This window comes from Trachinotus anak, unplaced genomic scaffold (genome assembly GCF_046630095.1).
Source record: "Trachinotus anak isolate AG129_WGS33_773 ecotype Australia unplaced genomic scaffold, CSIRO_AGI_Tana_v1 ptg000033l, whole genome shotgun sequence".
NCBI classification, from domain to species: Eukaryota; Metazoa; Chordata; class Actinopteri; order Carangiformes; family Carangidae; genus Trachinotus; species Trachinotus anak.
Genome location: NW_027273884.1, coordinates 1,244,336 through 1,302,352, shown reverse-complemented (window position 1 = coordinate 1,302,352; position 58,017 = coordinate 1,244,336). Strand labels below are relative to the sequence as shown.

General features: G+C 40.6%; 1 protein-coding gene and 1 long non-coding RNA gene across 2 annotated transcripts; one reads left to right on the top strand and one right to left on the bottom strand.

Annotated features, from left to right (window-relative positions):
- The first annotated feature begins 14,862 nt into the window (after window positions 1–14,862).
- Window positions 14,863–47,922, top strand: lingo2b (leucine rich repeat and Ig domain containing 2b). The gene is made up of 2 exons (XM_071471214.1): window positions 14,863–15,371; window positions 44,272–47,922. Exon 2 carries the CDS (start codon window positions 44,315–44,317, stop codon window positions 46,181–46,183), a length of 1,869 nt encoding a protein of 622 aa, XP_071327315.1. The 5' UTR covers window positions 14,863–15,371; window positions 44,272–44,314; the 3' UTR covers window positions 46,184–47,922.
- A 458-nt stretch (window positions 47,923–48,380) lies between these two features.
- Window positions 48,381–56,929, bottom strand: LOC139614090 (uncharacterized). The gene is made up of 3 exons (XR_011686900.1): window positions 53,740–56,929; window positions 53,444–53,564; window positions 48,381–50,147 (listed from the first exon to the last, which is right to left on the bottom strand). It is a non-coding gene; the product is annotated as an uncharacterized lncRNA (long non-coding RNA).
- Window positions 56,930–58,017: the final 1,088 nt, after the last annotated feature.

Genomic DNA, 58,017 nt, shown 5'->3' with positions numbered 1-58,017 from the left:
ACATATACATGGGAGGACCCATGAGACTCTATCAGTGCATGAACACAGAACACACAATCATGCAGCGTAACTCAGTCATTGCACACATCATGTTGCTTTCAGTATTGATCCAAACTCCCTGTGCACCTGCAGTGCCAGTACCGGCCGCCTCCCGACAGCCAACTAAGAAGAAACGGCACATTACCCCCATGTTAGCTTACCATCGCTGGCTCCCAGGACACAGAGCGATTGATTTTAACATTTTATTGATCACCTGTAAGCCATGTCTCAGACTAACACGCAGTTAGTTTCATGTTTTTGTTTTTTTTTTTTTCAGCTTTCAACTGTTAGTGAGCTGCTCAGGGGTGATGGGGCTTTCTGGTCCTTTGAGTAACTTTCCAAACATGCATCCTGCTTTGAACAGTTGAAGGGGTATGAAATTTCAAAGGAAATAAGGAATTGTTTGGATTTCTGTCAAGAGTGAGATGATATGATCAACACTACTCCCATGTCTGTCCGTTAAATATGAAGCTAAAGTCATGAGGATGTTAGCTCATTAGCACGAAGCAGCAGAGAACGCTGGCGTGGCATGTGCTCGTGTGTTTTATTCATACAAAAACGTGTAAAAACAACATGTTGTGTGTTGGAAGCCCACTTCCAGTTTTCCTGTTCAGTTAAGCTGGTCGACTCCTAGCTTTAGCTTCATATTCAACAGACAGACTCAGCATGAGAGCGATGTTGATCTTCTCATCTTACTCTTTACTGACAGGAACGTGAATAAGTGTATTGCCGAAATGCCAAACCATTCCTGTATGCCATCTGTAACTTCCCCACAATGAGCTTCGGTGTGTGATCATTTTGGGACTTTCAGAATCGAACTTTTGCTCATTTAATCATCGCTACAAGCCGCTTTGCCCCTCTCTTCTTTCCTTTGCTAATTGAAAAATGTTTGCATTGTGTTAATTAGCCCAGTGATTTGTTTCTTTAATACAGTGGTTCTCAATCGTGTCCTCAGGACCCACGGTGCTGCTGGTTATCTATCTTACCGGGTGGTTAATTGCAGGTAATTACATTCACCTGGCATCACAGGTGTCAATTAGGCCCTCATTAGACGGCTGGAATAAAAACCAGCAGGGCTGTGAAACCCCAGCACTGATTTTTAAAGGAAAAGTGGCGAAAGAAGAACATAAAAGGTTATTTCTACAAAAAATGAGGAGGTCAGTCATTGGGTTTGAGTGCTTTCCAAACAGCTTAAAGATATTCAATCAATAGAGTTTCTCATTCATTTGAAGATGTGCCTTCATCTAACTTTTAAAGGTTGGTGAGGTCACAAGTCACACACATGAGTTGACACAAAGTGGAGGTAATTAGTGTACCCTTTTGTGGAGTTTCATGGTGTTTGCGCTTGCGGTTATGTATTAAATTAGCTGGTAATAATAACCCTGTGTGCACTCCCTGTGTCATTCAGCTGTGACAAATGAGCTCGAGAGATTCAGTGGTCATATTTAATTTGGTGTCTGGATTCATTGAGGTGAATATTTAGTTATTACCAACAGTCCACTGGCAAAAACAGGTAACTGCAGATAAAAAGCAATAGTTTGACCAATACTGGATATTTGAGACTGATACTGGTATTGACATTCCGAGATTTCAAAAAATCTGATATGTTGATTGTATTTTTTTATATAAACACATCACATTAAACAATCTTGATTTGGATATCTCAGTTTTTTTAATGTTGTAAATTGTGACCAAGATACATACAGAGCACATTTTACAGTTTACAGACCTAGTTTACTGTGCTGACAAGAGTCTGCTGATTTTTATTATAACCAAAGCTGCATTCATCAGTGTTTTTTGGCCCCTTGGCAGCATCAAAACAAGTTGAACATTGACATATTATGACTTTATAAAGTTGCAAACACCTGCCTGTTTCAGCTGGAATGAGGGTTAAAGAGAGCGGTGAGACTGTATCAAAACAGTAAAGTTGTGTGCCAGGAAACCTGAAGGATGCTGAAAGCTCCTGAAGTATTCTTCACAGCTGCAAAAAATGAAATGAGATGAAGAGGGTTGTGGTGACATAGGTGCAGAAATAACTTCTCTTTGTGAAGTTTAATGAAGGCTTTTTTTTTTTAAATTGCAAAAGCAAGTATGACAGTTAACACATAATGCATACAATGTGTGTGCAGTATGGAATTGGGACACAACTAAGAAACCCTCTGAGATGCAATTCAAAGAATGAGCCCCTTTTTCTTGTACAGCTGGGGCACACAACATTCACAGGCATGAACAGAAAGTTGTAACAGTAGAAAAGGAAGAAATTATATGATGTCTTAAGGCACGAAGACTGCACTGCATGCATGCAATAAACAGGTGGAAACTGTATTATGCTGCCTGCCACAGTTTTAAGGGTTATCTAACCCCCAGGCCTCTACTGCTCTTATAAGGACTTCAGCAACATTATTGCTGCTCATGTGGAGAAAACATAGCCTTTCTTTCTGTACAGTAGATACTTATTTTTGTTCCATTCTCATTACGTCAATGGGAGCTTTTACCAGTGCATGAGTGCACAAGCTACATGCTTCTAATGTGTGTCCCCAGAGGGAAGCCCTAACCTTAACACAATCGTAATGTTGTGCTGAGCTTTGTTTGCCTTTATTGGAATAAATGAAGGAAATCATTCATTTATATTGGCATTTTATTCATAATGCTTGTAGATGTGTTTGATGACAATTAAGGTTGATTTTTTTTTTTTTTTTTTTTTTTTTTTGGTTGCTTGTTTTTAAAGCCTCGAGTATTTTGCAGTCTGTTGCTGCCTTTGTGCGCTTGGCTTGCATTCCCGCCCGATGCAGCTTCCAACTATTCAACGCCCACCTCGGAGCCACTTGTCACTTTTTCATGGTTGTTATCTCTCAGTAATTCCCAAACAAGGGCATTTGTGCAAGACTGTATAAAGCACTGGGTTGTGTGAATTTAACGTGCACAATAAATTGGCTTTGTTTTTATGTTTAATTGCCCCTCTAAGGTGTTTACAGTACAGAATTTTGCTTGAGTTACATGGCTACAGCTGAAATTATACAATATTTTGAGCATAAGTCAGGATAATGAACTGTTAAAGTAATTATAAACACTGTTGTACAGTGTTGCAACAGGGAAGGGAGACATAATAAGGATTCTTTTTAGTGTTTTATGTTCATTTCAGTGCTTTGTTGTCCTGTAAACACATTTTAACCAAATAGAGAAAACATGTGAAAGCTTTAAATTTGCCAGTTATCATGACATTATCATGATATGCTGGATATCTTATTAACAACACACTCGGTGTAGCTGCTCCCATGATATGCCATTAATGACCAGTTTTTAGCTGTGTGATTTGAATCCTCATCCCCTGATCATGCTCTCCCTGCTCTCGTTTACCAGGTATTGGCGGTAAAATAATTTCATTACACGTGCTGAACACCCAGCCGCTTGTTATTACAGGAGGTCACTGGGTTTTGCTGCCGTCTCCTGACCAATTTGCCTCCCACAGCACAATAAGGATGGAGGGAGGCTGCAGTTTTCTTTGCAGGTGCTGGAAGTCACTGGGCTCTGGACCAGTGATAAAACGGTTAATTAATAGCCCTTCCTCCTATGCTAACCAGACACTTTATCTTCTGCCTTTCAAAATACTGTATCTCTTTCCCTGTAGGCAAAATCTCTTAAAATTGTGCAGTTGGTTAAAACACACAACACACACACACACACAATGAGCTACGCAAAAAGATTTTAAGCTTTAGGGTCATTGCAAATTCTGCCATTAATATAACATACAGGCACTGTTTAATATTTCATTTTACTTGTGTTGTAGAGTACGAGGAGAATTTTTTAAAAATCTTCTTTGCTCAGGGTCCAGGTAGAATATAAATATAAACCCAAAACACCAACATGTGGATGAAACAGAATGAAATCCAGTAACTGCAGCATTTGTTTTTTTTAAGTTATGAGTTATGTAAAATCTCATATAGTTCAACATTTAGGGAAATATACATATTCATTTTCTTGGCAAGAGTTTTATGACAAGACAAATACCACAATCATGTCTTTATGCTAATATGAAGCTGTAGCCAGAAGGTGGCTGACTTACTTTAGCAGAAAGTGAGGAAACAGCTAGTCTGGCTTTGTTCAAAGGTAAAACAAGAGTCTACAGTCATGCAAGTGGGGCCTAGAGCAGGGACGCATGCTATGATTTTTGAGCAGTTTATGGACATGATTTGGCCCTGACAAGTCATTGTACCAAGTTGGACCAGGACTGTTCCAGTCTGGGTCAGTTGGTGATAAAATCATGTAGTGTGTGATGTGTTATGAAGCCTTCAGATCCAGTTGCTGCCAGTTCTTATAACAGTGTGTTGCCCAATGTCGTGGTTCCCAAACTTTTCCAACTTATGGCCCACTTGGAAATCTCAAAAATGTTGGCAGCACACATCCAACCCTGCAGCAATATGGAGGCCAAATAATGCCATTCAGGGTTGAACTGAAAGCAGGGGAACCTCTGTGTTTCTTTTTTGTGTGACAGGGGGACGAAAAAAAACAAAAAAACAATGACACTGATTTTTCAACATTTTCAGTGTTTTGAAAGAACATAACATTATCTATATTTATTGCAATAGCTTAACGGCCCAACAGTGGACCCCGACCCACAGCTCCTTTATGGAAATTCTAGCATGCTTTCACCATGTATACAGTGTCCATTATCTTATGTTGTGTCTGAAAGCACTCGCTCATCACTACTCCACTCACTGCTGTTCTCACTATCCAGAGTTCCATGTATAGGACCATATAGTGAGCTCATCAGTAAAATAAAAACCACTTCTGGACACCGCTCAGGTCATTTTCTCCTCACTGTTTTTGTATGAGCACAATGCATGAGGGTATATATTGCTTGGTTAGTGACCATCAGTTGTATACTACTTTTCATGATGCATTATGGGGATACTCTGAATGATGTGTTATGTATATATAATTCTCCCTATGCATTTGGACAGCACTACATGATGGAAACTCACTATATTGGACTATATGGCGAATAGTGAGTGATTTCGGACACGGCCTTAGTTTAGTGTGTTAGCATGCTAACTTATGCTAATAAGGAGAACACAAAGTACACCTGAGGCTGAGTGGAGTAGCATTAGTTTTGCAGGTAATTAGTCATAAATCAAGCTATTGGACAAATTAAAATTCAGAACAGTGACCAACTGAGCTCAAGCAATCAACACCTTATATATTGCTTGGTTAATCTGGTAAAACTTTTTTCATCTTTAAACACCCAGACTCGTTTTGTGATGTTTCCAGTCTTTGTGCCAGGCTGAGTTAACCACCTGCTGGTTCTAGCTTCATGACATGAGAGTGGTCTCAACAATAAGCAAAAATGAAAAAAAACCCAAAAACTTTTCCTTTAAAAAGACCCTGACCCCGAAGTCCAATTATGAATCTAAAATATTTAGTTATAACAAAATGTCAAATAGTGTTTGACTTTTTACCAGAATAAGCTACACTAACCCAAACATCCCTGTGTTGTGTATTTACTTTGGAGCATGACCTTTAAACAGATTTCTGAGTGGCGAAACACAACCTGACTCAACCCCTGGACAGCAGCAACAACCGTGGCAGAGCTTATCAGCTGGATGCTGCTGTTTGTGTAAGGGCGAGCTGTCACACAACCTAACATCCCAGGCCTTACACAACCCACTGTAGTTCATAAGATCACCAGGAGGCCATATGCCACTACCTCAGTGGAGGGCAGATAGGCCTGTGAGCAGTGTAGGGTTTAAATAACTTTCCCGTTTTTGCCTGAGCGTGTGCATATTGACAGTTTCGAGATATCCACAAGAGAGGAAATGAATTCCCCCAAACTTTCCTATGTTTTTGTGAGCGACCCAAGATCTGTCCACAGCAAAGCCCTGTTAATACCAGATGATACCCATACACCTGAGTACCCCACTGTGACGCCAACACTGTCCACCCAGCTTCATCCCAGGGCTCACTCCGTCACATAACACCTTTGGCATGATGAAGTCAAGATGGCTTTGAATTGTTTTCTTCAAGGCCTTGGAGGTGAGACCAAATGGTGTGCCTTCTGTCCCTGTTGTTTCTGCCTTTCTGCACAACCTCTGCATGAGTACAACCGACGTTTATGATGTAAGCCAGATGCGAGGAGGAGAGTTGTGTTGAGAGTGGGGGACCTGCAGCCTGTCACTATGCCCCTTAGACCTTTTGAATTAGGTTTACTGCTTTCTTTGCTTTTAGTTTATGAGGCTATTTTTGTAATTTCTCCAATACACTATAAAATTTGCTTGTGCTTGTTTGTTTTGTTTTTTCTGTCTCTGGCACATAAAGAAGCAAACCAAACCAAATCTTCAACATAAATTGGAGCAATTTTTGGTATTATCTCTAACATCCAGATCCTTATCTAAAAGAAATTCCTATAATGATGAAATGTTCCACTTTATATGGTCAACAATAAAACTCAATGTTGCATAAGGCACAATAATGCAGTGATTTTGCCAGTTTAAAAGTACCCTCAATATTAGAAGGCTAAATTTTAAATATGACTATACATCTTGGGTTTGTGTTTGTTTTTTTAAATCCTCCCCTTTCGTGGCTTTACACATTTTTCCCAAGGCACATCTTCTCAATAATGAGTCTGCTGGGGAGAATGAGTGAAGCAAACAGATTGGTATTAATTCAGGACAAATTAGATGACTGCAAAAGTGACTTTTACTTCATAAGGCATAATTACCATCATCCTGATCTGGCAGTGTGTGCTCCTCATTTATGAAAGGGCTGTCAGTCTGAAATTAAGTTTCGTCTCCTCATCTGACCTTTTGAGTTAGATTAGAAAAAGGAAAATTGAAATGTCATGTACCCTATGTTTTAATCACTGGGGATATTAATACAGTGAAATAATATTTCTTGTTTATCAGTCCAAAATGTCAAAATGCAAGTCGCTTATATTTATAGATTTGCCTCCATCATTATTCGCAATCAGTGAAGAAAATATTCTCCGACTTTTAGCAGGAGTCTGTAATGGTAGAGACATGAGTAGAATACAGAAAAGAAACTATTAACTGCTTTGTCATTAACATAAGAGGTTGTACAGGGAAAATTAATATAATATTTGTTTATTTATTTACTTTTGTATAATCTATCCACTTATGTGCAAACATCTTATATCGGAACATCTGTGAATCCATCACACATTACCATCAGAATGGTGTATGATCAGTCCCAAATTCAATCTGTTTCATGACAACATGCCCAAACATACCGCCAGTTATAAAGAACTGTCTTCAGAGACCAGAAGAACAAGGAGTCCTGCAGCAGATGGTCTGGCCCCCACAGAGCCCTGATCTCAACATCATGGAGTCAGACTGGGGTTAAATGTCAAGACAGACACTGAGACAGCCTAAATCCACAGACCTGTGGAACAACCTACCTCCACCTTGAAAAACTGTGCCGAAGTCTACCAAGGAGAGTTGGTCCTGTTTTAAAGGTAAAGTCTGTTCACACCAAATATTGATATGATTTATTTTTTTTAACGTTTGTTGCATTTTGTTTAAAGTTTATTGTTATATAAAAATAATTCATGGCATTATTTTTCAAAGCATTCTCACTTTACTTTTAGTGGCTAAAACTTAGGCGCAGTGCTGTATATAGAAGTGTCTATAATGTTATAATTTATGTTTTTAATTTTGTCTGGAAAGTGTCTTGTTTGCAGGATTGCAATGAACACTATAAATACACAAGATTAAGAGTCTAAAGCCACACTAGTTAAATGCAAATGCAATGTCAGCATGAAATGACAATGTTAGCCTGCTGATGTTTGTCATGTCAACCATCTTAGTTTACTGCGTTAGAATGCTAAGATGTTAATTAGCACTAAACACACAGTACAGCTGAGGCTGATGGAAATGTCATTATTGCGGTTATTCAATAATTAACAATTAGAGGACAACTTGGCTTTCCTTGGTGCTGGATGAATAAGTTTGATGATCATCAGAAATATTACCACTCATACTAAGAGGGGCATGGATGTCTGAATATTGTGACTTTTACAGAATGGGTCATGGGTCAGCTTGAGTTGTCTTTACCTACCTATAGCTAATCACCCACCAAAAATCTCAGGGTTATCCACAATGCACATGTGCAAACGTCCAAAAAACACTGGTCCCCTCTCTGCTTGACACGCCCCAGCCTTAGTCTACAGGACACGGTCAAGCCCATGAAAATGACAGAAATGATACACGCAGCGGTGGTAGCCTTTAGACAGGACGGCAGTAAATTACAAGATGAACGCAAAGACACAATATCAGATCTTTTATGGGGCGGAACGCTGTTCTGAGATGTAAGGGGTGATGCCACTTCCACTTTGGTATCGGCTACACATCCAATCACTGTTGAGACATTTCACTCAAAATCATTAATGTCATCCTTCTGGTAGCGCTGGAGGAAAAGCCAATGGATCAACCAAGGGACCGCAGATATCCGTATAAAATTTCATGGCAATCATGTAACAGAGCGTACCACAGAGCATCAGACCACCACCATCCCTGGAGCCACACTGCTTGCATACCAGTAGCCTATAGAAATATGTGAAAGAAAACAAAGAACATCTTGTTTACTAGTAGGTAAGACAGTTCAAACTGTAGGCAAAAAAAAAAAAAAAAAGGAAAGCTCTGTCTTCCAGTGCAGCTATAGGTGTGAACTGCAGACCATCACCTCACCTACACTTGGCTATATACAGTATGTTACCATGACAGATACTTCAGGCTTGGCAGTTCAACACAGACTTAGTGAAAATATTATCAGCACATGGTGATACTGGAAGTATGAATCAATACACAGATATACAGTCCACAAGAAGTACACGTATTACACCCAAAAGTATTTACAGTGTTTATTCGGGATTGACGATTGTGTTATTATGTATTCTATGTAGCATATATCTCATTACTGTTTTAATTGATTTTGTGTATCAGAGTTGTTTCTGTGGGGAACACAATATTTGCGACCAGCGTAGCATTTAAAATGCTGCACTGTTAAGTCACTGTTAGGTGGCTTACCCTCCTGGATCCTCATATAATAACTGCAAGTTAAATTAAATCAAAGGATCATCTTGAAAAAAAAGAAGCTAATGGAGAGGTTAATTTCTCCCCATTGGTGTTTACTGTTTTTTTTTCAGTTCATGTTCAATTAATCAAATGAAATGCTTTGACAGAGCCTGGTAAATTTGATATAAGTTAATGCCATTAACATTGCTTTACAACAGGAGAACAGCGACGAGGACAATGCATCAAACTAGAAGAGGAAATATTTGCTGTTAAAATCACAAGTAATGGACGTGTAATGAATTACGGAGCAATAAAAAGTGTACAGAGCCACAGACATTTTAGGTTATGCTTTATTTCTTCCCCAGCGTGGTTGCCATAGATGCCAGAACTGTGCCTGTTCCTCTTTGGTCTCTGGTTGTCTTTACTGCTTCTATTTTGGTCTCCGTCTCAGTCCAAAGTGTCAGGCGGCGCAGGAGGGGAGTGGCAAGCCAGTCTTTCACCACAGGGAGAGAAACAGAGTGTTAGGTTGTCTAGCCAGAACCCCACAGAGACGTTAGCCCCACAGGTACATGCTAATGAAGACAGCGAAATCAATATTCCTGCCATCCTCCCCACAGCAAGCAACACACACACACACGCCCGCGCGGTTATATTCCTGTAGTTCTGAGGACCTTCTTACGACCACATTTACCTGAAAACTGAAATACAAGCTCGCTTTTACTGTTACCGGTGCATTTTGATGAGCCCACTTTAACCTGCCTTTCATACTTAAGTTTGTGAATATCCATATTTCCCACAATGCCTTTACTAAACCACCATGTATTTCCTTAGGAATACGTAATAATGTTAAAGGACATTTAGTAGTTTTACATTTTGGGATATACACAACTAAAGATCAAACCAGCACATTTTAAGCTTGCTTATTAACTCATTATATCCTGTGACAAGTTAAGGTGTTCATAAGTGAGCATTCGAGGTACTCGAAGGAAGCTAGCTTCTTGCTGTAGCTTCATGAACTGCCATGAAAGTGGTATTTTCTAATCCAAGAAAGGGAAAAAGCATATTTCCCAAAATGTGGGAGCACGGTGTAAATGAGAAGCTGCTTGAGTCTCATATCATCTGGCTGCGCTACATTCTGGTCTATTGAGGATAGTGTCAGTAGATAGATGGCATCATCAGTGCCTCCGATAATATTGATTTCTCCCTGCACTATGGCTGAACACTGGTACAAAGTGTGAGTGGAAGAGCTCTTTCTCTTTGATCCTGAGGACTGCTATAGGCCTGAGCTTGCCTGTGAAGTTTTGGCTGACAAAAAAACAACTATAATTATCAGTACAATTAGTAGGAATTTGACAAAGGGCACCATTAATTGCAAACATCAAGACCTCAAGATATGGAACTTTAAATATTTACCTCTTTTTTTCTGTTGATAAGGTGTATTTTATGTTATTCGTGTGAATTTGTCTGTGTTTATTCACCACAGTCGTTATATTGACAGATGTTAGCCATTAGCAAGCTAACATTGTACACACTGACCATGCAGGAGCATTCCAGTGCTCTTTTTGTCATTTTCCTCTTTTCTCATCTTTCTTGTCTCTGTAAGTTTATGAGGTACAATTATTAAAAACCCAGCATAAGCGCAAATGCGTCCAATAAACTTTTTGCTCAAGTTGAAGCATTTTGAATATGTGCTGGCGTGCCTTTGCTTCAGTTTCCTCTATCCTGGGTAATTTTGTGTTTAAATCTGCCCACTCATGTCTTTATATGCAAACTCTCTAAAATTCACATCTTAAAGGAAAAATTTACAAAACAAGATAAAAAATGGCCCCTCAGCGAACTGATCCTCTCCCAAACGGTCGAGATTGGTCCAAGGGGTGGCACTGGGCAACAGCATCCCCTGGGCCTGAGCCCGACCTGGAAGTCCTGTTGCTCGTCTCCATGGTAACTCTACCTCACACCTTTACTCATCACTATGACGAGTGAAGGATATCATGATGCTATTATATTGTAATTATTAAGTAATATATATTATATTATTATTATAATACAATAATGTAGTTAGAATATAGAATTATATTATATAAACATACAAATAACACATACTATATGGTCATAATATCACTACACTATTATCATATTATTTTACACTATCATATTTTTTGTTGTAAGATATATCACTATTACATTGACAGGCTATCATATAGATTATTATTATATATTTTTATTATCTTTATTACATTCTTTCTACAATCATACCCACACGCATCCATGCCCCACATTCTACCCCATAAAGCAGTTTACCTGTGCTTCCAAAACATATGATTATATATATATTATATATGATTGCCTCTCATACAATCATCTAAACGGACACACACACACACACACACACATTACAGGCTCATACCATACACATCATATTCTTATCATTTTTATATCTGTCACTGTTCTTGTTTTTGTTTTTATCTACACTTCTGTCCATCATGTCTTTTAACCTTTAATGTCACACCTGTTTTTGCTGTTATGTCACCTATACAGGAATTCAAAAAAATAAAATTCATCCTGTATTCTGTCTAGTCACAATTGTAGAATATTTTGTTTAAGATTTACTACCACATCCAAGAATAACTTATCTCCCTAATCTTAACCTTATCCTAAATCTAATCTAAATCCCTCCACCAAAATAAACCTGTATACGACCAACCGGTTCTCACATTGACAGATATTCCTGTACCTTGCTGTCTTTGAGAGAACAGCTGGTCCTCATAAGGATAGAGGTGTAACACTTTCTTACACATCTCATATCTTCATTATGCTACATGTGAGTCGGGGTCCCTTGTGACTTGGTTATAGGTGAAAGTATGTCACAGGAGATTAAAATAAGGGAAAGATAAGGGGAAGAGTGGTGTGTATGAGTAACAAGGATAAAGGGTAAGAATGGATAAAAGCTGATCTCAGATGAAAAGTCACACAGAGCAGAGTAAGAAAGTAAGAAGAAATTAAAAAGGAAAGTGAACGTAGAAATAAAATAAGTCCCACTGGCTTTCCCCTCTTTTTGGCCCCAAGCTGTGGGCTACTGTTCACACGTAATAGCAGACTGATTAATGTGGAAGACTGGATTCCCACCATCCCTGTGGCAAGCCAGCAAGAATATGAAATAGGACTTCCAACAACTCTTTCAAAATAAAACATCAAACGCGCCAAGCCCTTTACTATAAAAAAAAAAAAGTCAGACTTGTGTGGAAAAGGAAACCAAAATCACAACAATAAAAACACCTTTTCTTCTTGTTATACATGTGGTCCCTGGACACCCCAGATGTAAAGAAGGCGACAGAGATGCTGCTCTTTAAATACAGGTGTGAAATCAAATCCTCTTTTTCTAGCAGGAAAGATTTCATCAGAGTTTGGCTGCTATATGAGCCAGATATCGACTTTTCTTAAAACCCAGATAAGCTCATCATGGAGTCAGTGATGTCCACCTCTAATATAATGATTCATTTGTTTCAACAGGAATTGATTGGAGAGTGGATCAATACTGGTTGTCTAGGAGAAACCTTTGAGCTGATGCTAATGTGATTTCACATACACAAGAATGAGTGTTCATCATTGTTGAATCGTCTTCTTGTGCATCTCATTATTCTAAATTTGGAGTTGACTGAAGAGGTTTATTGTCCTTGAAGATTTTTTAGAAGATACTTAAAGTTTGGATGAAATAAGCCAAGAAATACTGTGGATACTAAAGAAGTAAACAACAACACAGTTCAGTCAAATATCCAACTGTATTGAGGATCAATCCTGACTTTTTAATTAATCAATTAATGGCCAAATACAACGGACAAACAAATTAAACCATTAATAAAGCCATAAAAAAAATGTATAAATAAATGAATAGAATAGAAAAAGACATCAGGAAATGCACAGAGCGGTAGAATGGGATCCTACCTGGAAATCATTAGACTGAATATAATTTGGACCCAGGCCCACTCGGTCCCTGGGTTGGGTCTTGGTTACTAGGTGTATGGGCCCATGAGGAGTCTTATCCTCTGCTAGTGTTCTCCCATGACTTGGAGGAGTTTGTTTTAATCAGTTTCAAGTCAATAATCACCTGTAGCTTTTAGTTTCTCCCAACCAGCACCATCGGTTCTTCAGTCGCATGTGAAACCGAAGGGATTTACTATCAAGGCATCTTTAAACTTACCAACTAGATCTTCCTCCATCCTGCATCTGAAAATCCAATCACTTAATTCCAGGATATTTATAGCAGGACTGTCCTCACGGTCAGCTTGATAAATTTTACATTTAAAAGATGAGATCACAAAGTGTATTTTTACTGTTGATACTCATAAAATGGGCTGCCTCAAATAACTCCACATGTTTCCAGGATTTACTATTAACTAATCTAATGACATTGTGTTACCTGTTCTGAACCATCAGTGTTCACAGAGAGGGCAGTTTTCTGCCCACCTGGGCTGCTTCATGACAGGGCAGAAAAATGTTGATGTACTGGTCTGGAATCATTTGAAGGGATTTTCACTATATATTATGACCCCTGTGCTGCATATTAAAATATTTAAATGTAAAGATGATTTTTTTAAAATCATGCTTAAAAATAAGCATAGTAATTAATTAAAAATAAATAGGACACTAACTATGTGACAAAGTTGATGAAATATTTGTCTGCATTCTCATTTTTGTGGTTTCTCCATGTGTCAAGAGATGTTCCAATACCAGTTTTTCCTTTCTGATACCTTGTGTATCGGCCAATACCGAGTCCTACTAACCCTGTATGGATGTAATTGCTGGCAATGTTTGTATGACTCAACTCTTTATAAAACATGAACAGATACATGAATGCCACAGAATCTTTGTTTAATTATCTAATTTGACTGTCAATCAAGGAAAAATAAAAATCTTATTGTACATACCACTGCCTACACTAGTTGCCCTAACACTAGTGCCACCCCGTGAAATGACGTCTAACATTACACTAACTGTCAGGGTCCGCATCCTTCTGAGGCCGTTCTTGAAAGCCAATTGCATCACAGCAGCGCAACTAGGGAACTTCTTTTCCTGGGCAACAAAGACTCCAACTTTCATGGTGCAAAATTAATTGCACACTGTTAATGGAAGCAAACACCACCGGCAGAAAGCACAGCGATTACGCTTTTGAATTTAAGCATTGGGTTTCAGCTCTGTTCAACAGCTAACAGTAACTGTTGACCATCGGCATTAAAACCTCAAGTTTTTTACAAAGCAGAAAGCCTCCATAGGCCAGGCCATCTCATTTCAGGGCCACACTTCTGTAGAAGGGTGCAGCCCCTGAATTGGGACACAGCTTTTATGAACAGGAAATCAATTCTTCTTCAGCACTCTAAAACAGGGGTTGCCAGTGGCTGCACAGCGCAACTTCCCATCTAAGCGACTGATTTGGACCCGCGAAGAGGGATGAATTACAAGGAAGATTATTGTTTTATCTGGGTATGACACTATAAAGTCTATTAAATTACATGGTGTCAGATTGGTGCAAAGACTTGTGTACAATACTGTATTTTAGGCACTTCTGATACTAGAATCGAAACAACTCTGAATGTATTTATTAATTAATTAATTGGTAATTAATTTATTACCAATGAATGTAATAAATTCATTAATTCCATCAGTTGGAACCAGTGTTTTTCACTGCTTTGGTCCTCCATCCCATATGAAAGGAAAATAAAAGTTAGACCGTCAGATATTATCTCAGACTCTGCCAACATCTGGAGGGCATACAAGTGACGTCAGCCACTTCCAGACGTCATTATTTTATGGCTTTATCTGTATTAGGGAGGTTAGTTTCTAAATATATTTCAGGCTTTTACTTTGAAGCCAAAACCACCCTAGCGTTGCTGTGGTCGCAGCTGCTCGCTTGACGCATCTCTCTCTCTCCTCTCTGTCTCTCAACCTCTCTCTACCCGCCGTCATCCAACGCGGTGCCGCTGCCTCCTTAAACCTGGAGCTGCCGTCAGGAAGGATTAGCTGCCTGGTTACCGGAGAGACAAGCAGATCAGACTAAAAACAATCACAATAAGAAATTAAGAGCAAAAAACGTATTTTTTATGAAGGTAGTTTTTTTCCATGGAAGACAGAGTGGAAGGAGACCAACTCAGAGAGAGGATTGCATTCACAGTCTGTGCAAGTGTGTGAGTGTGTGATAGTCACAGTGTGCGTGTGTGTGTGTGTGTGTGTGTGTGTGTGTGCGCCTCGGACTCCCACTCAGTGATGTAAAACGTGAGGGTGGATTTTGGCATGTGGAGGAGCAGGTAAAAGGTAAGACTCATCACACTTCCCTGAGCCTGAATAGCTTTACCTGTCCTATAGTTTAAGGGGTGCTGGGTGTGGGGGGGTTGGAGCTCCTGTGGCTTCAATCTGTTGCCAAGATGAATGAAAATCTTTCCCTGCACAACTCACTGTTAACTCGCAGGAAAAAGATACTGACACTTGGTTTCATCAGCAGACTATAGGCGTAGTCCCTTTATGGGCACTAGGTGTGAGGGGCTCGGGGAGGATGCAAGTAATTCAAGAAAGAAATAAATAAATAAACGGGAGAAGTGATGAGGTCCCCATGAGGTCTGTGGTGATGAATGGGAGATAAAAGCTTTGCCTCAGTTTTGAGAGTGATGTAGGTGTTGAGAATGCGGTGCATTCACTGTGTGAGTTTGGGTGGATGACGACACTTCTCCCCGAGCATTGCAGGATGAAAAGGGAATCAGTTAAGTGATATTAAATGAGATTTCAAAATAAATTTGAAAAAAAAAAAAAAAAAAAAAAACGTGAGGAATTTTGGCCCGGGTTCAGTGACGCCTCTTGGATGTGACTGTAATTTCCTTTCACTGAAGATTGTTGCAGCTAAGAGATTGCATCTGTGCACTGGGTGACACGATGACACCAACTCACTCCCTTCACAAGGCGGATGAAAACCCTTCCCCGAGCTGCACAGCGGGGATGACACATGCACCGTATGAAGTTGGAAGCCGGCGCTCTGCTGTGAGTCAAAGTGGCCCTGCAGCAGAGAGACACAGTCCTTTTTTTGTAACCCAGAGAGTGGACCGGGATCTCTAAAAGCCTGCGGGGGTTAGATATAGTGTAGATACATTCTTTCATGCAGATGAGTGCTTGCAAAAACTCCCCACTTTACTTCTATCCTGACCTTAAGTATGAGAAATAGGTCTGAATTATAAATGAGTTATGCTCCAGCCAAGGGACTCAGCTACTGTCTCTTGTCTGACTTCCGCGGGCATTAATTGACTATGGCATGGCTACGGTAATTGGGTGCAAATTTAATCTGGTTCCTCTTATCTTTATAATGGAGAGCAAAGTTGAAGGGAAATAGCCAGAGACGCATTTGTTAGGCCATGTCTAAAAATAAAAATGGGCGTTCCTGAACAATAGTTTGGTGAGCTGTGTGAAATAATTGATCACTCTGACCAAATTTTTACATCTTGTGCCCATAAATCTGGAATACGAAAGTGGGGTTTTTTTTCGTTTTTGTTTTTTTTTTTTTTTTTTTGGAAGTTTTCTCATGACAAATGATTCCAGGTGCAGGTACCGCAGGGTTTCCACAACTGCCAACCCTGCTGTCTCCAAGCAAGAGGGATGCTAATGGAGGAGAGAGAGGATACAGGCGTTACCGCTGCAAGACAGAGACAGAAAAAGAGAGAGAGAGAGAAAGAGCGAGAGAGTGTGAGGCGTTTCCATGGTAACCTGTCAGGGGTGTGTTTGGTCCCTAGAGACGGTGAGGAACGGAGGGGAGGAGAGAGATGAGAGGCGAGGAGAAAACTATCCCTCGTTAAGGGTGAGAGGGGGATGGGAAAGGAGATAATGGAGGGAAGAGTGGAAGGGGGGATCGCCCCCCCCCCCACACACACACACACACACACACACACTCCCCCACCCCTTCTCCTATTGTTTGTTTTTCTCCTTTCCGTGCCGTTTTCTCCTCACAGGCTTCCTTTGCTTTCCTCACGCCACCTCCGGTGTTCACTCGGAAGAAACTCGCGGTGCTTGTCATGCCTGTGCTTGCATCATATGGAAGAGGGCTTCACGGTTACTATCAAGTGCATGGAAGTGTTCGTGTGTTTGAACTCGCTTCAGGACGTCAAGGCACAAAGTAATGCTCGTAATCAGTTGTAGTACGCCTTTCTATTTTTACCCATGAGCCATACTAACCATAACCAACATCTTGACCTCCACAGCCTCACTAACCCCTCCACTTGTCACTCCTCGTGATGAGCGAACTCACGAGTTAACATCCCACTCATGTACCTGCACACAAACCAGCTCGCTTCTTGTCATTTTCAGTTCCCTCAGATGGTGCCGGTAATGTGAAAGAATACGTTTTATGTGCAGAATCCTTAGTTCTGTGTTACACTGACAATTTCAGGACTTTGATGCTCCGTGGTTGTTCGTTTCAAAGTCCATGTGACACGCCCACAGCAAACTGTAAGCAGCCCAAACATCCAAAAATCCAACTTAAACCAAAAGGAAGAATTTAAGCACCGACACAAAAGCCACAAGTCGGAGCAACAAGTGTGAAATCAATTTTTTTTTTTTTGCTGTGTTATTTTTGAGCTATTTTATGTCTTTTTTTATTAGTGAGTTGTCAATAAAGATATGACAAGAACATCAAAGCCCCCCCCCCCCCCCCAGCCAGATTTCAGGCATCTTAAAATAGGCCACCTGTGAAAGATATCTGACATGAATAAATAAGTGAAATGAGGGCTCACTTTTCCAGTTAAGAAAGATCCAGATATTTAAAATAATAATGATATATATGCCCTTGACTGCTTGCATAGGAGTTAAGCACATTATGACTAAATGATTTACAGTATTTCTGTTTTTCTAAAGTTGTCTCATGAATTTAATGTAAAGGGATTTTTACCACCTGGACTTCGCTTCAAATGGTGTCAACTTGTTAGATTGTATTGTTCTCTGATATGGTGTGGCTGCAGGATAAGGCAACACGATGGAGTTACTGAAGGCTGAAAGATGCAGGGTGTGCTGCACTGACGTGCTGCTGAAGCCAGTAGAGCAGTATACTACAAAGCAGGAGTCCACAGCATTAAAGTAACTGCTGCAGCTGCTGCAAGATCGTTGCTGTAATAGTTGATGATCAGCTCAACCAGTTAATTTGACTCACCAAAATACGATTCATTTAAATTTGAGTGTTCACACAAATTGACGCTCTGTTCATCATTTATTTATTTGCTGTCATGTATTTATTTTTGGTCTATTCTTAGGATATTAGAACACACATTAAAATCATTGTCCCACAGACACCCATCATAATGACAATAAAACAACAGCTGCCTGCTGAATAGCACCATTATTAATGCAGGGAGTTGGCAAATTCACATTCACAGCTTTAATTGCTCAATGATTATCCTCTGAGTTTAATTTTTCTACATGACAATAATGAATAAGAAGCTTTTCAGCAGCCACCTCTCATAAACCACATGTTGCAATTGTTAGTCTTTAAATTACCATGTGTTGCCATGTAATTGTAAGGTAACATGGCGACATGCATGTTTCAGGTGTCTGTGCCTGTTGCGCATCTAAAATATTCTGTATTCATGTCCAGAATATGTGATTTGTGCGACTGAAACATGCGAGAACGCCAGTTTTCAGTGGAATATGGCTGCATTTTTTCACAGGCTTCACCGAACATTTGTATACAATGCAGCTCTTGTGCTTTGCGGTGCATTGTCTTAAGATTCAGAAACATTCCTTTGTCACTAGTTCAGGCCCTTGCCTGCAGGATCCTGTGTAGACAGTGGTAATTAGGCCTCGAGGTCATCAGGTCTTAAAGCAGCAAGAGATGACCCCCCCTCCTCACTTAATCTGACTGGACAGGAGAGACTTTTATTCAATTTACTTAGCCTCCTGAAAGCAGTCTTCCAAAAATATACTGTAAGTCATCTAGAGTGTGCAGTGCAGCTCGAAAGCAGAAGACAAAACGCTTCACTGTCATTGAAAAGAATTTTCTCTGTGATCACATCCCAAGACTCACATTTACAAAGCTTTTGAGTACTAAGGTAAAACACAGACATATGACGTTTTCTAAGAATTTCCCCTAAAAAGATTAAATCATAGTACAAATAGAAGCTCTGCAGGATGCACAGATCTCATCTCTTATGACAACCTGTGTATGGAGGAGGACTTTTATGCAGCTTAAGCAAAGGGAAAAATGGCCGTGACAAGTGGAGGCAACTGAAAAGTTCTCCAGATACTGAATCACAAAAATGGGATAAAGTGCTTCAAATCGCATGGGTGAAACCACTCGTCAGATGGAACTGCTTTTTAGGTGAAATAAGAGCTCTTAGAGAGTTTTCTCAAAATAGTCTCAAAAACTGGGTGCAGCCCAGGTTTCTGATGCTAGGTGCTCTAGGGAAAAAAGGCACAGTGGCTAATAGACAGCTCGCCAGCAAAAGCTAATTTCTCTAAATATTTGTTCATGTACTTTGTTTAACTTAACTGTTATGTGACGGCAGAAAAAGGGATTCACAGATTCTAAATTAAGAGAAAAGAGAAAACAGCATGGGGACGTATATGCAGCATGCACAGCTAACATCAGAGCAGCAGAAATAGAAAGATGCATCATCATGGGATAAAAATGATGAAAGTCAGTATAGCAGTCAGTATGCTGACTCTCTTAATCTCTGTGTTCTTATTCTGAATACAGATTTGGCCAAATTAGCAGGACAGTGAAGGCTGTCTGCACATGTAGCCCCGCAACACATTAGCAATGCAGCGAGCTATGGAGTGCTCGTTGTTATTGGAGACGAATTTTTAGTTTGACAGGGAAGACAAGGCTAGTCTGTGGGGCCCTTTGCTGGAGTGTGATTAGAATTGCAGATGCAGGTTTCTGTAGGCGTCAGTTTCAACAAACTCAAGGTTCCCCTGTCTCCAGTGCATGATTAAAATGTAACAGTGGTGCGTGGGAAATTCACAAGAGCAAAATCATGCCCCAACACTAAAAGAGCCTATTTTTTGCTCAGGTATGTTGCACCTCCTTCGGCGCGCGCTCCCTTGCTCTTGCACATAAATACACACAAGGGCCCAACCCGCATGGGAAAGGAGCCAAAATTGTCTCAAAGCTGCCAAAAGCCATTATTTTCTGCAGATATTTGATATAAAAAATTAATGTGTGAATGTGAATGAGGACATTGCTTGAAATGAGAGTCAAGTGGATTTCCTAGAGAAACAAAGCAAAAGAAAAATCATTTTTTGGCTGTATACAAACGTCTTGAGGAACTCTCGACTAAAATCCTTACCCACAACAATAATCATTACCACTGGCATAATAATAATAACAATAATAATAATAATAATAATAATGATCAACATAGTCAGAGGCATAAAGAGCTTCACAATAATCATAACACCATAGTCATGCTTATGTAACCTAGCTGAAACGTTACATTAGGATCAATGCAGGTGGAGATTCTCCCACAGACAACCTGTGTAGTATTGATCAGTTTAAAAATAAATATATGCGTGTGTGTTCACATTACCATGCCACACGAGGTGTCGCTACGAGCGCAGTGTCCGTACTGCTCTGCACAGTCTCGACCCACTGCACATTGCATTCATAACTAATGAGGCTGCTCGTTGCGTTATTGTGAGTCGGCGTGTACACTGTGCATCTCTTTTGCGTCTCGTCCCACAGCACGTACGAGAGGAAACTGCTCCCGGTGGCTCCGACTGAAAACACCTTTGAGGTGGTAAAAGTCAAAATGTTTGTAAGTGCCTGTCACTCTTGCTGCTATATATAAACATGCTCAGCCCTCAGCAATGTCAAGAGCACACAATAGCACACACCCTTCCCATTGAGAAATGAGAAAAATGAAGCAACAGGCGGGTCTCTGGAGGACACGCTCCTGTAGGAGACGCCAGTGAAATGGGAAAAAGGCTTTCAGCACGATGGAGATCTCAGGTTAGCCTGGGCTCCCCATCCTGTGGCTTTATCACATACCCAGAGGACGGTTGACGTTAGCTGCTCCTCGGAAGTCTGTCTCTAGATGATTTAAAAGCTGTCTGTAAAAGGAGCCGGGCGCCCCCTCTTTGAGCCGTACGTTCATTAACACAGTAGCGTAGCTTAAGGAGGATGTTTTCTTCCCCTTGAATTAAATCTTCTGAACTTAAGCTAATGCAAAGGATTAGCATGTGGTATTCTTCTCCTGGTTGGCTAAAAACACGAATGTCCTCAAAAACAGCATTATTATTACCAGCTAGAACACTGCAGTTTGTCTTTATCCAATATCAAAGCTTTACAGTGATTTAGCATTAGAAAGCTAACGCCTGTTTGGTGGTCTCTTGTTAGCTTATTCATTTTACTCTTATTTAGCAGTAAATATAGCAGTAACTCAGTGACTTTTCACTTTTAAACACAATATAACACCTGACTCAGTTTAACCAAATTACGTGGAAAAATCTATTTTGACATTTGTATATGAGATTTCTGTCTCAATACAAATAGAGGAAAATGACATTTTGTTTGTGGCATTTACACCGGTGACATTTGGAAAATTAGACATAAATGTATTTTTCTGGTTATTCTGGATAATCCACAGACCTCTCTGTTATAGTTTTCATTATGAATACTACTTTCAAAATAAGAAATTGGACCTGAACCATGAGGGTCGGTGACAGCATGTAAACACCAATTTATCATAAGTAATTTTACTTTCAAGAGGTCAAGAGGAGCAGACATGCTAACAAGTTTGTTTCATAGCAAAAACTCTAACCTTTTGTTATTCCCCCCAAAATCGATGATATCATTTATTATAGTTGGGTTTGGCAGCAGACAGACTTTAATGGGAGCAGACATGAGAGGCGAGGAATTAAATATGACATAAGCTGAGAGCCAGATTTGATATCTGAATGTCAGAGCTCCTGCCAGCCCTCCCACCATAACCCTCATCTCTTTCCATTTTGGTATTTATTTCAGCAGTGAGGCCCGCAACCCTGCATCTCCAGGAGATCTGCCTGCATCTGGCCCATATTCTATCATTAGCTCCCCCAACCTCTCTCCCGCTACCTCGCTCCATCTCTGCTACCGCAAATTTACTTTAGTCACACATACAGTAAAAATGATAGAAACGCATAAGAGCAAAATGGATTACATATTGTGCAAGTGATGGAAATGAAAGCCCTGAGGGGGAGGTCTATGAAACTAAAACAAAAGGAGACAGGAATGAGCAAAGAAAGGTTATAAAGACCTTACTGAATTGGATAACGGAGCGGAAATGATGCCAAAAAGTCAACAGGGAGGCATTTTGGAATGTCATTCAAAGTGCACAGTGTAAAATAAAGTGAACCTGATACACAAAATGAAAGCAAGAGCAGTGGTAGGTGAGAGGAAGCTTTAAATACGATTTTTTTTACTTAAAAGCATAATGTATAAACAAATTCCGTCTTTTACTAAGCTGATTTCTGAATTTTTGAATCTTTCAGTGCAACATTAAAATCAATATGAGTGTGCAATAACTGCAAGACTAACATTGGTTGTTTTGTGCTTTCATGTTTTTCTCTGTCATGTATTTGAAGTGGTGGATTCTGATGTGTTTGGAGCTGCAATGGAGATAAATTAAACATCACTGGTGATATACTTAAGCATTTCATTGCACTGTAAAGTAAGGATAGGGCAACATCTAAACTGTGGTTGCTATCGTGCAACGTGATATTTTTATTACTAGCAAAATAAAACCAGGGTGCAATAAAAGATACCAGGTGATGTTAAGCCAAACACAAATCAAACAGATTCCCTGACATCACATGCATGGTAATAACAACAACTGCTGATTGCCTGTCATGTATGATGGAGGGGACGGGGCTGCCTGCTGTTGCACATTTCAGGACAAATATTGTTCCAATCTAAAATGGTCAGTATGGTTTTCGTCACGTCTGTGACAGGATGCGGGATGGCTTCGCTGGAGCGCTCGGTAATGGCACAAATAAAAACAGTGTGTACAGATACAAACAGGTTGTTTGTTCGGGTGGGAGCGGAGCAGCGCTCCCAGGGATCACCTGGTACACTGCAGAAACGACCCTATCAATACGATTGGCCCAGCAAGCTGAAGTGTTAATGCACTCACCCCCTCATCATTATAAAGTACTTCAAAGAACACAGAGGCCATTCCACCCACAGTGTAGCATCAGGCCTGTGTGTTTCCAGTTGTGGTGCCTGAGGCCTCTCAGCTGTCCTGTTGTGTGGACGCCAGCACTCTGGCTGAGCCTCTGTCTCAGGGCACACTCCTTGCCGTGGGGCCATGCGGCTGGTTGACGGCCAAAGCAACAGCTTCAATGGCTTTTTAGGACGACAGTATCAGCGCCACATTGCCCTGCAATAGCTGTGTCCTTCTGTGCTGCCACCACACTGAGCATCTGAAATGAAGGCGGTGTGCAGAGCTGCCTCTCATTCAGGGCAACTTTAATTTGATTTGGGTTTTTTCATTCAGTTTTAGTTTAGGTTTAGATTAGAAACTGTAGTTTTGTTGTTTGGTTTATTTACACTATGTATTTTTGGGAAGTTGGGAATTTTTATATAACTATGTACGTAGATTGTCAATGACTTCTTCTATTGAGAAAAGTCAGTGTTTCTCCAGTGTGCCTTGCAGTTAGTGCTATTTTCTAAAATGTCTCCATAAGCGGTGACTCAGGATCATTTGTTAGAGGAAAAGTTTGTACTGATGTGGGTTGGTCGCCTGATTGCATCAAAGATGCTGTAGTCACAGCCACAGATGACTGTTCATCAATACTTTTCACTTTATCTGACTGTGCAGAAAATGTATTTACAGTGTAAGACAGGCTGAGAGGAGGATGACAAAAGAGGAGCAGAAGTAATTTCATTCAAATGGTGGTGGCAGAAATCTCAGCAGCAGACATCTCAAAACCACATCCAACAGAACTGAAACTGTAGCGAGGCCATGCCTGGAAATTTGGTTGATCTTGACCCATTAAAGAGTTACACTCATGAGTGCACCTGTCATGGTCCGCCTCTGAAAGGACTATTTGAAGAGACTTGGATTTTTGTTTATTTCCTGTTTTAATTTGAAATGACTTACTTTGTGTGTCCACTGTTGTTTTACTTCCTGTCTTTGTCTTATTTTCCCTCCAGTGTGATTGCCTGCCCCGCCCTAATGTCTTTCCCCTGTGTCCAATTATCCCTGCCTCCCTTATGTATTTCATGCTCCGTGTTCAGCACCACCTATTCATGAATAGTATATTAGTAGGCGGTGCTGAACGCAGCCTCTGTCTTTGTCAGCTTGTCTGTTTTGCTCTTGTTCAGTTCTGATAAGTTTTGCCCAGACTCTCCTTATGTGCCTGTTTGGTTCCCCCGGTGTTCTCTTGTGCTTTTGTTGTTGTTATTCCTCGTGTTGCCTTTCTGGATGTTCCTGAGTTTAGGCTTTTGTTCACGGACTTTGTTTGGATAACCCCCCCCCCAGTTTGGATTTCTGTTTTACCAGTTCAGTTAAGTCTTTTGTGCTTCCTTGTTCAATAATTGCAAGAGGTCCGCAGCTGTGACCTGCATTTGTGTCCAGTCATCCTAACGTAAGACAACGACCACTGGCGAAGACACATTTTCTGGCAGCCAGTGTTACCTGACACAGTATTAGCATGCAGTACGTCTCTCCTGGTTGGCTAAAAACATGAATGTCCTTCAGCACTAACATTAACATTATTCTTTACCAGCTACACCACTGTAATTTGTCTTTTATAGCAGTGAACTTCGCTAACACCTGTTTTGTGGCGGCCTCTCATTGGCTTATTCACGAAACTTGCTAGCTGCTTGTAATGGCAGCAAAATAACATCAATTTATAGCAGTAACTCAGTGACTTTCTTTGACTTTTAAAACATAATTTAACACCAGACTCAGTTTAACTAAAGTACACATGAAAAAATCTCTTGTGACATTTATAATATGTGATTTCTGTCTCCAATACAGACGGAGAATTACCTTTGTTTGTGGCATTCACACCACTGACAAAGTGACATTTGGAAAATTAAACATAAATTTGTTTTTCTCAAAGCAATGTCTTACTCTGGTTATTCGGGATAATCCACAGACATAAGAGCCGGGTAAGGTTTTCAGGGAGTGGTAAACTAAAATGAAAAAATGGAGTTGGTGAAACATGTTGTTGGCCTGTGAGGGATGTGGGAGAGAAACTTTCATCTGGGCCAGATCCGTCACCACAGGACTTCAGACTCAATTAAAACACAATCAATCTTGTGTTCAATGTAGGTGTTATTGCAAAAAATCAAAACACAGCGAGAAAACAGAGTTCAGACCCAGGAGTGAACTTAATTGTCTCACTTGTGGATCAACTTTTATATGCTTGCTCGCTCCACCAGCTGTGGGCTAGGATCCGGTTGCCCATTTATCATTATGCCAAACTGTTGTACAGAGACACCATTTTTTTTCCTGAAGTTAGTTTCCGAGCTTGGCTGATTTTTACAATGGTAATGTCCTCTTCTCAGTGGCAGTAATCAAAAATACAGAACACCACTCACATATATCCTTGAAAGTGACTTGCTATCATGCAGCATAATTGAAACACACCTATTGGATTTAAAAATGTACTGAACAAAAAATTGAAAAGCACCACTTTTGGTTTTACTGTCATTTTTCATGAGTTGAAATAAAAGATGTCAGTTTTTCCTTTTTTTTCTACACACAGTGGATTTGAAAAGAAAAAAAACTGTATTAACAGTTCAGATAATTTAATTCCCCTCTATACCATGAGAACTTTCTTGCTTCGGTTTTGCAAGTCAGTTTTAGTTTTGATCTTTAGTTTGGTGTTCCTGTGGGAAATATACTGAGCAAAAATTGAAATGCAACCCTTTTGTTTTTACTCCCATTTTTCCTCAGCTGAAATTAAAGATAAAACCATTTTTACACACACAGGGTGTATTTCACTTAGACTTTCTTCATAAATGTGTTTAAATCCGTGTTAGTGAGCATTTCTCCTTTTGTCAAGATAATCTATCCACATGACAGATGTGGCGTATCCAGATGTTGATTATTGAGAGTGAATGAGCAGAGTCAAAACATCCCAGACCTGGATGGGTCAATGGGTGACGTGTCTGCTGAGCGAGAGGCTGGTTGGAGGTACTGCCACACTCACAAATGACTTTGGAGGCAGCTTATGGAAGTGAAATGACCAATCATTTCATGGGCAACAGCTGTGGTGTATCTCCAACGTGCCAAATGCACACCACCTCAAAACGTGCAACATCTGTGGAATTGTTATAAAACTGCACATTTTAAAGTGGCCTTTTATTGTGACAAGCCCAAGATATACCTGTACAATAATCATGCTGTGTAATCAACATCTGGATACGCCACATCTGTCATGTGGATGGATTGTCTTGACAAGGGAGAAATGCTCACTGACACTGATTTAAACACATTTGTGAAGAAAGTTTAAGTGAAATAAACCCTCACTGTGTAGAAATAAGTCTTATCTTTTATTTCAACTGAGGAAAAATAGGAGTGAAAACAAAAGGGTTGCGTTTCAATTCTTGCTCAGTATATTTCCCACAGCAAAATCAAAACTAAAGATCAAAACTAAAATGATCTGACTTGCAAAACTAAAGCAAAAAAGTTCTCATGGTAGAGAGGTGAATTGGCTGATCTGAAAATACTTCTTATCTCACCCGATGTGAAAACCATTTGACACGGACGGAAAAACGAAAATCAAATTAATATCTAAATAAAATATTCATTTCTGGGCAAATCTGATATCTGTAAACACCAACAAAATTTGAGAGCAGATACGAAGAACCTGAGCTTTACAAATGGGATGTTGCAACCCCACCCACACACAGATTTACGCTGGCGAGATGGCTGGGTTTATACATACGGATCTTGCTGAAGGCAGCATTAATGCAGGCCCTGCGAATTTTAAGTAATTTTATGTTTGCGCTCGTTTGCCAAAATAAGAGCATTTGCTGTAAGGCTGGAGGATTCTTGCAAGCCAGCTGGCAAACACACTGGAATCAATGAAAGTGTTTCACTGTATAATTGTGCAAGTGTTTGGTATAAGACAGACAAGTTTCTGCAGAGCAAATATTTTGGAGCTATCTGACTGTCACACATTGGAGCGGGTAAGCGAGCGGAGAGCTGCTGCTGGGACAGTGACAGTTTGACGAGAGAACATCCTGGCTGTGTTGCTTTTCCCTAATCTTGCAAAATGTGCAGGCCTTCCTCCTTCCCACTGTATTTGTCAGCTGCTTTGGGGATTAATTAGCATAGCAGTGTTGGAAATGGATCCGCAGCAGAAGGAGACGGTCCCTTATTTCACACACTGTTAGTGGGCCAGCATCGTGCTCCTGCGAACAGACACAGCTCATAGTTCAGGAAACTCTGAGGAAAGGAGATTATAAACAGTATGTGCTACTCCTAGCACGGTGGTAGCTGTGTCAGTCAGGCAAATGTCACTTTCCCTAAAATAATACAGTGACCTCCCTTGTCACTTAAAACACTTAGTGTGCTGCAGTGACAGATATAATGCAGATGTTGGGACTAAGAATAACAGCTCTACGCAGCAGTCTTTTTCGCAGTGAGAGGTGAAACCCAGTCATCTTATTCAGTATCAGTTGTAAAGGTGTCAATACCGTGCTAATTGCAGGTGTGAGGAGTGTGCACAGGGAAAGCGCACTCAGTGTTTAAACATGCCTGAAAATGTGTGATTGGTTTACATTTTTGACACATTGTAATTACAGCATTATAAACCTGTTAACTTTCTCAGGCTCGGGCTGCAAAAAGGGTGTTAATGATGAACTCATTTACAGGTATGTCTTCATTGAATTTACTGCTGCTACAGATACAGGTCCTTTACTGTTGAAGAGTTAGACTGCGCAGTGCAACAATCTTCTTGCTCGTTTCTGTTATTTCTTTTTACCTTTTATCTCTTGTCTTTGTAGAATGAACCACTGAGGTCGGTGCTGCTAAGACGTTCTTCTACTTTTGTAGTCCTTATGATTTCAGTTGTGGTTGGTTACTGATAGAAATGCTTAGAGCGTCTTGATAAAAAGCACCAGAGTTCTGTACAAAATGTCACATTTATCAGTCAGTGGGGGAAGGAAAGGCATTTCAGACGGTTGCCTTCTTCCCCCAGCTGATTCCTGATGAAAATTTGATGTCATCTTTTTAAATCCTCGTATAAAGAAGACAAGCAAAAATTTCCTCTTCAAAAAGCCTCTCTGTTCTGCTCTTTCGGACTATTGCAAGACGTGTGTGTATATGCAAAGACTTCATGCAATGTGTGCATTCCTTCCAAGTTTCGTGATGCACATGCATGCCTCATTTCCTGTGAATCCCTTGTGCGCGTCCATGCTGCACGGATCCAGCACAGTCCTGCAGACTCCACCGCTGATATTGCAAACTACTATAGAGAGAAGCAAATGATTAGTGCAAATACATTTCATGACCACAGCAGAATAACGGTCAGACATAAATAGTATTTAAAAAATGGCTGTTATATGGTGAGTACTACAATTTGAAAATCCAAAACCTTCAATGTTGTAATAGTAAATACAGAAAAAGCTCAAAGTTTAAACTATGAAATGCTGACGCCAATAACTTCATGAACTCTTTGGATTTTCATGGGTAACAGCCCCTTCTCTTCTCCATTTGGTGACATTTGGTGCTCAGTAACTCAGCATGGGATTCAACAGAGGCAGAATAATGTCTGGAGTGTTTTACTGAAGTAGTATTCTGCTACTTCACTTAAATTTGCCTCAAGTTAGAGCCCTCCCAAGAGAGTTGTTCTAAATTTCACCCTCAGACATTTGCAGTGTTGTTAGGCGCATTAAGGAATTTCTTTTGTTATGCAGCATAATTTATCTCTTTGTTATACCCACTGCCTTAACTTCTTAGTGTTTCACATTGTAAGAAAGTTCCACATTCATTTCCCAGAATGCCTTTTGACTTGATGCCAGAGATCATAAAGGCATTTGGCTGGGTCTGAAACAGTGGGGCTGAATTTCCTTGCCTAGAAAACATATAGTGTGGTGACCGTTTCTCAAAAAAAAAAAAAAAAAAAGCCTCTACTAAACTATATCCAAACACACCAAACAGGATACGGCTTGTTGAGCTTGAAGGGAATTAGGCAATTTGTTGATGATTGTTCTCTAAAAAGTAAGAATACTAATTGTGTGAGCAGTTAAGTGGTTGTAACATTTCCAGCCATTTATCAGTTTTAGGGGATCATTAAGATCATTAAGAGAGCGAGCACGGTGCACTCAGGTTGCCTAGACACGTGCTAAGTGCACTCAGCGGCTCCGCGTGGACAGGACCAGGATCACTGAGCTTAGGCGCATGTGGATGATAATTTGCGAAGCCACTCGCTCTCCAAAATCAATACCTCCTCATGTGTTATTTACACGCTTTCCCCCCCAAAGTTGTTTAGATGTCTGGTTTTCCCAAAAAAAAAAAAAAAAGTCCTGGGGCCAATCAATGTTCATTTCTGTTGTGCAGCTTTCTAATAGAAGTGCTCTTTGCTGTGATCAAGTGGATGTCGCTCAAAAACAAACACAAGAACACTCACTTGGATTGTCATGCAGAAAAAAGTTGCCATCCAGAACACCATCCTTAATATATTTTCATTATGTTTTGTGTTCAATTTATGTAAGTACTGTATATTTGACAATTTTATCCAGGTAATAAACATGTAATTAAACTAATTCCATCCTAACTACTGAGTAATCATCTGAATTAAAGGTGCATACTCTTAGTGTTAGAATATGGCCACATCTCGCAAAATACTAACGTTATGGACAAAAAAAAAAATCCAAGGTGTTGAAAGGAAACGGCGCAATACACATCTCCTTCTCACCTAAGATCACCTGTAGAGCGATCTAACATGGACCCTAGGGGGAAAAAAAACAAAAACTGGATTACAGATGTGTTGATGTCCAGATTTGAAATAATGCTAGACAAAGGCAGTATCCATTGCTTAGAAATGTCTGTGGTAGCTGGAGCAGCTGCCACTATTTATTCTGCTCCACTGTGCTTCATTGATAGAAAATAGATGAGGTGCTAATGGATGTGTGCCACCAGTAGTTCTCCATCCTGTGTAAGACACTGGCTTTTCTACAGAGGCCCCTTTGTCCTCAGCTTCTCTGTATTGATTTTCTGGCATATGCTTGGTTTTCTTGAACGGTACAATTTGTAAGATTCATAATGTTGGACGGGCTCAGCCACTGCATATACACAGAGTCCGCAGAGGGATGAAAATGCTGGGCTTCACGTGGCCAAAAAGGAGTTGAGTTAAATGATGTTTCTGTGCCGTTTCTCAGCTGAATGGTCTTCAAACAGGCTTCCTGCTTTACAACAGCAGCCATTTAGGTGACTACATGAGAGAAACACTGTTAAAATATATAATACTTCCATCTGAACCACCCGTCCTGCGAGCAGAGGCAGTATGAAGTCTAGCCACTGAGCAGCGGTAGAAATTCTTCTTCTCATTTAGTCACAAAGCTTTCAAGTGGATATCAGACTGTGCATAATGTGTTGGAATATTTATGCATGCATGTGAATATGAGTTAGCCTGGGATTTCAGTGCATTTAGCGAACATTTAACTGGTCCAAACCAGCTCCATTCCCAAAAGGGTTCACATTTGCCAGTCTCCGGCTGAGGTTTGCAGGCAGCCAATTATGTGGCAGGTGTAAAAAGCAGGTAATATCTTGCGAAAGCAGCCAATAAGCTCACACTCACACTAATGTGATGCTGTTACATTAAGTCTGAGGCTCTGCATTCTGGCGTAAACAAATCACAGGAGAAGAGCTTCTGTCTCAGTCACAGTGAGCCCCAGGCTTCTGTCACAACTGTAGTTAGAAATCCACAAACAGTCGACTGCAGTCAGTGCTTTTACTGCGGGAGGAGAATTAACTAATTACTGACCAGTACAAGTTGCAACAATGCTCTTAGAAAAATTATGCCAGAAAAAGATCAGATTGAGGAATATTAATAATCAATCATTCATTTAACTCATTTAGGAAGATAAATGCAGGACATTTACTTTGTAAGACTTGTTACATGTGGGGTTTTGCTGTTTATCTGTTTTATTTTAGTCTAAATTGAATAAATTTGTTGGTGAGCTGTACTTTGAACTGTGGGTTGGCTAAGCAATTTCACATCAGCATCACACTGGGGTCTGATTTACCATTGCACCAAATTATGCAAAACATAACATCTGATATTTGGAATATCTAAAATGACTCCTGAGGCTGTGTTATGTTCGATATGATGCGTTTTGAATTCATGGTGTCCAAGTGTTTATAGTAGAGCTGCAGAATGAATCGAAATTGCAATAAGGCCATGTGCAATATTCAAAATGCAGGAGCTGCAATTTAAAAGTAAAATGTGTTACAACATAGTTGTGCATTGTTACCACCATAAGCCTTGTGGTGCTAAAGAGATGCCCCAGCCTTTTTGGCATGTCGTGCAGCTTTAGTTTACACTGATTCAACCAGCTGCTGCAACGTCAAGAAAATTTGAGACTGCAACTGCTCCCATTCATGCCTCTGACTGGCATTGTCTCCATGACAATAGCATAGTGGGTATTGTAGTATTAAGACCAATGACTTCTCAGACTCAAAGTTGAAACAATTAAAACTCGTGGCCATAACATGAACTGATAGGATTGTGACATTATGTGTGTTTTGATGTTCAGCAACAATGAGGAGCTTGTGGTTGCTTTCTGAAAGATTTCATGTAAACCTCTGAAACTTCTACTGAAAATGCAATTGACCAAAGATTTAATTATCTGCCAAAACATCAAAGTAATAAAACTGATTTGGCTTTTGTTTATTTGCTAGAGAACAAGGATTTTTAACTTGTGGTTGGGAGTACTATAGTGGGATTAGCCTGTCACTTCTAAGGTAACACCGAGCACGGTGCGAGACCAGTTGTTTGGGCCCCAGTGAGTGTGGGACCCGAGGGCAGCTGCTCACTTTGCCCTCGTGGAGTGAGTAGAGACGCCGAGAACACAGAAGTGAAGTAGTTTAGAGTGTCGGACGACGCTAAAACCCCACTGTGGATGGATTTTGTGATTTGCCTTGAACTTGGATTTCCACGCAGATATTTTCCGTCGTTTTGACTTTGAACATTTAACACTTATTTCCACCTGTGAAACTGACAAGTCTTCCCTTGATCCGTAGCTGATTTACTCCTATTCACGCCCACCTGACTGCTGATGTTCTTGTTGTCGATCAACTCCCACTAAACGTCCGTCGTGCTAACTTTGTCCATGCTGAGCGCGGTTTGCAGCCTCTGTCAGGAGGGGTTGACGAAAATCATTTTTCCCCCTCTCACTCCAATGTCACCTTGGCTGTCGCGCTGACTTGAATTCCTTTTGGAACGGGAGTGAATTCTGGGAAGTGACAGTGGAGATTGCTAATCCGTCAGAATGATTTGGTGACAGGCGAAAGTGCTAATCCTCCCACGTTATTCAGTGCCAGTGAGGACCGCCTAATCCCTCGCTGAGGGTCTGATGTAAAGAGAGATGACGCTAACTAAACGGCTCTCTAGGAAAATGACAGGAGGGTCTGGGAGCGGGTTCATGCTTGCAGCACACACTGATATTAACATGGCCAATATTTACTGCTGCTTTCATAAATATCTTTTGACTCTAAGCCAGAAACTTCTTTTATGTGCTGGCTGACAGCAGAGTGGAGAGACATTTGGTTCCTTTGGTGAATAGGAGTCATGACTCTGGGAATCACAGGCTTCTGTGAGATTTAAAAACCTTCAGGAGACGTTTCTCAAACTTATTTTTGGCTGAAATTTAGATTTTCTTTTAGCTTGAAACCTGACTTAAATTTCAAATATGATATCAAGTTTGAGTGATGCGCGATCATTAATAAGAGATTACCACGACTGATTAAAAACCTAACTCAAGTGGACTTGTCAAAATAGATTTCTTCGTTCGACACGCACTGAATGTTTAGTTCATCTTTTCTCATCTAAAAGAAACGTGGTTACTGAGTGAAGTCTTAAGTGCAAATGATGCTGTTGCAACTTATTTCTCTCACTCCCTGCCTAAATACAAACTGATCTGAAGCCAGTGAGAACATGTTACGGCTTTGGCACCAAACGTCCACGAGTTCAAACATCTGTCTGAGAAAGTAGCTGCTGCAGAGATCAACACAGCATTCAGGCTTTCATCAGATTCTTGTTATTAATAATTGCTAGCGGGCAAAATTACTTCCTAGAAATGTGGAGCTGAATACAGAGAAAATATCTGGTCCCATGCTGACACAGTTGGTAAGTGGAGGAGACTTTCCAAGGAATGAGAGGAGTGTAATTCCTAAGACAAAAAAATTGGGAGTGAGAGCACATTATAATCACAAATCCCTTGGCAGCTAGTAGGAAGCAACCAATTTCTAAAACTAGTATCAATTATAGAGCTGACAGGAGTATCTTGCTTTGGTTTCAGATTCCTAATGTACAGAAAATATCAATTGAAGTTATTTATCTTTAAATTTGGATATTATAAATCAACCGACCCAGTGCTAGTGCGCTGAAGGGATGAGTTAGATGTCCTCACACACTATTTCTGAGGTAATCACCTAATTATTAGCACTCTCATGCAATAGCATAGTTAACTGCAGGTCTCTCATTCATGGGGATGACTCATCTTTTCTTACCGAATGAGGTCTGAAGCTGGGAGGGCTGAGCCTGAGATTTTTGACAAAATATGTCTAAAAATATCTCTGATTGCAGAGCATGCAGGTACGAACAGACATAATTAAAGGAATAGACAGAAGTTTTGGGACATAAGCTTAATCCCTCTGTTGTTGTGAGTTAGATGAGAAGATGAACACCACTCTTGAGTCTGTCTGTAAAATATGAATCTACAACTGCAACAACCGTTAGCTTAGCTTAGCATAAAAAGTGGAAACAGCAAGCCTGGGTCTGTCCAAAAGGTAAGAAAATCCAGCTTGTACTACCTCAGAGGCTCAGTAATTAACATGTTATATCTTGTTTACTTCATCTGTTCAAACACCGATGTGTAAAATTATAATTGGTAGTTTTGTGGGCTGTGGGGTGATATCCGGAACTATTCCCTGACCAGGAGCAGCGTTTTGCTGCTTATTGCCTCTTGTTGCAGACAAGAGTCTGGAAATCAACGGCCAAAATTGTCCGTTGCATAACCTCCCATAATTAAACAAATGAGACACAAGGTGTTTATTGGTTTGTTCATTCAATTTGTGAGGTACAGCTAGGCAGATTTCAGCTCGTTTCCCCTAGTCTTTATGCTAAGCTAAGCTAACAGCCTCCTGGTTCTAGCTTCATTTGAGAGTGGTGTTTATCTTCTCATCTAACTCTGAACAAGAAAGCAAGTGTTCTGTTTTATCTGTGAAAAATACTACTACTGTAAAATACTATTTAATTACTTTTAAATTATTCATAAAAAAAATAGGAATGACTATTTTGGATGTTGACTTGGTGCCAATATATGTTGCCTTATGACTTGAAATGTAATTATTTTCAATAAACCATCTTTAGTGTAAGAGTTAATGAAAAAATGACCTTATGCTTGCCTGTTTTCTTTCTCAGTAATTGAATCTAGCTGTTCTAAGTGACTCTTATCAAAGCTTCAGTTCTTAAAAACACAACACAGTGACGAGATGTAGTCTGTTATTCATGTTGCACTTTAAGTAAATAAAAATGCATTATTTATGAGTTTCCATGCTCTTTTCAAATGAGAGATCTTTCCATTGTTCTCATTTCCTCTGAAATCCTGAAAACCATCTGTTGAATCTTAAAATCAAGGATGGACCTTAATCAATACATGGGATCAATACTAGCACCATATAAATGCAACAGGCTCCTACTAGGACAGTACTAATGCCTCCCCTGAGTTTTGTGGCAAACATAAAAATGTTGACAAGAGACCGTCTAACATCAGCAGGCTCTTTTTCCCCCTTTTATTTTTAGAGATAAGGACTTGATGTAAGTTAACACTTGACCTTTTAAAGTGGTGACGTCTCTCTGCCGTTGTGGTTTGGCGTCATCTGAAATTGAAAGTTTTGGAGTTAGCCACAGGAGCTCCTTCGCCTTTTTTAAATTGTGACTCATGTGTTGCATTGTGTGTAGGATAAAACCTTGTATGTGGGCTATTTTGGTGTTTTTAATATGGTTGTTAGGATTTCACACAAGCTCAACAGAAGATAATCCAGACCCCTACCCCAGCTGCAGTAAGCCTTGGATGGCTACAAACTGCTGAAAGAAACTTGGAACTGAAAAATAACGCTGCTTTGAAACACATTACATGGAACTTGTTTGCAGAAGATAACATTATTAGAAAGGGTGCAGGAAAAATCTGGTGTAATATACTCGGACAAATCCTATTTTGGTGAATGGGGAAAAGGGCCTGTGAATCAGTGGTGGTATACATATACCATGAAAAATGGATGAGTTCTACCTCCTGAGACTAAAATTAGACAGAAATTTAATATGGCGAGTGTCCTTCAAGTAACACTGTGGTTTATGAGCAACAACAAGGGAGAGAGGGTGAGAAAAATATGCTATTCTACACAACACTTGCCAAGCTAGGTAGGGAAACGTAATGCCAGTCGACACACTGTGGAAAATCTGATTATTCCTTTTGCTGTAAACCTAAGCAGCCATCGAAATGAAGCAATGGTGGCTTTTGAAGTAATCATTTCACATGATATGATTACTGTGTGACTGTCCTTCAATGAAAACGGTGCTGAGATATAATACAAAGTGCCATAAAGGATAAATGTACAATGTAGTATGAATATTGATGCTTATTTTCCAGTGCCATTATCTGCAGATTTGAGAGTGTCCATGTTAATGTTTGGGGGGGGGGGGGGGGGGAGATTTAAAGTGGTAACACTTGGCAAGCAGCTGATAGATTGGCTACTTAACTAGTTCATTAATTAATGAGGAAGGACCTTAATGGACTTTTTGGCCCTTTAGCTTGTGGAAGAAGGCTGCAGAGCATAAAATCATTTATTAATGACTTGCATTTAAAAGTGCAGGTTAAATGTCTTATTAATTTATCAATTTAAGTTCTTTTATTCATGTATTACTGTAAATCACTAACTCTTAAACTACTCCTAACCTTCCCTAAAGTTTTTTTGTTGCCTAATGGTGGATTCATAACATTGCAGGCTTCATCTCTTATTAAAGTAGAGTAATGTTTTCATGCAGTCATATTTGTCCTTTACATACATGCTTGTTATGGCTTAATTCAGGCATTTACGGAGGGCAACACAATGTTCACATGATATTTGGCCTCTGGCACAAGCGAGAGCGTCGTCACTGCGGAGAACAGCAGTCCGTTGGAAATAATATGCAGGGGGAGGAGTGTTCTGCTTCCTCACAAGCTGAATCAGGGATGGATTATTTTGCCTTCATTAATGACCATTGTCAGTGCAGGCGACAAATGCCCCCTCTTCTCACGCATGCATTACATAATTTATTTTTAGTTTGTTTAACATTTCTACTTTCTAATGTTCAACTGAGCCTGAGCTTAAATTGACAAGATGTTCAACTGCATTAATTAAGTCGTAAATTTGATATCGTGGATGCCTTTGCAAACAGTTTTATTACTATCTACACGGGCAGGAGAGCAACCTTAGCGTCCTCTGGAGTTACTGTAGATGCACATGATGAATCTAAGTCCAGTATCCTCTCTTTCTTTCCTGCTCTCCTGTCTCTCCCAGCCCAACCGGTCCAGGCAGATGGCCGCCCAAGGTTTCTGCCTCTTAAAAGGAAGTTTTTGCTTGCCACCATCGCTAAGTGCTTGCTCTTGGTGGGAATTGTTGGGTCTCTGTAAATAATACTCTAAAGAGAAGGTCTAGACCTCCTCTATTTGAAAACTGCCTTGCGATAACTTCTGTTATGAGCTGTTATTATATTAATAATATTGATGTGACTTGACTATTCAGTCCCTTTAGACCAGTTTTGGTCTCCAGTATGTGGCTCTTTAGCTGCTAAGTGCTCCACTATGTTCATCACATAGCTGCTAAGTGTGTTACTTTTGCTACCATTTAGTTTAATGCATGTGGTTGAAATACAAAGCTGGAAATTTAGCAATATTGCTGGTATAATTTTATTTTATTTTATTTTATTTTACAGTGATCTTAATAAGGCAAACATAGCATGAATTTAATTTCTCTCCATATGTATCTGTTAATCTGAAGGCATTCAATTCAGACTTCTGCTGTGTTGAAAGTGTTTCCTAAATGTTACAAAGTCCGATCTGCTAAGATTGCCATCATAACCTTCATATTAAAGTTATTTATTCAGTCATGAGACCATCTTGTAAAACTGCTATCACATCTATGCCACAAGGAGCATGTCTGAAAGGGCCTTAAATTCACATTCCAAAATGTGACCAGCAGGATATACTGGCACAAGCTGTTGTGACATAATTCAACTGGTGGAGGAACGTAATGCTCACATTATTCATGTCCACAGCATGGACGCTGTGTCACAGCCTGTGTCAGTGTTTATGCTCTTTGTTTCAGTACTGAAGGCTGTGGTGTGGAAGCACCACGCCGCCTCTCCCTCTTTCTATCAGTATGAGCAAACACTGTCTAAGTATTAACTGGACTTTTCTAAATCCAGAGACTGCGGGGTAAAGCAACATCCCTTGTGAGCCTGCAGCACAGCAGACATACAACAAGCCACATGGTGGAAGACAGGATACACTGTTGATGGCTCAACACGGCATCGCTTCAGAGGAAACATGGCCAGTGGTGCAGAAAGGAGCTGTTTAATTGGCAGAGTTTGAATGCACAAGCACTAATTAGCCAAGAAGAACACGGTTCAACTTCCGAATCCCAAGAGCATCCTGAAAACTCCGCTGACATTTTGCACTCTGCGGGGTGGTCAGCGGGTGTGCAGCATGCCGTAATTTCCAGAATAGAAAATGCATTTGGCTTGTTAGTATTTGTTTTGAATACACAGTGAATTATCATTAAAATGAGCTCAGACTACACTGAAAGTATAAAGTATTAGGAAAGCCTTTCTGGTGCTTTTGCACAATTTACATTTCAGCAGTCTTAAAGCTTAGGTCATGTTGCTCCTCTGCTTCTTTTTCTCTACATCTTCTATAATGGTATGGACATAAAAAAGGGAAATCAGAAGGGATTTTTTTGATGAACAGGATATGTATCCCTCATGTTTTGTTAATTCTCTGTTCAAAACAGGCTCCCTCTTTGCATTAGCATCAAATTCTGTGTAAAACACTGCTAGCGTGTTGTAAATGCAATTTGCACGCACATTTGTTTGTGTGTAAATACACAGAGGCAAAAAGTATGATTGGTTTAATGATATGTCCTTTCAGGTCAATTATCACGCAAAGTATGTCATGTTATATGCTCACACTGAGGCAATCATCGCCTACATGTGAACTCTCATGTGAAATAATTCCATTATTCATGCCACTATACCATTTTTGGAAATGAAAGAAGCCAGACCATCAGGCCTGTGTTTAATATTTCAAGGGAAAACAAGGATGAATGACTACTTTACAGTTTTTATGACTCCACTGATCCAAAGTGACAAATTAAAACTTAGAGGAAATACATGCTTTTTTTTAAATGAGCAAACAAGTGTAAAATGTGCATTAAACTTCTTTGCAGAGGTTGTTGTAAGATTTATGTTATAGATAATAATGGCTTCCTTCCAAGGAGCTGGGTGGGAAATAATTGCAGCCATGTAAATGAATTCAAAGCCTCATGTTTGCAAGGCTGGGCGAAGAGGAGAGAGGATTTATAGTAGAGATTATTATGCACCCTAGCTACAAAAATGACCTATGCTCTCAAACCTCTAACCACACATATTATGATAACTTTGCTAATAACATTATCTTAAAGTTGCTGCACTGCAGATAGCACTGATTTAACGGACACCAAAGTAAAATAAAAGTGTCGAGTACAATTCTATCAATAAAATTCACGTCCTCCTCGGTCTTGAATTTATTTGCTCCGCTCCTGTCAAAGGCCACAGGTTTGGAAAGTGGCGTGATAATGAACAGGGATTTAATGGTGCTTGTCTTGACAGATATGCCCACAGATTAAAATCAACATGCGCATAGAGCATCGCTTGAGTATTATGGAGATCTCCTGGAAGAGCTGTAATCAGTTTCTCTAGCTTTACTTTACTTGGTTAAAATCACATTAGAAATCACAGTCAACCCAAGCAAACAAGGGTTTTATCTAATCTCGTAAGCATGGCTTTCCTCATTTCTTCATGTATTTCTGCTTTATCTTATACTCTGCTCTCATATTTTTCCCTCTTCTCGCTCTCGCACTCACAGTGACTCATGCATCACCCTACAGCTCCTTTTCGGCTGTCAGATTTTCTACAGTTTCACTGTGACTCTAATCCAATTCAGAACCAAATCCCAAAATGCCCAAAACGGCTGCCCTTCTCAATGACCCCCCTCACCATTACCATTTACCCAGAATTCTGTGGGATCTTGTATGTTTTCCATCTTGCCCATGACACGCTTGGCTCCAAGTGTTTCTAAAAATATGGCCAAGCTCAAAGGGAGAGTAGATATGGCCACTACAGTACTGTATGTGTGCCACCTAGGTCAGCCTGGGTCATGCTATGAAAGCCGTAGCTCTATACAAATAGGTCAGAGGGTAGAGTCATACAGTATGGCAGTGAAGCGCCATCGATAACTTCAAGCCCGTGAATTGCATGAATAATTTTTGGCACTATAATATTATCACCATATTGTGTTGATGTTGTGAACCTGTTAGCAAACAGTTTATTTACTCATCTCGCATGGAGCATAGACATGGATGTTCATTTGAAGATGTGTTTCTGTCCCTCTAACAGAAACAAAGTTCAGTATCCACTCTTGTTCTAACTTTGTTTTGGTCCCCACCAACTATTCAGCTAAAGGTCTCGCTCTTTAGATGCTAAATGTGTTTGGTGCTGGGAAGGTAGCATACAGTGAGTTTATCTAAAAAACTGTTTGCAATAAATTGTGGCTGGAAACAATGTTGATGAAAGGTGATGATTATATAAAAGGAAAAACTGTGGGACATAAAACCAAAACAATGGGTCAAAAGAAGCTAACATGCTAAAATGTGCACCTAACAAATGTACCTTAAATATTCACGCTTCTTATTGCTCTATTTTGCGAAATGCCCCACTATGCTTACTAGCTAGTTGCTAGGTTTATCAAAGTAAAAAAACAACAAAAAAAAAACCAACAGCTGCCTGCTGTGGCTGCAAACGTTGTTGGTAAGTAAAAACTGTGGGACACACAACCAAAACAATGAGCTGAAAGTCACTCAAATGTTCCTTAGCACCAGGGGGAACTGTTGTAATTACTGTAATTACCTGTTGGTTCGTCTCTATAACCAACACCTGACATATAGGTTATCACTTTCTCCATTGTTATATAAAATAGTGCAGTTTTAAAATATCGTTTAAATATCTGCAAGAGTGTAAAACTTTTGTAAAACTCTAGTTAATTACTGCAAATAAATTAGATCACAGAGTAGCCTACAAATTTGGCACCCTTTTAGTGTTTCATGTAATTATGCCTCTTAGTGTTTCTTAAATTTCTCATGAACTAGCAGCTTCCTGTTCTTACTGCTTAACATGTTGGAAGTGATTTTTGTCCCCATCTGCCTTTCACTCCTTCCACCACCTGTCATTGCCAGAAAGCCTGAAAAGATTTAGCTCCATTTTGCTGTAAAAACAGAGCCTTTGTCAAAACAAGCTAACTAATCTCCGGCTAATTCTGACCAGGTGCCAGACAACACATAACTGAGTAGAAGAATCCAAAACCATTTTTTTCAGCAGTGACCTAAACTTATTTATTTTAATCCGACCAATTTTTGAAGATGAGACTTAGTGTTGCTAAAATGCTTGTTAGAGTTTAGGGATTTGCCATTGTTGAATTACTTATTTCAACAATAAAATAGAATAGGATATTTGTTTCTCCATCATTTTGCATTCTTATAAACCACTGGCCTATAAACAAACACTTAAAGGACCTTTATCAAATATCATTAGGTCATTGTGAGGACATGGAAACAGGTCTTAAAGGCAAACAACTGAAAGCCCAGAGAAAGAAGGCAGTGGGAGGACAGTGGGCTCTGTAAGCTAGATATGGATTGGGACATCAAACAGACTGCTGGACTTCAGGAGAATCAAAGCTACATCATTTTTCAAGGTTATATACTTGCACAAGTGCCGAAATAGTATTTTAATCCAAGGACATGATTTACAGTCTTTGAGGAATCATCTTTATTTTATCAGTGTCTGCTTTGTGAAACCTGGATCAGGACAGATTTTGATTTGTGATATTTACTCTAAATGTGTCAGTTTTTTCGGAGGCTTTAAAATGCAGAATATTCTTTTTTTAAAAATCTATTTACAGCTGAGAAAATGAGATTTATTATTGGCCTGTCATAAAAGCTGAACTTAATTTACCTTTTAAAGTTTAACTATGGAGCGAAAAAGGAAAGAAGCAGCCCAGCAGAGCAATACCCATTTTTATCATGTGCTTTTTCTGCTATGAGCTTAAATAACTCAGGAGGCTGTAGTGTTTTCTCTGCGCACGGCCATGTTACGACTGCATGTTGAGTGCCACACAACTCTCCAACAGATCACCCAACCAGTTCCCCACTGCAGCAACAGACAACTGGACTGTAATTATTAAACACAGAGACAGGCAGGAACAGAGGCTGACGGGTAAAGGCAGACTGATAAATACACAAAGACAGAAGCTGGCTTGTAGACGGATAATAAGGTAGACAGACAGAGATAGTTACCAGAGCACCAGATGGATGGGCAACAAGACAGGTCGACAAATAGCAAGGCGGTCAGAATGACAGCTTGGAAACACCTTAAACTAGGCTCCGCTATACCAATGAAACTCAATATCCAGGAATGTTTTCAATTTGTGTGCTCTCTCAATGCGAGGACTAAAGGAATATGATAAAACGTCACCCTCATTATTCTGGTTCCTCCTTTTTTTTTTCATTAATTTGATTGGCAGACTACACAGAGCGGATGGGAGTAAGGGTTTGTAGTTGCTGTGGCAACGGCCTGCTCTTTGTTAAAGGCTACATTCCTGGCATCTGATGTGTCTGCGCTGCGATCGATAAAAACCCAGCCTGCAGGGACTGATGAGCAGACCGGGGCTTTTGCAGGACTGGGGAGAGAAAAGGAGTTAGGCGGAAGATGTGTGAACAGGAGGACGGAGAGATAAAGCAGCGATAGAAAGAAGAGGGAAAAGAGGAGAGATGTGGAGATGCTAGTAGTGCAGCTGCTGAGCCGGGCGGAGGGGTGAGTGCTGTAGGAAAGAGAAAAAGAGAGTGTGTGTGTGTGTGTGTGCTCCACGGCTCCTTCTGCCTCATCCTCGGCTATTTTCTGAATGTCACTCACTTCACTATCAAAGTAAGGTGTGTGTCTGTCTGAGTGCTCATCATCTCCTTACCTTGGCAGGATTTTGCTTTGCAGTGATTGACAAGCAGTCAGAAAGCTTTTTAAAAGCGCCTTTCATATTTCTGGCATTTTTCTGTGCCTTTATGATAGTGCATTCAAATTTCCACCACTCACAGATGTGTCTTACGTTTTACACACCTAATAGGCAAAGATAGCCATGAGCAGAATACAGATACAACTGGTAATGAGGCAATTATGGTCAGCTTCTCTGTCTGCATCGCCATCTGTCAATTCAACAACCTGTGGCTGTGAGGAGGTAGTTTTCCTGTTTTCTTTTTTTTTTCTGTCAATGGCTGTGCCATCCCGAGCTGTGGAGAGGCATGGAACATAATGTTTTACAGTTGAACTCTCTCCCTCATTACCCTGCCATTATCTCTTCTCTCCGTTACACCCCCCTCCCCAAGAGCAGCAGCTGGGAGTTGGAGCCACATTTCACTGAGTGTATGAACAACATGTAAAAAGAAACTTCTGAACATAAACTAATGAGCCACAAAGTCATCCTAATTTTATTTGTGAGTTTTCACATGTAAAGTGCAATTATCCTGTTATGTAGAGCTGAAAGTGCTGCCACAACAAAACACTTTTATCATCATCAGCTGTCAATGCCTTTGCTACAGAGGTGGCTGCAGCAGTGTTACTCCAGACTGGGACTCAGCCTGTGAGTAATGTGCAAACATTAAAAATAAAACAGGTTGAACGCAAGATCAAATTTGACTTATTTCTGTTGTAAAGCCGGGTCCTTACAGCAACAGAAGTAATCTAAGTATGTAGATTATAAAGAAGCCTTAATTTACAATAACAAGCAGCAAAATGGAAACCAGAGGAGCAATAAAGCAGTGAAGCAAATAGAAGCTGTTGGGAGGATTATGTAAATGTATGCATCTGTTATTTTTTTCAGAGTTTCTGTGTTTATCACTTGCTTCTTTCTTATTGACTATTAAATATTAAACACCTTAATCCATATTGATGCTTAAGCACAACATCTTTGCGATAAATAGAGAAATTCAGTGTATTCAGAGCCACATGAAACAATGAGCCAGTGGTTACTTATTAAGGAGTCATATATATTTGTTTCCATTCATCCTACTGGGGATACGTGTGCCTGACAAATGCTGCTGTAATCTCTGTGGACTGACGTATAGAAGCAAACACAAGCTCACATTTCATTTCCAATTTTGAGTTTGTATTTTAGTTGGAATACTTGCCACAATTTCCATTTGGTACCCCCAACCCACCTACAGACACACACATATATGTATACTTGTGTACTGTAGACACCATTATCTGTGGTATGAAATATACAGTCACAAACATGCAGGCACAACAAATCCACACGGGTATTTGGCCTCACTGCACTCTAACGGGGGTCATCTCTCCTCGTCGAGCCAAGGCATCTTCCATCCTCATAAAACATCTCCAGTTAGCCTGCAACCTTTTGTGCTAACACAGTGATGAACGTTCACATTTTTCTGCAGCTGATATTTCTCTTGCTGTGTCTTGTCCTGCTGTGAGTTTAATTCCATTACATCCCCAGTGCCAGGAAAAGGGACAGTTCATTAAGAGAGAAAAGACTTGGCAGTTTAAGCAGACATGAAGTGCACAAGGTTGAAAATGAAAGAAGGTGGGTGGCGAGCAGGGGGGGTACAGTCTGAGTTTATTTTAACATACTCTACATTTCTTGTTCATGAATTGTGTCTTGCAGTGCTTGTTCGTGATGGTGCTCTGTATGGACAAGAAGCTGTGCCATGACAGAGGGCAACGTGGGTAAAAGAGACATGCGACACCCAGCCCCGCACCACTGCCACCTCATCCTGGGCGGGGCCTTGCTGCTTCTCCTGGCCAGCTCAGCCCTGAGCTGCCCCGCCCGATGTGAGTGCTCTGCCCAAAGCAAGTCGGTTAGTTGCCACCGGAAGCGCCTGCCCACCATCCCTGAAGGCATCCCCATTGAGACGCGCGTCCTGGACCTCAGTAAGAACAAACTACGCATCATCACGCCAGACAACTTCTCCTCATTCCAGCAGCTGGAGGACCTGGACCTCAGCGACAACCTGATCAGCGTGGTCGAGCCGGGCTCGTTTCGCTCTCAGCTTGCTCTCCGCTCGCTCAACTTCCGCAGCAACTTGCTTCAGCTGGTTCCTGCTGGTGTGCTTTCAGGCCTGACCAACCTCACCCGTCTTGACCTGAGCCACAACCGACTGGTGGTCCTCTTGGATCATGCCTTCCAAGATCTGCGCAGGTTGACATCCCTGGAGGTGGGTGATAATGAACTGGTTTTCATCTCTCAGCGGGCTTTTACAGGATTACTTGGACTCCAGAGTCTGACCCTGGAACGTTCCAATCTGACCGTGGTCCCTACCGATGCTCTGGCACATCTGCACAGTCTGGTTGAACTGCGCATGCGCTACCTGAGCATTAGTTTTCTAAAGCCTTTTTCCTTTAAGAGGTTATCTCGTCTCCGCCGACTGGAGATTGATTACTGGCCCTGGCTGGACTCACTGCCTCCCCTCTCACTGCACGGACTCAACCTCACAATGTTGTTCATAACCAACACTAACCTGTCTGCCTTCCCTGGCGCAGTGCTGCGCAACCTGCCCTACCTCACACATCTCAACTTGTCCTACTGCCGCATCCAGCACATCCATCAGGGAGAGCTGGGCCAACTCCCACACCTGCTGGAGCTCCGCCTACAAGGGGCTCAGCTGGTTTCTATCGAGCCCTTTGCTTTTGTGGGCCTCAAATCTTTACAGCTACTGGATGTGTCACGGAACCGCCTGGACTCTCTGGAGAGGGGAGTGTTTGCCTCACCAGACAGCCTCCAGAGGCTTTGTCTGGGTGGAAATCCATTAGTGTGTGACTGCAGATTGCTTTGGCTCCTCAATAGCCACAAGCCCCCCTCTTTGCAGATTCTGGATGTCCAGCCTGAGTGCAGTGCCCCCGAGCACCTCCTGGGGAAAACTCTGCGTGACCTCAGGGAGCCTCTGGTGTCCAGGTACATGACCTGCACCAAGCCACGAATTGGACCCAACACGACACAGCTGCTGATGGCTGATGAGGGTCAGCCGGCCCGCCTGAGCTGCATGGCAGAGGGAGCACCTCGGCCCTCTGTGGTCTGGATTACACCTCACAGACGCTACATCACAGCCAAGAGCAGTGGTAGGGTGGAAGTCCAACCAGATGGTACCCTGGAGATCAAGGCAGCGGAGCTGCATGACAGCGGGGTGTACTTATGTATTGCCAGTAACCCTGCTGGCAATGCTAGCCTGTCAGCCTCTTTAGCTGTGAAGAGCCTGGGCATTGGGGACAGATCTCACTATAGCAACAGGAGCTCAAACTATCTGACAGACTCTAACAGCACATGGGGGAATGGGACAGTACTGTACAACATGACAGTCCCCATAGACATTAAGACTATCATTATATCTACAGCCATGGGCTGCCTGTCCTTCTTAGGTGTGGTCATATTCTGCTTCCTGCTTCTGTTCGCCTGGAGCCGAGGGAAAGGACGTCATAAGAGCAACTTTGATATCGAATATGTCCCTCGTAAATCTAATGGGGCAGCGGCCGACGTGACAGAAACAAGTGGCCCGAGACGGGTCAACATGAAAATGATCTGAAAATTATGCAGACTGACGCATATGATAACAACGTCAACAACACAGTGCACACATATCAGCTGAAAAAAAATGTTTTTTCTATGACACAGTGGATTTGTGACAAAAAGAACGTGATGTACTACTATAGTGGGTGTCAATATGACGGTGATCTAGTGATAAAGTGGACATGTGAATATAAAAGTGATATATGAAACTGTGGACGTGTTTATATGAAATAATGTTCTCATACAGTACATTGAATATAATACTATAACCAACATATCAATATGGGAGTGATATAGTGCTGCACTTGGCATGTGTTTCAGTGGTGATGTGATGAGTAATGATGTTGTCGACTCACCATGACATCAAGGTGGAGGAGGGAGCCGCTGGGAGTGACAGGGGACACCTTCGCGTGGCAGTAGAGCTATCATCGCTGCAACATGTCAGGACTAAATTGTCTAATACCCATCTTAGCTGCAGTATGAAAGGTGTGTGTTGTGTTCATGTGTGCGCGCATGTGTGTGTGTGTGTGTGTGTGTGTGTGCATCAGTGTGCGCATGTTGCATTCGTGTGTTTCTTTGTGCATGTGCACGCATTGCCTTTCTTGTTGGATGGAACAATTAAAATGAATGATCGGGTCCAAAGCATTTTTCCAGGCCTTTGTTCTTGTTCGGTCACTGGAACAACAGTGTTGTCGCTGTTGAGTTGAACAGAGGATTATCTATGTTTGTATGCAAAATCATAATTATCATATTCAAGAGTAATGCTGCATAAATTTTGAAATAGGTCAACATCCCCCTTGGAATGACTCCAACATTAGATGGGGATTTTTCTAAACTCAAGGAAATGTTAAAACCACACACACACACACACACACACACACACACACACACACACACACACACACACACACACAGTAGTTACAGTGTGAAGCCAGAGCTTTGTCTTTACTACAAAGCTCACTATCCTGAGAAATAGCAGTGGTCTGTGGTGTTATTGCTCCGGAAAGGCTTCCAGCTATAGAAATGGCATGTTAAACCCATTTTATAACATAATAAATCATGGGCAGATTTTCCTGCCAGACAAATCCCTTGATATGATATAAAAGAGTCGGTGACCAGACACAATGGCAAAGATTTACTGGCTGGTGCCCTCTTTGGGACAAGACAAAGTTGAGGTTCACAGATTTATAGGTTGAATTTCTCCCCTCTTGCATTTTTCTTTGATCGCACCACTTCAAGCTAGCGTGTCCAGGTTCTTCCCTGGGGCGCCAAGGAGTTCTGGGTATTTAATAGATGGCAATTTGAAAGTTGTAGTGGAATCTTGTATTGTTTAGTTGTTTTTTTTTTGTTTTGTTTTTTTTTTTGTTGAAGATGTTTTAAATGTTTAGAAAAAAAGTTAATTAAGGGCAATTCTTTGTATTGCAGGGACGTGGGTGTTCAACTTGTGTGATCCTGTTGTGATAAAATGTTCAAGGTTGTATAATTGTTTTCATATGACAAATTTATGGGTATATTTTCAAATTGAAATAAATCTTAATCATACCCCTAAGATTGTAGTTCTAGTAGTTTAAATTTGTTTAGTGACTTTGCAGTGACCTGAATATGTTTTAAATCATTTATATATTATTGTATTACTATACCATTCATTATTTCTAATTCTAATATCACCATGATATTTAAAAAATATCCCTTAAGTAACCGATTATATTTCTCTGTCACTAAGTATTGTGTTAATACAGTACAGTCCTGACTTTACTGACTTTGCCCTGTTTTTTTCCCTTTATATCATGTCATATAGTAAACATGTTGTTGTAGCTATTCAGTGGGTTTATGGCATTTTCCCTCACGTGGTCGGGAAATATGGTGAGGATTTGATTTGTCTGTTTAGGTTTTCTCCTTGCAGTTTTTACAGATGACTCTATGTGTCCTGTCCGAAAAGGTAAAAGAGCTCATAAAAGAAAAAGTGGTTCATCTACCAGTTAGCTCTCACAGGTATTAATGCACTCGTCAGGCCTGAACACTATTCATTATTCACTTTAAATTTTGAATTGTCCAAGATTTTGTTTTTTAACCAAATAAAAAAATGACATTCCTGTCAGCCTCAGCTGTACGTTGTGCTTTGTGCTAATTAGCAAATGTTAGCATGCTAATACACAAAATTAACACCATGGATGCGGTAAACATTATAGATATTAGCATTGTGAGCATTTGCATGCTGACATTAGCATTCAGCTCAAAGCACCAGTGTCACCATGACCTGCAATATGAGGTCAAAGGGACACTGTGAGGGTCATGTGGTCATCGGATACAGCCGAGGATATCAGCAGGCTAACCCAGAAGTTATCTCACCCTTGTTTCCTCAACAAAAAGCCAATGGGATTTTTACATGTGCCTTGGGATTAATGCAGAAAATTTGCTCTGTGTCGATCTAGCTCTTATCTCTTCTACAAAAGCCTTTCCTCTTACAAAGTTAGTAATAGTTTGCAAAAGTGCAGGTATAAACACAACGAGGCTGTAAAGGTGGACTGGTGAGTAGATTGGTTTTTGCGTCTGGCGTGATGATGTTTAATGTCCCTGACAACCTCTGTAGTCTCATTTGGCCACTTGTTAGCAACCACCCATTTTTAATAGATTTAAAAGTTTAAAGAAATCATGATAGGGGTATTAACTGATGTATTTTATGTCTTAGAATAAAATGTGAAAATCTCTTGAGCCATGTTAACCACAGACCTTCTTTCAGCCATTTAACCAAAAACCCATTCAGAAACCCACTGACTTCGGGACAAAGGGACTACTCATTCCTGCAAATGAGTCCTAAAAGAGTACATTAGGCTAAAGCTTGTCAATCAACCTGCAGAATTTTATTCTTTCACCTGCATTTCGTCATGATTAATTGTGATTCAAAAAAGGCAAAAATATTCAATCCAAAAACCAGGGTTACTTGTAACAAGCCAACCTCGCCACAAAATAATAATAATATTTCCACAAATATTAATGCAAACATAACTTCTAGTCATATAATCATATTTAAAGACCATATTTATGGGTCCTTTTGTTAGAGGTGTATTATCACAGGATTTTCCCTCAAATTCTTTAATGTGTGGGTCGTCCACTTGATCTGTATCTGTTTGGAATGTGCAAGAAATATCTCATAATTAATAGGACATGCTGCCCAAGGCACTGTAATGCAAAGATAATTTTCAATAATCAATTCCACCTGAAATTTGGTCATTAAAAAAAAAAAATCACATAAAACAATATTGTTCCACCCACAGCGGCAGTGGTCTCCTATTGAGGTACAGCCTCAGAGAGCTGATAGATTGGCCGTAGATTGTAGTAACACAAGACCTGAACCTCTCTGGCGTCTTTCCCACACTGTGCATGTCTTCTGGTTTGAACTTAAAGAGCCATACACAGGCAAACAGATAACAGTGTCAACAGTCTTGTTTGGGATCAGCCTTGTACTCATTCAAGTTTTGTAATTTTTTATTGTTTGAGTGTCAGTGTGGTTTACATCACAAACACGACAAGCTGACTTACTTGTATGAACAAATGTTCTTGATCTTGAGACTTTTCTTTAGGGGTTCATTATGCCCTGTTGCCCTTTTTACCATTGTGCCTTCAGACACTGTTTAGTGTCAACCCCAGTCTTATTTCTGTGGGTTTTAATTCCTCTAGACATACTTCCTATACACTGCCAAGACATTAAGGGAGTCCCAGTTGTTTCCAACAGTGACAGTCTTTGGAAGCAGACCAAGGGGAGACAGCCATCTGGGTTTCCCGTGCATCTTTAATCCTGGATCAAACAATCAAGCAAGACAACATGAAACACGCAGCGCTGCTACTTCGTCTGCTTATTGCTCCCTTTTTGGGAAAGAGCTGAACAGGCTATAATGATTTTTCAGGCTGTCTTTCTCTACTGACGTGCTTGAAGTGACATTCTGCCGTCTGCAGGCTGAGTCCAACTCATCTCGCAGCACCTGCTGAGACAGGGATGTATATATTTAGGAGCAGGTAATCCTTGTTACCCTGATTCACCGCAGCATTTTGGATCATCATTTCATTTGGCCGGCAGATTTTTACATGGCCACTTCATTTATTCATCCCTGCAACTACCTCTGATGCATTAACGTTTATCGGAGTGTGTGCTCTGTGGAAATGAGCCAAGAGCTGTTTGAGTGGCGAGGCTCCTGCTATCTCTAAGCTCTGCCCACGTATAATAACGGCATTGCATTTATTTGACTTTAACTTCAGGTGTTTCAGGACTTAAAGTGAAAAATTTTAAACTTTCATCAGCTTATATCTCATGGGTTTATCTCCTCTACTAACACCTTTCCCACTGTTGATAATTGCATTTAGCCCCTCAGGTCCCCGTCATTCATTCTGTCTAATTAGCTCTCCTGACCCTCTAAGCATGGCCGTGACCTCTTCATCCGGTAAAGGCGTTGACTTCTGCCTCATCACTTTGACTGCTGGCTGACATGCAACCAGCGTTAAACGAGGGAAGGATCCTTCTTCTCCAATGCATCCAATTAGAACAAGGTATTGTTGCATTTTTAAAAGAGTTTTAATCGTTCTTAAGTTAATTAATTATAAGCAGTGATCAGATTTGTTATCAGTGTCCCATGTTAGACTGCACAGACTGCATGTAGGTCCATCTTCATGTTTAAACAGACTTGTAATACATGTGATTGGTGTGCAACTAACTGCCATCGGCCAGTCCTCCAGAATGCACCAAATTAATTGGTGACTCACTGACAAGAGCGCTACCATGACTGTGCCTTGTGAGAGCAAATTTCAGTTGAACAATGGGCCTATTTAAAAGCTGACTGGGAGGCTTGTTGTAAGGAGAATTAATGTTTGAATTAATCAGCACCTAGCTTTGCTTTTCCTCCTCTGTGATTTAGTGTCTGCAGGAGGAAACAGGGCAGCGAGTCATAACTCTCAAATTAATCATTTATAATCATTGATCTCGCTCGCTGGCTAACCTCAGTACAAAAGTAAAAAGTGAATTATCATGCACTGATAACATACACTGATATGTAAATGCCGTGTTTCTCCCGACAATTTCTCCTTCAAAATTAAGTTATTGCTCCGGGTTTTTGTTTTTTTTTAAATGCAATACTGCAGTGCTGCTGACTATACACCAGCTTCAACACTTAGCTGCCTACAGGGCAAGTGTTCACAGAGCGTGCAAGTGAAGCCCAGAGGACACTTCTAATGTGACTGTAATTCTCCATGGCCTCAGCACAAATCACACTGCGGGCCCCCAGGCACCCAGCTGTAATTTTTTTATACACATGTAACGTTCTGCAGGGGAGGGAGTCTTCATAAGCACCCAGCCCCAGCTAATACAACTCAGGGAGCTAATACAACTCGGGGGAGAAGTCTCTAAAATGACGTCACAGTGAAGCTTTTTCTACTTCCAGAACTTCGGACGAGGTATCAATTCAATCCACACCCCAGGGGTCGACTACTGGTGCGATTTGATGTGCTTCTTTTCTGTTATTGCTCTCATCTTTCACACTGCACCCCTCACCGACACTCGCCACGAGCTGTGTTTTAATGGGCCAGTTCCACAGAGATGAGTGGTGCTCAACTTTGAACAGCATAGGGTTAACTGGGGAAGCGGATGACAAGCAGGTCTTCACAGTCACTGACAGGCGGAATAAAAAGCACCGCTCTCCAGCATGAAACGTAATTAAATTTCCACTGAGAAAGAAAATGGCTGCACTAATGTCCCAAAGTACATTTCCATCCACCTGTTTTTATGTGCACTTTCAATTTGCACATCAAAAGCCCTGAGTGAAAATATCTGAAAAGGATTTTATGCTTGGATGAAGTGGAAAAAATCACTTCCTGTTTGTTCTGAACAAACATTAACAGTTACACAAGTAAAGAAGAGTCAAAAAGTTTGCAAATTAAGTAATAAAGTTAACCACAACCTGCTACTGTTAGCCACCAAGTTACTGCTCATATTAGACCAAGTAGCTGCACTTGCAAAATCCTTGACTGTACTTAAGTGTTATATTGCTCATAAATTTATTTATTTGTAAGACGAAAAGGTCTTACTTCTTCTGTCAAATGTCACATGAAAGCAAAGTGAATGTTTTCATCGTATCCATGTAATGATGAGATACTTGCTTTCTTCTGATATTTACTGCTGCAGAGATTTAACTGTGGATGCTGCAGATGAAGAAACCTCCAGCACCGCTAAAGATGCCAAGCTGCCACTTCACGAGCTGTAAACACAATTATAAAACTGGAGCTCCATCTGTTTTGCTTGTCTAAGTCTTACACCATTAAGTGGATGATTACTTCTGGCGTGAATATGGGCCTATTTTTTTCAAAATGGCATCGAAAGCGATCATTGAAATAAGTTTTAAAAATGTCTGTACTTGCACTCATGTTTCTCAGTTGTTTGTGAACTGATAGGTCAATAACTGGAGTATTTACTCTCCTAGTTTTTATTAAGAGTGAGGAGGAGAGTGATTAATGGACCCACTGTATCTGCAGTAATTTACTGTAAATATAAAGGGGGCTCCTGAGCAACTATGTGGGTATAGAGCAGCAGCTTCTATTACAGCAGCACAGCGCCAGCACCATCAAAGCCAACAGGCGATAACATTACACTTTTACAACTCCTCTCTGAAGGCCTTCTGGGGTCCTGCGTGGCGTGAACCTGCCACCACTGCAGGCCAGCTTGATTAGCGACTGACCTTTCATTATCGTCTGCACATCATCAGCCAGCCCCAGGGCACTGGGAGGAGCCAGTGCACCAAACTCCAATATTTTTTATTGATTTGGGTTACTGAGGCGTGCGTCAAACCAGCACCAACGTCTGGAGGACCCACAGAGTGAAATGTAGCAGTGAATGTAGCACAACTAAGGCAGGGGAAGTTTGAAAAACAATCAGTATCCTAGTAAGTTTGGTGGCAAGTTGTGGTAAATTGTTGATGGTAGGTAAACTAAATCTGGAATACGATATGATATATAAAACATACAAAAAAGTGTGTTTTTTTCATATGTTTATACAGTAAACTGTTACATTTGAATTTTCTGTAAATAGTATTTTACTTCATGAAAGTCTAAAATCTGTTTTATATTCGTTTTTCTGCACCCTTAAAATCTCACTCTATGCCTTGTTCAATTGTATAATGTAAATTCCTTCCTCCAGGTCTCTAAAACCCTCAGAATACAGATACCCCCTTGTTTATTTGTGAGGAGGGAGCTAAAGGCGGTATATCATTTATCTCTTAGTCTCTCTGTGACTCACAGTTAATACACAGCATAATCAGTCAGTTCCTGTCAGCTCAGGTTTTTGGAAGTAGAAAGTAACAAAGTAAAGTTGGCTGTGGAAGAAAGATGATCTCATAAGACAGGGTTCTCCAGTGGCCCTAAAGTGCAAATCAAAACAACAAATATGAAAACACGACAACTCACAAAACACAACGGCAAAACCTAAGCCACAACCACAAAGCAGAAAACATAACAACATCAACTTAAAGGAGCTAATTGTTAGTTTTGCTATTGCTGCATAGCTAACATTAGCATTGCCAACTGTTTACTTACCAGTCTAGAAGAAATGTGAGTTCAACATCAAACTTCATTCCTTTCCTCGCTATGAGCTGTCTCCAGTGGTGGACAGAAACACCGATGTTAACTCTTGTCTCTATTACGTGTTTTCTACTTCTGGAGTTAGCACGCTTACCAGCTAGCCCAGGGCCATCTCGTCAATTTCCAACACCAACTCACTGCAGCCTCTAATAATATAAGGGCATATTATGACCTCTTGTATAACAAGGACAATGACTGAAGTGACAATCACCACCACTTACTCCCAGCAGGACGCCATATTCTCTGACAGAGAAAACTTACAAACAGCCCTTTTAACAGATGTGAATAGCACATCAAATGGTGATATTTATGCTGAAAGCTGGAGGTGGTCCCTTTTAAATTAAAAAAAAAAAAAAAAGTTTGTCAATGATTGGTTAGATGCACTGTCTGAGGACTTTATGTATGCCCACCTACACCAGCAACCTGACTGCATCAGGCTCTCAGTTGTGTCGAGTCGCTATCAAGGTTAGCTTCCGTAATCCAGAGTAAACTGAACAGGTAAGTGTTGAAAAAAAGTTAGTGTAGCTGAAGTTAACGTGTGTAAGCTAATGTTACGTTATCTAACTTAGTGAGTATTAACAATGACGGCGGGTTGTCACTGTTGTTGACTAACATTAGCTAGCTATTAGGTGTAACTATGAACAGTTCTTACTCTCTCTTTTACAATAAGCTACATTACTGAGAGCTGGGAGCCATCATGACATGTGCACCCACACAATGCCATCAAAGTATTAGCTTCTTTTATATTGCCATTTGATGTAAAACAGTACAACATGTAACTAAGCTGAGGGAATAATGGATTTTCTGTGTGGAGCTCATCTAGAAAAGTGCTGTATCTTTTGCATTTTTCTTTATAGTCTACGACACATACAATTCTTACTCTTACAGTGGTTTTTCCATACAGCCACGGTCTGGATCATTGTGCAGGACCAGCCGACAAGTCAAAGATCCCACCTAACGACAGGCTGCAAACCTGGATCTCTAGTGCAGTGAAGCTCCCCTTTACAAGCCGAGCTGAACTCAACACTGATGCCACTGCCAGGCTCCTCAACTCTGATTTGCTTTGACTCGAGCTCTTTGATGCCACTGCGAGGTTGTGACAGATTCTTTATGAAGATCCCTTATGATGTGTGAAATTATTCATTTAAGGGTGCATGGCCCTGATTGTGAACACCTCTACCTGAGCTCCACCAAACACAGATTTCAGTGTTTTAATTCACTTGAATCCTGGTGTCATATATTTACTGCAGTAAATGATGGCTCAGGATTTAATCACAGGTGTAAAACAAAGCTTATGACATGGTGTTTCTTTGCCAAATCACTGAGCAGGGGAATCTTTTACACTCACTGTTCTCTGCTTGTATAAGTTCTGATCATTAACAAACTGATTCAGAAATCCTCCATCCATGATAGGTGCGATGTGAAGAAACTAGACTGTAATTCATTCACTACATTTCCTCTCTATTGTTTACCCCACTGTCTTGGTAAAAGGGAAACAACATTGAAAATAATAAAACCCTACTGGAGGGATTTTGATGTTGTTAAAGGCCACAGCAACAGCCTGAATATTCCCTGTGAGCTTTCACACACAAAAGACAAAAAGAAATTTGTTTTACAATTAGCATGATAGCATCAAGTGCCGTCTGAAAAGGAAGCTTTCGGTTAGAGTAGGATGCCAAATTAGCATTTCCTTTCATCTGATTGTCAGGTGAGGCAGTGAGGAAGGCAGCTGTTCAGAGCTGTTTTCAGTGAAGCAAGTGGCCTGGATGAGGATATATTGATATGACCTTAAGCAGGTCATGTAGGTTTTCACCTTAACCATCTGTTGGGTCATGTAAAGTGGCATGTTTGCTTGTTTACAGGCTATTTAGGATACATACACGCCGCAGCTCAAAGTGTCCCAATTCTGGTGTTCTTTCCTCACATGTCCTAGTTTTGATGTCTTCTGATCAGTGTGAACAGCAAAAAGCTGCATGGAATCGCAGTTTTTCAATTCCCATCTAGACCACATGGCAGTGCGGTGCACAGTCAGATTTCAGGGTGTGAAACCTCTAGCAGATTGTACATTAACTCACAAACCAGAAATTGTCAGCAATGCCATGACTCTGTCGCTGTGTGAGGAGATCTGCCAATTAAAGCCAGAAGCTAGAAAGATTGTGGTTATAGCAAAAAAGGGAAAAAAAAAAAGGCAAATATTAATGGCAGATTTGTGACTGTGACACCAATCCACCAACTAAAACTCCACAATGAACACTGGCATTAGATGTAAATTGTGAAGTGTCAAATCATCCAAACTTGGCCATTATTCTTAGGATACTAGGCTGATGAAATATGCAATCTACATGTGAAATAGGACTACACAGTGTTGTTGGGCACAGCAATAGGAAGATACTGTATATTAGGAATAGTGAGACACATTAGTAATAGAAAGAACTAGAATTACTTTCTTGTGGTTGTGTGCCTGTGATAATGAGTCAAATTGCAGGAAATATGTATGTATGTAAATAAATCTCCCCTTCCTGAGTCACAGAGTTAAATAATGGCCAGAAGTGTTTTGCAAACATCATGATGTCACAGTGAAGTTGATCTTCGACCATATGGATGTAAAATTTCATCACCTCATCATTTTATTATTATTATAGATGTTTGTGTTAAATGTTAAATCATGTCATAATTAGCATATGAATTCTTGAGTTATGGCCAAATACATGTTTGTGAGGTCACAGTGACCTTGACCTTGACCTCTGACCTCTGACGACCAAATTCTAATCAAATCATCCTTTACTCCAACTGAATGTTTGTGCCAAATTTAATGAAATTCTCTCTAGGCGTTCCTGGTATATTGCATTCAAAATAACGTGAGGTCGCCATGACCTTGAACTTTGACCTTAAACAACCTAAATCTGATAACTTTAAGTCCAACTGAATATTTGTGCCAGATGTGATTAAATCCACTCAATGTATTACTGAGATGTCACATTCAAGAGGACAAGAACATGTTTTGACCTTGACCTTTGACCTTTCACCACCAAAATCTAATTAGTTCATCCTTGAGTGGAGTGGACATTTGTGCCAAAATTGAAGAAATTCCCTCAAGTACGGACGTACAGTCAAACAGACGGACAACCCAAAAACATAATGCCGCTGGCCCTGGCTGTCGCCGGCCTGGAGGCATAAAAGCAACAAATCAAAACATACAAAGTTCTACAGAATTGTAATGAATTCTGTGCCTTACTGCTTGGGCCTGAGTTCTGAGTAAAGCAGCCCAACCAAGTGCCACTGGCACTTACACATAGAGAATTGAAAAACAAGTTCAAATGGATTGGGGAGGCTTTGGTCTTGACCCAAGAAAACCTGCGAGGGACAAAGAAACACCCTCAGAAAACAGCAGGTTGCTCGTAGAGGTGGTGAATTGAAAGAAGGTCTTGGCAAGGTGTGTTAAAATAGATTCTCAAGCAAAGAAAACTGGAAAACTTAGAGAGAGGAACTTAGTTGTAGAGTTCTCTGTGCCGTGGGGAGATGCATTACACCACACCTGAAAGGGAGAGGCTTAGATACTGTACACTTAGCTGCTGCAGCAGCTGTTGCTGGAGGGCTATAAAGACAGAATATGTCCCATGGAATTTTTGGTAAAATGTAATTGCATCCTCATTCATTTCTAATGCAGAATTTGGGATTCATAGCCAGAGATGGCAGCTGAGAAATCATCTGAAAAGAGCATGTGCATGTCCTTTTCATCATGCATCATCACGCTCAGTCAGAGAGAATAAGCGAACGTTAGCGCTGGATATTCAACTTAGCATACAAATGCATATTTGCGCAGGAGGGTGAGCAGAAAACACCAGTATCAACAAATTATATAATCACAGCAAAATGGTACAGCAGAGGGTACAGCAGAGTCAGGTGTTTAAAGGACTCACAGCTCACAACATGACAAATAAAGCACGATGAGCACAAGTGAGGCGTGAAATCCCTATACAAACACAGCCGACATGCCTGGACTGGACAGTAACTGGTGCCCGTGATCCAGAAATGCATGCTGAGTTCCTGACTGGTGCAACAAATGCTCATATTAAAAATACATAACAGCAGCCAAAACACAAAGGCACATAAATATGGTTGACTGCATTGAAGACCATGAAAACTCCCATGGGTGTGTGTATGGCATCTGTGTGCATTTGAAGTGGGAACTGATCAAACCCGAAGTGGTGCCTTAGAAATGAAAAGAGGGGC

What these genes read in the sequence shown, in the direction of transcription:
- lingo2b (XM_071471214.1), top strand. Translation starts at nt 44,315, where the DNA reads ATGACAGAGGGCAACGTGGGTAAAAGAGACATGCGACACCCAGCCCCG.